The 55,954-nt window shown below is 43.1% G+C and overlaps 2 protein-coding genes across 2 annotated transcripts; one reads left to right on the top strand and one right to left on the bottom strand.

Annotated features, from left to right (window-relative positions):
* Nucleotides 1-2,299: 2,299 nt before the first annotated feature.
* Nucleotides 2,300-11,705, top strand: PPP1R11 (protein phosphatase 1 regulatory inhibitor subunit 11). Its single transcript, XM_063291344.1, has 3 exons — nt 2,300-2,545; nt 8,870-8,978; nt 11,122-11,705. The coding sequence occupies exons 1-3, from the start codon at nt 2,480-2,482 to the stop codon at nt 11,340-11,342; spliced, it is 396 nt and encodes a 131-aa protein (XP_063147414.1). The 5' UTR covers nt 2,300-2,479; the 3' UTR covers nt 11,343-11,705.
* Nucleotides 11,706-37,089: 25,384 nt separating this feature from the next.
* LOC134489926 (RING finger protein 39-like) lies at nt 37,090-37,469 on the bottom strand. Its single transcript, XM_063292803.1, has one exon. It carries the CDS (start codon nt 37,453-37,455, stop codon nt 37,090-37,092), a length of 366 nt encoding a protein of 121 aa, XP_063148873.1. The 5' UTR covers nt 37,456-37,469.
* Nucleotides 37,470-55,954: the final 18,485 nt, after the last annotated feature.

Below are 55,954 nucleotides of genomic sequence, written 5' to 3'. Positions count from 1 at the left end.
AAGAAACTATGCAAATGGTCTCATTTCTGTTAGTATGGGCCTCAAGACCACCTCCCCTTAAAGGAGATAGGGGGCTTGTGTTGCTTTTAGATGTTGTATTAGCTACAGATCAGTAGGAGGTGCTACACAATCACTTTGGCCCTTATTGGGACTCTTCAAGTATAGTGGTATCCTCTATGCTAAATGTTCTGTGTTCAGTCCTGTGACAGGATTTGAACCCACAGGCCATGTACTTGGTGACTATACAGTGCATTTAGCTTTAAAGTTATCTTCGCCTGGCTGCCAGTAGCCTAAAGGAAAGGTAGTCCTATAGAAGCTATGCAAGTATGCCTTCCTTTTCTCTACACACTGTCATACTAGAGAGTTTCCTGATTTTTGACCTGTAGGGTCAAATCCCATTAAACAGTTGAACATAGAACACCTAGCATGAGGATGCCTACACGTGAAGAATCCCAACAATAAAACCTGTTGCATAGTTCTTCTTACTGGTCAGTAGCTAACATAACATCCAGGCACCATGAAGATTTGAAAATGGTGTGAAGCGGGTTGCAAAACCTAATTCCAGTTGGGTAGCATGATGCTGTTTGATATGCAGCCTTCACCTCTTGAATCATTGTGCCATCTTAGTACTTCAGACTACAGTGCTCTCCTCCATCGCTCTGTCCCCTTGGGTTTTCCAAAATCTGATTTCTTGATCATGTTCGTGTTCAGCATGACACAGAATGTTGGGAATTGGCTTGTATATTAAAAAGTGATTGGGGTATTTTATTCCAGTTCCTCTCCAAGCTGTGGGCTTGTATCACACGACCACTCTAATCTGGAGGACAGAAACATACCCTTTAGTGGGGTTGCACAGTTTAGTTATTTGGGGAGGTGGGCATCATCTTTTCAGCTTGACTCATGCATTGGTGTGAATGCAGAGCAGTCCCTACTTCTGACTTCTTCCAAACCCCTGGATTACACTTGCTAGACTGATACAGCAGTTTCCTAGTGGAATCTTGAAAAATCCATTACAATTCTGTTTGTTTAAAGTTGGGACTAGTTAGCTACGATATAGTAGGTAATCATCTCAAATACAGATCTCAAGTATTGCAGGAAATGGGAGATCAGCTGCTAATAGGGAAACCTTCAGATTCACATGGACCTGGACTTGATTTGTAGGATAGCAGTTTGAATTCTAAGTCAACAGTTTGCTTACAGCTTACTGGCTTGCAGTGTTAAAATATTAAAGACAGTGATACCATCAAAAGGGGACTGTCACCTATTCCGAAACGGGTATAAACATTATAAAGACACCTGGTAATATTCCACACACCTGAGTTATTGAAAGAGAAAGATCTTCCATCAAGGGCTGCCTGCATTTTGAGATGCCGCAACTGCGTTGCATCATCCTAGACAAGACAGCGCATATTCCTGGTGCTGTGTGCGGAAATTGCCCCTAGAAAATGATGTTCAGATGCAGACTAGCAGTGGAAAACCTTAGTCTTACCTTCAAACCTATACAGGAGCAATGAAATAGCTATCATTGGTAGAAACAGGATACTGGACCACTTGGAAATTTACTCTGATGCAACGTGGATCTGATCAGAGGCCAGCATCTCAGTCCTATGCATCTTTACAGACAGCAACCCCATCAGAAGCCAGGCTTAAGGGGGCAGCTTTTGTTTTATGTTTGCATAAACTGACAGTAAATTGCATATTCTGTTCCAATTTATAACAACTATGTTAGGTAAAACATCAAGCTAAAATGTGATAATTCATCACTGTTTGATACTTCTACTTAAGCCAGACAGGCTGTTTCACTGCGAAAAGTCTTCTTTAACATTTTACAGCTTTAATAAACATCATGACGTAAAATTTAGTGGATCAGCATTTCTAAGCCTGCAGCAGGCCTTTAAAGGGCTACAAGATCCCTTGTCATCGACAGCAACCTCCAGACAATGCTCTCTAACGGAGCTCGGCTGTTTCCATGGTCTTTCTCCAAGTCAAAGCTTTAGGGCTGCAATAAAAGTCCGTCTCTTCATCGCCTCCAAAACTGGGTTTGTTCCATGCCGGTGATCATCACCGCTGAAGAACCGGGTCGGAGCAAGCCCCGCCGCCACAAGAGCACAGGAAACCCGGGGTTGCTGTGGTTGGCCCTGTAATAAAACCTCCCATGGTCCTTCCGCGGTCCCTTTCCTTTCGCGCACACCGGAAGTGAGTCTGGAATCTCCACGGGGACCAGTTAAGGCGGCGCACATGCACCGGAAGTAGGAAGTGGGGTGGGAAATCGGCGACGGCGGCGTCACCTTTCCGCTCCTCCTGCTGCTGTGAGGAAGGGGCGGCGGCTGCAGCGTGAGGGTTGGTGGCGCGGCTGAACAGGCGCCGGGATCTGACCCGAGGCTGGGGAGGGCTCGGGCGAGCCCTGGGGAGGGGCTCCGCGGATCCTCTTCCCTCCCGCCAGCAGCTCCACCGCGGGCGGCGCCCGCATCGCTCCAGGATGGCCGAGTCGACCTCTGGCGTAGGAGCGACCACGACCGTCACCGAGACGGAGGTGACCGAGCCGGTGAGGAGAGGCCCGGGCGGGGGAGGGCTGGGGGGGCAGCTGGCGGCATGGAAACGATAATGACGATGGAGAGGGAGGAGCCCCGCCCGCGGAGCCGCGGCGCCTGCAGTTGTCGTGGCAACCACGGAGCGGGGACTTCGGTGGTCGCGAGAAGGGCCGCGCGGCTGCGGCGAGCTGGCTTGTAATGGAAGGGAAGGGTTGTGATAACTTGGCAGCCAATGGCTTTAAGTAGCGGAGGACAGGTCTTTTGTCAGGTACTGGCTCGCTAGGCTGAGGGTCTCTTCTCTGAGACCGAAGAACATCTAGATGCCAGATGTCGCTGAGGGTGGGAGGAGGCCGAGGCTGCCGTAATTCTTGGAAACATCTTGCTGCAGTGGGAGGCAAGACCTGATCAATAGGTCTACGCGAATTGAGCCCGACCCAGTTTGAATCTTTCAGTTCGATTCGCGTTATCGAGTAGATTTGGAAATCGAGACTTCTGTCTTAGAATAAAGTCACCTGAATTAGGTAGACAAGTTTGAACCCTTCAAAAGCTAAGAATGCATATGGACCAAAGGTGTCCAAAATGAATCACTGATTTGAAGTTCTCTGATTCAGTATGACAGTGTGATCAGGTTGTCACTTGAATTTAGACACATAATTCAGAGACTCAGTTGAATCCCTTATGAACTGAATCTCCAAGAAGTGTATGTGTGGAGGCATACTGATCAGGAGCCAGACCTTTGGTGTGATCCACTAGTGTTGCTGATGGCGATCTAAATCAATTATTTTAGGGATGTGGTATGTTATTTTTTTACATTTATCCACTGTCTTCAGAGTCCCCGTTACTCATTTGATTTTTAGTGCCTCCCTGAATATTACAAGAGGCTGAGAGAAATTGGCTCATGATCACCTAGGGATCTTTTTGGATTAGTACAGATTTTAACCCAGTGTCACCATTCCTTGTCTGTACTCTACTGATGATTACCCTAGATGAATCACACCAGTTTTCTAATAATAGTAAAACTTATTTATAGGAGTCAAGTGAATATTCTGGTAACCACAGAGCGCTTGTAAAATACAGTATATGATATTTAATAGAATAAAGCTATTATTGCACTTCAAATTATTGTACATAAGCCCACTTTTCACTAGCCATTGTTGGAATAGAACAGCCTTCCCCAAAACAGTGCCCCTCAGATATGTTGGACAACAACAATTCCCAAACGCTTTGTCAATTATAGTAGCTGAGGAAGATATGAATCACAAGTCCAACATTTTGAGATCATTCGAAATGATTCCATGAACCATCAAAAGACTGCACCATTAAGGATGTTTTCATGGTAGATCATATGGAAAAGAATTCATTAGCCAGGCCACTTGTCAGCTACCATTGTTGTTGCTTGCAATCATTACTCCGTGGGGTTGGTTTTTGTTTTTGTTTTGCAGGGTTATCATACTTGCTGCTCTAATATATTACACACACATTATGTTTAAAAATAATAAATGCTCACAAGTATATTAATAAATATAGCTGCAAAGCCAGCTGCAAATATATAGGTGAATGTTCTTCATGGTTAGAATTTTAGTCACCAGGTTTGAATACAAAATAAATAATATTCCCACATGAGTATGAGAGCCACTTGGCTAAAATAATAACAAAAAAACATTCAGAGGGAAACTGTCCAGCTAAAACAGGGTGGGTGATCTTGAGGTACCCAAAGAAAACACTTAAAAAAATTTTAAGGGAGCAGGCTAAGGCCACAGCAGTGTGACAGTGATGCAGAGTGGATGCAGCTGCATTATTCACATGGATAATACTGAAATTTTCCTAATTTTAATGAGGTAGAAACTGCTACTACTACTGTGGACAAGAGGACCACAGAAGAAATGGAGTAGCCTTCATAATTAATAGTAAAGTGGCTAAAGCAGTGCTTGGATACAATCCAAAAAACGACAGAATGGTCTCAATTCGAATTCAGGGCAAGCCATCTAACGTCACAGTGATCCAAATATACGCCCCAACCACAGAAGCTGAAGAAGCTGAAGTAGAGCAGTTCTATGAGGATCTGCAGCACCTACTGGACAACACGCCTAAAAGAGATGTTATTTTCATCACGGGAGACTGGAATGCTAAGGTGGGCAGTCAAATGACACCTGGAATTACAGGTAAGCATGGCCTGGGAGAACAAAATGAAGCAGGACATAGGCTGATAGAATTTTGCCAAGACAACTCACTCTGCATAACAAACACTCTCTTCCAACAGCCTAAGAGATGGCTTTATACATGGACTTCACCAGATGGACAACAGGGAAATCAGATTGACTACATCCTTTGCAGCCAAAGGTGGCGGACATCTATACAGTGGGTAAAAACAAGACCTGGAGCTGACTGTAGTTCAGATCATGAACTTCTTCTTGCACAATTTAGGATCAGACTAAAGAGATTAGGGAAGACCCACAGATCAGCTAGATATGAGCTCACTAATATTCCTAAGGAATATGCAGTGGAGGTGAGGAATAGATTTAAGGGACTGGATTTAGTAGATAGGGTCCTGGAAGAACTCTGGACAGAAGTTCGCAACATTCTTCAGGAGGCGGCAACAAAATACATCCCAAAGAAAGAGAAAACCAGAAGGCAAAATGGCTGTCTGCTGAGACACTAGAAGTAGCCCAAGAAAGAAGGAAAGCAAAAGGCAACAGTGATAGGGGGAGATATGCCCAATTAAATGCAAAATTCCAGAGGCTAGCCAGAAGAGATAAGGAATTATTTTTAAACAAGCAATGCGCGGAAGTGGAAGAAGACAATAGAATAGGAAGGACAAGAGACCTCTTCCAGAAAATTAGAAATATCGGAGGTAAATTCCAGGCAAAAATGGGTATGATCAAAAACAAAGATGGCAAGGACCTAACAGAAGAAGAAGAGATCAAGAAAAGGTGGCAAGAATATACAGAAGACCTGTATAGGAAGGATAACAATATCGGGGATAGCTTTGACGGTGTGGTCAGTGAGCTAGAGCCAGACATCCTGAAGAGTGAGGTTGAATGGGCCTTAAGAAGCATTGCTAATAACAAGGCAGCAGGAGACGACGGCATCCCAGCTGAACTGTTCAAAATCTTGCAAGATGATGCTGTCATGGTAATGCATGCTATATGCCAGCAAATTTGGAAAACACAAGAATGGCCATCCAATTGGAAAAAATCAACTTATCTCCCCATACCAAAAAAGGGAAACACTAAAGAATGTTCAAACTATTGAACAGTGGCACTCATCTCACATGCCAGTAAGGTAATGCTCAAGATCCTGCAAGATAGACTTCAGCAATTCATGGAGCGAGAATTGCCAGATGTACAAGCTGGGTTTAGAAAAGGCAGAGGAACTAGGGACCAAATTGCCAATATCCGCTGGATAATGGAAAAAGCCAGGGAGTTTCAGAAAAACATCTATTTCTGTTTTATTGACTGTGTCAATAAAGCCTTTGACTGTGTGGACCATAACAAATTGTGGCAAGTTCTTAGTGGTATGGGGATACCAAGTCATCTTGTATGCCTCCTGAAGAATCTGTATAACAACCAAGTAGCAACAGTAAAAACAGACCACGGAACAACGGACTGGTTTAAGACTGGGAAAGGAGTACGGCAGGGCTGTATACTCTCACCCTACCTATTCAACTTGTACGCAGAACACATCGTGCGACAAGCTGGGCTTAAGGAATCCAAGGCTGGGGTTAAAATCGCTGGAAGAAACATTAACAATCTCAGATATGCAGATGATACCACTTTGATGGCTGAAAGCGAGGAGGAACTGAGGAGCCTGATGATGAAGGTGAAAGAAGAAAGTGCAAAAGCTGGCTTGAAGCTAAACCTCAAAAAAACCAAGATTATGGCAACCAGCTTGATTGATAACTGGCAAATAGAGGGAGAACATGTAGAAGCAGTGAAAGACTTTGTATTTCTAGGTGCAAAGATTACTGCAGATGCTGACTGTAGTCAGGAAATCAGAAGACGCTTAATGCTTGGGAGAAGAGCAATGACCAATCTCGATAAAATAGTTAAGAGCAGAGACATCACACTGACAAAGGTCCACATAGTTAAAGCAATGGTGTTCCCCGTAGTAACATATGGCTGCGAGAGCTGGACCATAAGGAAGGCTGAGCGAAGGAAGATCGATGCTTTTGAACTGTGGTGTTGGAGGAAAATTCTGAGAGTGCCTTGGGCTGCAAGAAGATCAAACCAGTCCATCCTCCAGGAAATTAAGCCAGACTGCTCACTTGAGGGAATGATATTCAAGGCAAAACTGAAATACTTTGGCCACATCATGAGAAGACAGGACACCCTGGAGAAGATGCTGATGCTAGGGAGAGTGGAAGGCAAAAGGAAGAGGGGCCGACCAAGGGCAAGGTGGATGGATGATATTCTAGAGGTGACAGACTCGTCCCTGGGGGAGCTGGGGGTGTTGACAACCAACAGGAAGCTCTGGCGTGGGCTGGTCCATGAAGTCATGAAGAGTCGGAAGCGACTAAACGAATAAACAACAAGAAACTGCTATGTCAATTTTAGAGTGTGTGCTACAGTTCGAATGGATTTTTAGCCGCAAAATCAGGAGAAGGTTGCTCTACGTAGACATTCTGGTCGTCCTCTTTGTTGTTTGTTTGTTTGTTTGTTTGTTTTTGCTGTTTTAAGCGCTATCTCTTTTATGAATATATTCTTAAGTATGAATGAAATACATTCTTAAGGCTGAATGAACATTATACATATGTGTATATAATAATCTATTCATACCCATATATTCCTTTTCCTAGTCCCATCATTGAATTATGGACTCCATTGTTGGAACAGTAGGTCCAACAATGATTTCTTGTTGAAGTCCACCCCCTCTTTTGTCAGGGTTATTTGAAAAGAATGTCCATTTTAGCCCAACAGCATCACTTCTGACTATCAAAAAGTGCCCATAGATGTATAGTCATAAACCAGTCTGCTCTACTGGCTTTTGGTTTCTGTTCTAGTGCTAATGTATGGTTCTGGCTCCAGCTGAAATTGAGCTAATTGCTATAATTTCTCCATTTGCCTATAAAATAAGTGGTAACATTTGGTGCCTCCTCTGGCAATTTAAAGGTTTTTCAAATGAAGTTTTTAAAACAACATGGGGGAGGGGGGCTTCTTTCCCTTCCTTTTTTAAAATAACAAGGTGAATTTAGCCTTACTGAAAGTGTCATCATTCAGCTGCGTTCATAAAGCAGAATGCCCAATGAGATTATGTTATGTCACAACATTAGCACTATTCCCTAGGATATTTGGAGTGGGAGAAATCCTGCAACCATTTTTTAAAGAATAATATTGGAAACACTTCTTGATTATGAAGTAGTGTTACCCCCATGGGGCTGAGTTGCAGAAAAAAAACTTTTCCTTTTTTTTTTAAAGAAGAGAACATCTTAGCTACCTTGTTTTCAAAGTTTTTTTTTTAATTGCTTCTTCAAAAGAATAAAGAGGGGTAATTTCGCCAAATCTCTCTCATACTTAAGAAAATCATCTGGTTGAGTTTCAATAGTACTTTTTCTTATTTTTTGTAAAATCCCTAAAAAGTGTCAGCAAAGACATAATATAAAAGCCCATAACTTAGCATATCAAAATTTACCCTATGAAGCTCAAATGATAGGGCAACATTTTCAAAATCATGGATGATTTGGTAGACTTTTGGTGAATAAAATAAATGTATCATATATCACGTATTGTCTATGTGATTTAAATTTTCCCTATATTAAGATATCTGTTGTGAGGAAGAAGCATTAAGCTAAATGCCTTGGTGTGATTGTTAATGGATATAATAGAAAATATATTAATGTACCGCATTGTGTTGCAGCAGTGCTGCCCATTTAGATGTTCTGCTATTAGTGCTCTTCACACTGTATAAAGAAAAAAAGTTGGACCCATAAAGCATAAGAGCTCTTATATAGAAATCAATTAAGTCTTGGGTTCTCTATCAACGTCTACGGACAGCTCATATTTCTGCCCAGAACCTATTAAAATATAGAACCTGGCAATTGTTTCAACGTATAACGAGAGGCTTCTTTCTCTTGTCTCGGTGGGCAAGATAATGGCATAAGAGATTGTGGTATGGGTGGGGCTTGATCAGAAAAGTGGTAGCAATCAAACTTTGAACTTGCCCTCAGAATTCTCTGGAGTTGTATTTATTGACAAAAATAAAGAGGTTTTTATTCAGGTACAGGTATATAGAAAGTACTCCCCAGGAATAGCAGAATTGAAAATCAAGCAGTTGTATATTGAATGAGATAATTTTTTGATAATTTATAAGTGAAACCCTCTTCCCTTCTGTCACCTTTCCAGGAAAATCGTAGTCTCACTATCAAATTAAGGAAACGAAAACCATCCAAGAAGGTGGAATGGTCAAGTGACACAGTGGACAATGAACACTTGGGACGAAGATCTTCCAAATGTGAGCGCTGCCCTTCTCTACCGTTGTTACTTAAGATTCTTCCCCCTTACTTGTGTTTCTCCCAATGTGAGAGCATCATCCAGGGTGAATTGATTGTGTGAGTGTTCAAACCTGCTAGCTGAGTCCCCAGCACACTATCAATAAACTGCATGCCACCAAAGTTTGCTTGATGCCTTAGGTACTACAGGTAGTCCTCATTGAACGATTGCCTTGTTTAGTGTCCATTTGCAGTTACAGCAGTGATTTAAAGGTAACTTTATGACCAATCCTCACATTTACAACTTTCACAGGTCTGTAAAGCAAAGGAAAGCTGAAATAAGATCATAAGCACAGTCGTGGTTTCACTTAGCAACTGCTTTGCTTAATGACTTAGTTGCCAGTCCCTGTTGTGGTTGCTAAACAAGGATTACCTGTATGTGCTTCTGTCAGCAAATGCACAATGTCCTATGGAAACTAGATAGCCAGAACTGGGTAACTCCAGCAGCAGAGAAACTGGGAACATTCCTAGCCACTTAACAAACCTGATGTAGTTTGTACACTAATTAACTGAGGCTAACTGTGTATCATTTTTACATTTTTTAATCCCTCCCTTTCTTCAGAGATGTATGCGTGTAGATTTTTGGCTTCAAGGTACTCTCGAGTGTTCTTACAGGCCATCTGAATCTGCTCACCCTCTAGTATATCAGAACATAAGCATAGGTAATGTCAGATTCCAGAGTGTCCTGACAAACTAGTGGATATAGGGGAATGATTCCTGGAAAAATATGCAGAGTCCTGTATGATTGTGTCTGCTGGCCCATACATACTCCATTGGTCTTCTGCTGGGAAGTAACTTCCTATAATGGACATGTCCCATAGTTGTTTCCTGATAATATTTAGAGTATTTTATTTGTTTGTTTGTTTGTTTATCAAATTTTATCACCATCCATCTCCCTCCCAAGAAGGGACTCGGGGCGGTTTACAATAAAATAGAATTAAAAAGCCAAAACAGTTATAAGTACAATAAATACAGTAATGTAACCTCAAACTTCAGTTGGAAATGATAAGTTTTGTGAGACACTAGGTTGCTTATGCCGTTTTAGCCTGGAGAAGATACCAGTTGCCCCAATTAATCCTAGATGCTCAGCGGTACTTGCTAGAAGTTTGATGAGAAGGCACCTTGAGGTGATCACAGGAAGCTAGAGATATTACTATAACAATAGCTGAATTGACTGGAGAGACGCTATTTGTCCCATTTCTAATTATTCCCTGTGGTTCCCTGGCCAAATACATGAGGAGGAAGAAGAATTGCTGTATAACTGTCCTAACAGTGAGACACACGCTGAGACGAGGAGTAGTTCTCTAGTGTTTATTACTGCTACATAAACAGAATCCTAACAAACTGAAGAAGCGTGGGAAAAACCCAGACAGATAAACCCCAAAAGTTAAGGCGGGCCCGATCTGTGTCTCTTTGAATGGCTGCTTAATTCCTCAGTACTACGCATGCGCTTTACAGCCTGGATGGGAGCCCCTTCCTGCTCGCCATCCTTACTCATGACAAGAACTCTCCCCATCATGTAGAGTCTCTGCTTCTGCTTGAGGGGTTGGGCATTAAGAGGCTAGGAACTTGCTGTATCTCTTCTGCCTTGGGACCCACATGTGTCAGAAAGGTGGATGACTTGCTCCTGGCTACGCTGATCTGATCCCTATAGATTCATATTGCATGGAGAGAAATGTTCTGAGTTCGAAGAAAATCTGTATAATTTCATTTTCCAAAAGCAAGAATTGCTGGTAGATAAAATGGACAAGTAAGTCCTCCATTGCTGTCATTGTATTGAATGATTCTGTTTCTGTGCTTCCCTCTCTCATATTTTCTTCCTTCCTTCTTTTCCTTCTTTCTGTTCTTCTTCCTTCACTGTCTGCCATTTCCCTTCTATTCCTGGTCTTCCTGCACCCAATATTTTCACTTTATATGTTTCACCCATTCTGCCTTTTATTAAACACTGTCCCACTTGCCATATCAACACTCACTCACTTCCTCATTCACAATCTCTTCACGTCTCTCTATTCTTCCTTTGTTTTTGTTTTCATGTCTTCAATGCATTGCCTCTGACCCCATTTTACCTTCCATTCCTGTCTTTCCTCTCCACTTCTCTTCACACAGGCTGCTGCATCTACGAGAAGCCACGCGCTTTTGGTGAGAGCTCAACAGAAAGCGAAGACGAGGACGATGAAGGCTGCGGCAATGCCCATTGCATCCGAGGTCACAAGAAAGGTCAGCGGGGGAAGCCACCGTCTAAAGCAGGAGATGCTGGTCCAGAGAAGAACAGCTCCCAGAAGTTGGAGCCACCTGACCAAAACCACGCAGGGGCCATGCAGCACTGAACCATACCTGGCCATGGGGCAGAGAAGGAGCTCCTCAACTCTCCTCCAAAGACTGGCGCTGCCCCAACTGAGGCGAGGGAGGCAGGGAAGGAAAGGCCCACCCGTCCAGCTCTCGGCTGTCTTGGGCTGGTGCTGATGCTGCCTTGACTGTGGGTAAGGGGGAGGGGGGCACACACACCCAGCCCCACGCCTGCCTTGTGTCAGCGCTGCTACTGTTGTCTCTATCCATCTGTGGCTGGTGAGTCTGTCTGGTGCCACCCATCCACACCCCGCCCAATGAGGAATGTATTGACAGGACCTTCCTGGGTACTGTGGCTGATTTTTTTCCTGCTTCTTAATTAAATATTTGTTATCAGTGATGAATACGATGGGGAATGGGTCTGCTTTGGGAAGAGCAGTGATAGAGCTTCAACCAAGAACCTTTCTCCTTCCCCTTGTCCTCCTTACTATCTGGTTTCTTCCTTTATTCCAGGCCCCTTCCCCTTGGTCTTTTCCAGTTCTGTGTAAGAAACGTTCGATCTACCTGGTTAACCCTAGTTTGCATTCTTCTCATGCGCTGAACCAGCCTCCCTTTTGCTGTCAGCTCCACTGCCTCCCACTTGTAGACTCACTCTTGCAAGATCACTACTTCTGACATAAAGCTGCCTTAAAAGTGCAGTCATCAGGTCTCTGCACTATCCTAGTTCCTGGCAGAGGGTGGGTATTGATTCCACCTCATCAGTGATACATGACAATCTTTACTTGTCTTCAGATATGTCTTCTTAAAACATTTCCCCTGTGGTTACTTTTTTTTTTTTCAAATTGTGCTGTAAAAGTCTGTAAGAATTCTTAGTGGGAATGAAAGGAATGGAGAAGGTGCAAAGGATGCAGGATGCTTGGGAACACTGTGAGTCTTACTGATTTGGGGTTGAGAGGAACTTGGAAGATGTAAAAGGGATGAGTGTTTTGTGTTAAGGTATAGTCTGATGCATGAACCCATAAAAAAGGGGAGTTGGGCCCAGTCTGAAAACCCATGATTGATAAAATCCCCGTGATCACCTTGCACAGTGATATAGATAACTCACCCCTGTATATTCCATTGTTTGGGCAGAAGTTCATACTGAATAAGACCTTTCCTGAAATCACATGGGACTCAGCAGAAGCCTGAGGAATGGGGCCCTTTCTTCCACTGCACGATCACTTGTTTGTTCTGGCTACCTGTGGCCTGATGTTGGAGAAGAGACAATTGACATTCTCAAAATCTTTCTTTAGCCTCCATATGCATATTTTAGCATCCTGCCGGTTGCTCCATATGCATATTTTAGCATCCTGCTGATTAAAAAAATGACATTCAACAAGAAATGTTCACAGCAGAGTAACATTGTGGGCAGGTAAGCAGACTTAAGCCCAGTTTAGCGAGCCTTACAAGAGCTAGGGTTCTCAACAGTCTTGATGACTGAGGAACAACTCTCTTCAAAGTTATTAAAGCTGGAGGCACATGATCATTCTCAATGGAAACCTTTAAAATGTGAAACCAAGGGACACAGTCTTGCCTTGGTGAGGCTTAGCCCTGTGAGTTGTTGCATCATTTACTTGCTGAATTGGGCTCTTGCTTAGGGAGAAGTCTGTGCAGAAAGTCTGTGGGTTTCAGAGAAGCCTGTTGTATTTATTTTGTGTATCTTGCTAAACTAAACTTGGATTGTAAAATAACAGAAGAAGGCCTGGACCTTCTGGCACTCTGTGATAAGCCTCATGCTTAGCCACTGTTTTTAGTTGCATGGCACAATTCGGTAAAAATTAAGAGAGGCTGATTTAGCTTATGGACTTCATTATGTGCTCCTTGCCTTTTGTTTCCCTACAATGCAAAGAGATTTTGAGTTGAAACCCTACAGCAGTGTTTCTCAACCTTAGCAACTTTAAGCCGTGTGGACTTCAGCTCCCAGAATTCCTGAGCCAGCATGGCTAGCTGGGGAATTCTGGGAGCTGAAGTCCACATGGCTTAAAGTTGCTAAGGTTGAGAAACACTGCCCTAGAGTAAGCTGTTGATGCACAAATCTGGGCAGGATATGTAAGCTTGTGGGTCACTGTAGTGCTAGTGGTATTAATGTCCTTTTTCACCAAAGAAGTAAGATATGTGTTCTGCTTGCTCATGTTAAGGTGGCAAAATGGATTGTGCCACTGCTACTGGCCTATTTCATAGCAAACACATTGCACAACAGGACATTGGGCAGGACAGTCCACTGGACTGGCCCAGCAAACACAAGGGTTGCTGTATAAAATACTATGAAATATTTTTACAGGAAAGCATGTATCTGGTGAAATGACTGGGAAGTCACTTAGACAGTTTCTCATTGGCTTTGTTGGGAAATAGAATGTTCATATTATTTTTTTAAAGCATTGAAGTTTATAGCATAGATTCATACATTGGCACTAAAGTCTTGGCTTCCTGGATCCCTGCGGTAGCCTAAGAAGTGTGCTGCTTAATTTAAATGACACCACCATCTCCATGTACTGCACGATAAAATGTCAAATGTTGCATATGGCCTATATTAAGTTGGATTTGTGTCATTCTTTGATACACCAATTTAGTTCTAGCTCATTGAATAAAAGTCATGCTTGGCAGATGAATAAACTGCCCACGTATTTTGGAGGATGATGGCCTTAACATAAAATAGCATTATAATAGAAATAGTATGCATATCAGAAAACTGATACGCATTGATGTTAGGAGACCAAAAACTCAATAAAGGAAGTTCTTCACCCTCCCTAGATGTAAGCCACCTTACACCTTTAATTTCAACAATTAAGATGTTTCCTGAAATGCCAAGAGTTTGGAATTTCCCTGTTTTAAAACCTTCCTGAACTCAGTCTAATTAATCTAACTAAAAACTACGTTATCATGAATGGCCAACCAAAGTCATGACTCGCTGGTTATTTGGGTGACCAGGTGTTTTGATGATTTTGCTACAGCTGGGAAAGGCTGGGAGTTCTAACCCTTGGAAGGCACCTTGTATAGGGGAGCTGTGCGAGAATGTCAAGGTCTTGCATCCTGAGGTGCTGAGCATGTGCCAAAATGGTGGTCTGAGTACCTAAGTTGTGTGGATTTTGCTGGTTTACACATCAGATTTGTGCTGGTTTGGAATGCCTGGAACTGTGGGAAGGCTGCCTTGAGCTTCATGGAGAAGCAGAATATAAATATACTGAAGAATAAAATGTCAGTTCAATGAATAAGATACAAAGTTCTTGAATGGATGTCCTTAAAATACAGGAAAGTGATGCATAAAGGATCTGCTTTATCTTGAGCTGATAACTAAGGTTTTAAACCTTTTTCTAAGTTAAGGGTGGGGAATCTAGTTCTCAGCAGCACCTGGTCCAATAATATATGAAGGATTACAAGTTCCCGATGTGTTTGGGAAGTCACCAGCAGTCCAGTGGAACACTTTTGTCTTACCCTGTTCTAGCAGCATTTAAGGTCCTCCTATTTTAAGTGTATGTGCATTTCAGCCAGGAAAATGTTAATTTACTTTCCACATCCCACAAGGCATTAAGAAAAATGTGTAGTTTGCTTGTAGGCCACAAATTTTATATGTACAAAACCCTAAAAGCAAACACCTCCAGCAGCAACTGGGAAAAAGACACACCTCCATTATTATTATGGACCAAAAGGGGGAGTTCTCTGCTGTTCTTCTGTCTCTCCATCTTCTGGTGAAGGCAGATGGTGGCAGAGATAACTATCTTTTCACACAGCTCAAGTGATTATTTAAAATCTGTGAAGGCCACCAAGCAAGAATAGCTCTAAATGAGAATTTTACAAGCACATGGAGAGTAAAGCTATCAGTTGCTGGGATCATAGGATGTTAAACAACAGTTTGTTGAGTAAGTCACAGTGTCTTGCTCCCTTCAGCATCCCAAGCCAAATCCAGAGAAGTCATGGTGTGGCTTAACACCTGTGTGAGCCTCTCCTGAGACTATGTTAAGATAGCTATATGCCACCTCCGTAGTCAGAAGAACCGCAATCCTGAACATTAATTGTTGGAGACCACATGTCCTGCTTGAGATCCTCTTAAAAATATGTGTTTGCTAAGAAAGGAAGTTGGACTGGATAATGTTTGTCTAACCCAATAGGGTTGTTGTGCTTTTATAATGTAGCAGGTATTTCAATCCTTATAGCTCACTCTGGGGGCAACCTTTCAGTTTATTTCCTTGCTCTCAGATCTGGTGCTGCTTATAAACAACTCTGTGTGCATCTTGCGCTTCAAGAATCTGAAAGATAATATAAATTCCACCTCAAGCATAAAGGTCTGTTTTGCATAACTTATTCCACAATGACTGATTTGCCCAACGGTGGGATTAGTCATGTGGAAAAGCAAAAGCTTTGTAGTCATACATGGCTCTGTTTTGTACAAAATATAGATTCAGCAGTGATCCAACATACGTTTGCCACAAAACAATTCAGCATTAATTGGGGCAGGCTTCTTCCCTTCTCAGGCAAGCATTACCATAACAGCAGATGGATATCAGCTGCTCTTTACATATGGCACTCCAGAATGGCAGGACAAGGGCATTTAACTCAAAATGCTCTAGGGAACCCATATCCCAATGCCACCCAAGCTAATAGGTTGCTATCCCATCAGGTGGAGCTAGCCAGACAGTGTCCCTGAAGGCAAGGGAGCCAACAAATGTGAGTAACTATACTCAAGAATTACAAAGCCTTGTGTGCCATTTTTCTCACATTAGCAGTTCACATAGGTGATACACAAGCCTAAACCTACATTCTAAGGGGTAACTCCCACTGAATAAAATGAAAATACAAACTTTGGGACGTTTGTGGATTTGGCAGCTAGCGAGGCCTGGACAGCCACTTAGAAGTGGGTAGAGGAAGGTCTCTGAGTTCAGTGAGAAAACTGCTTAGGTTTACAGACGATCCCTGTGTTCTGTTTACTGCTCAGTGCTTTTTAGGCATCTTTGAAACTTGATGCTGGGTTGCCCCTTTTTATTAAAACAGGACACGTTCCTATGACTTTAAGACATCTGAACCTATGGACATTTCCCAGTTGATCCCTCCCAGCCAATACAGTATCTCACAAATCCTTTGCTCAGGTGAAAGTGATGAAAGATGGGGTGCCTTCACTTGTTAAAACTGGGAGCAATATGAATGAGAATACCGTGCAACAGGGTTCCTCAACCTTGGCAACTCTAAGCTGTGCGGACTTCAATTCCCAGAATTCCCCACCAAGCTTTGCTGGGGAATTCTGGGAGTTGAAGTCCGCACAGCTTAGAGTTGCCAAGGTTGAGGAACGGTGCAGTACAAGAGAATTTGGGGGAGGGGGGTCATTTAAAATTCCCTACTTTGAATCTGCACCCTTTGAGCAGGTGCAGGCACAGAATATTAGTATGCCTGTTATTTATGGCTGTCAGACACAGGAACAAAGATATTAAAAAGAAATAATTAAAAACTGGGAGGAACACTTTTCTGGTTAGACTTCAAAAGGTTTAGCAGCCAGCTGTCTCCAACCTCCTTTTTCCCTTCCATGTCCTCCATAAGTTGCTCTGCTCTAGGTGGATTTCTTTTATTTTCCTGTCCTTTTGTCATAAAACTGTACTTTTAACAGCTACAAAAACTACTGCTGAGGCTTTAACTCTAGGTAATACAAGGATATCCCACTTTCATCAGTGGGATTTCTAGATTAGGTTACTCGTAGAGCCCCCTTGAAATGGGGGGAAAAGAGGTAGCTGTAGTTTTAAGAGAAATCTTCACTGTGCTGTCCAAGCGAGGCCTTTGTATTCTCCAAGCAGCCTCCATGCCGACATCAGATGCAAAATGGCTGCTGCTAATCGGATTGCCCTCCACCTTAAAATACATCATTCCCCAACACGTTGAGGCAGAGAGACCATGCTTATGTCGGAACAATTAGGTATTTGAACAGGCCCCAACTTCTGGGATGTATTTAAAGCTAGGCCTTGCAAGAACATTTGGAAGTGTGCAAGGCCCTGAGGGGCTTTTAACAATGCACCATGACTGGAGGGGGGAAAGCGAATTTGCTATAGGAGGTATTTTACTTGTTCTCCTGCACTGGAACGGGATTTAAGGTCAGGGTTCCCTGAAGCTAAGCTCATCTCCTGTTGGTTATAGGGGCACATACACGTAGTTTTCTTGGCATGGGAGGAGTTTTTTCATGGCTTGAAAAGCGTTTTTGTTGTTGCTTTCTTCCTGAATGTGGTCCCTCCTCCTGGTTTAGCCTGTGGCCCTGGGGTTTCTAGTGGTCTCTCATCCAAGTGTTAACCAGACCTGACCCTCCCTGCTGAGCTTCCTAAAGTAAGCCAAGGTTGACTAAGGGCTGCCACCGCCTGATGTGCTTTCCCGCATTTCGTAGACCGCAACTCCCATAAATAGCAGGCACTTGCTTCTACAGACCAGCTCCTCTGTTAATGCTCTTAGATACAGCTGGTTAAACACTTGGCCTGTAAACAGTTTCATTTATGTCAAGGTTAACCCCCAGATATGTTTGCATGTCAAGATGGCAATGGCAAACCATGATAAAGTATTGACCAGCTCCACACATTGTACTAAACCATATTCTCTTTTAATGAAGGTTTCTTAAGTACGCCACAAATGCCTGGGTTCGTGGCATTAAGCCAAAGCCTCACCAACCACATTCTGGCTTAGCTCAGTTGCAGATTTACAACAGCAGGCTTGCAATCGAAACAACTGCAGATTTACACGGCTACGTAGAACTACCACCTGCTTTGTTTCTTCATTTCTGTAGCTTTAGCAGTAGCCTGTTAAAAATCTTTTATCAGCTTTCTAGAAGAACCCGTGTGTGTTTGGCTGCAGCATCAAGCTGGTCACCTGTAGCTTTCATAGAGGAATTCTGGAAAGTTTTGGGAGCCAGTGCTGGAAATACCAGGGGTGGCAATGATGGAAAAAGCAGAGGCTGCAGGATCAAGAAAGTGCTGTTCTCCTTTGCAGCCCCATCTTTTGTAGTCTGATAAATTTTACTACAGGTAGTCCTTGCTTAATGAACACAACTGGGACCAGAAGTTTGGTTGCTAAGTGATGCGATTTTTAAGTGAATCCAACCCAACTCTACGACCTTTTTTGTGGCACTTGTTAAGTAAATCACCGTGGTTATTAAGTGAACCCCGTGGCTGTTAAGTGAATCACACACTTCCCCGTTGATTTTGCTTGCCAGAAGCCAGCTGGGAAGGTCGAAAATGGTAAATGCAAACCAGTTGCCAAGTGCCCAAATCATGATCACATGACTATGGAGGATGTTGCAGTGGTCGTAAGTGTGAGGACCAGCTGCAAGTCGGGTTTTAGACACCGTCATAAGTCCAAACCATCACTAAACGAATGGTCATTAAGCAAGGACTACCTGAATTGTGCTGCTATTTGAAAAGCAGGAGCTCTGCAGGGAAGGCAGCATTCCTAATCATTGTTTTGGATTTCTGACTTCCTGTATTATTCTAGAGATTGATTTATTGTCCACATTTCTACCCTGCTGCAGTCTAGAGCTCCTTGGCAGCTTACATCAAGTTCTGCATGTCCTGCGCAGTTGATATCTGGGGGGAAGAGGCAAATCACTTAAATGCTGTACAAGGACTGACCCCAGAGCTTAAACTTTCAGTAATTACTTATTGAAATTTCCAAACACCTTCTCCAAGAAGATGCCCCAGTTGCCTTAGTAGGGAGACTTTCAATTTGCTCTTGATTTTATATTCAGTCCATTCCCATGAAGGGCCCAAATGCATTTATAGACAAGCACAAATTAAAAATCACTGTATTATAGATAAAATAAAAATCCAGTGTTAACTATGTGACAGTGGTGCAGTCTCTTCCTTATTCATGCATGCCAGTACCATTCAGTAGGGGAAGAAGAAAACATGTTAATTCATTTTAAAATAAAAAAAGGAAAACAAGGGTAAGACAGTTTAGATTTTCCCCCTTAAGCAGGATCTGGCTCAACTTTATAGAAACCAGTTGACATTAATGACATTTCTTTCCCCTAAGTCTCAGGGTCCCTCCAAGCCATAAGAGGTGATCAGATGTTTCCACCTGCTGATGGTTTAAGGACTAATCGCAGCGTGATCTTCAGTGCTCTTCAGTAAATGCAAATTCATGGCACGGCTTGACCTGTTACCCACGCCACAGTGTCTGCAGCATACCAAAGCAAAGAATGCAGAAGGGGGAAACACGGTTTCCGTCAGGCAAGAGGGTGAAGGAAAGTGACCAGTGAAATGAATCCTGGGAGTGAAATGGTAGAGAACCAACTCAAGAAGCTCACTGCCTCCCTCAAGTCTGACCCAGGAGCCTGTATAGCGGAGCTTCCTCCTGCCCTGTGCTAGAAGGCGAAAGAAATATTGCCCACAGTGTTCTGTCAGTTTACAGGAAAATTACACACTTTGTAGTCTTCTGCTGGCAGGGATGGATCCTGGTGGCCATGGATGAGGTTGCAACACAAGCTTGGTGGGATTGCATTAAACACCTTTCTCTGGGGGGATGGCAGCTCCCTTGCCCTGGGTTGCCCATCCCGGCCTGACATCAGTTCCCCCTCCCCAGGTTAATTCTCAGTCTGGATTCAGCAGTAGCCTAAAAGAACACAAGCTTCTTTCTGTCATGTTGCCCGTATCGAGTGACACCTGGAGGAGGCAGAGGAGGACTTTTCCAGGGTGCCAAGTAGAGCTTCCAAGTCCTGGCCTTGAAGTAAAGCCATTTTCTCCAGCTGAACCCAACCCCAAATCTGGTCTGCTTGGCCATGGGTGGAATTTCTTCCAAACTAGAGGCAACTTCAGTCCTGAAATTTGGTTCCAGCATTAAGGTTCTGTTGAAGAACGTAGGAAGAAGTGGAGTCAAGGGGTTTCCAGGCACCTGCAAAGGACATTTGTTTCTGTGTCCAGAACTGAGGACTGGCAGCTTCTCCATCCCTTCCATGCATGCTTGGGAAAGCAGGGACAGCCCCTTGGAAGGGCTCTGGCTGACTGTTCAGGTGAAAGTGGGCGGTGAAGGAATCCAAACCATATTAGCTATGGAGAGAGAAAAAATGGGAATAAATGGGAAAGAATGGAGATGGCAACATTCACATTATTGTTCTGTGCCAATGTCTCAGTGAAGACTCATCAGGTTGCCCTTTGGCATGTAAGCTGGTCTACTCATGATATGACTCATTCATACCTCATGCTAACCTGAGTCAGGTCAAGGCCAAATGGCTGCATTTGTACCTTGGTGAAGCTTGGTTAGTGTTAACCTTGTTTTGATTTCTAGTAGCCTAGTGGATTGTAAACCTATCTGAGTCACTTTATGGTTCAATATATTGTGCTGTTGTGATGTCACTTGGCATTCACAAGATCGACAGCCGCTCCCCAGCCAGGAAACACACATCACCGTGTCTCAAGCAGAACCTTCCAAAGAGCTGGCTAGTTTAGCACATAGCCAAAAGAGTGATCCCCCATAATTTCCCCCTATCCATGTGGAAAAGTTTGTGTTCTTTCGGAAATTGTAAGCAATGTTCTAACAGGAAAAAGACAGACAAGCTGTGGGCGGAAATGGAGGTGGGAGAGAGAGAGAGACCTCAAATTCAACTTATGATTAAAGCCAGAATATGTAGGAAGAAGGATTTTCCAGGTACTGTAACAAATTGACCCAGAGGTAATACTTCTTCAAAATCACCCATTCTCTAGAGAAGTAGAAACAAAAAACCTAAGACCTTTTCTTAGTTTGTTTTTCTGTTTAATTTATTGTTTCTGGTATCTCTTGTCTCTATACAAGCTCAGTCACTATGTGCTCCAATCACCCACTGACTCTGAGAGGCGTACGTTCCAACCATGTGTGAACCAGGTTAAAGTAATAAACGATAACAATAAAAAAATATAGATAATAAAATAAGGAGTCACGCCCTATATATCTCTTCCCCCAAAGGCCTGTTGAAATAGCCAAGTTTTAATAGCTTTTCTGAATCAGAAAAGAATCTTGCAAGGTTCTTTTACTGTAACCATACAATAAGGGTAGTGTTATTACTCATGGTTGGTGCTTCTGGTGTGGACTACTTTGAAGGGCTGACATCAATCTTGCAAGTCTCAAAGTACCTCTCCCCTCCCTTACTTTTACTTTTATTTACTGGTTTTGGGGAGGGTCTCTTCTGAGATGCCTTCTCCACCCCCACCCCTGCTTCAGACTCAGATCTCGTTTATCGGACCGTTGCCTTGTCCACGGCACTTCCATTACACTTAGTACAATATATGAATGTGGCCATTATGATATGTAAGTTATGATGTATGCCTTGCTTGCTGTGTCAAATATTCATTAAACCATATTAAGCAAGCTGTGGCTTAATGTGATGCATGAATCAGGTCTAACCTGCAGGAAGAATCACCTATGATCTATAGAGAGGCTGACCCCTGTTTCTGCATGAATCAATTGTTGGGTTCACGCATCACACTAAGCTATGTTTTGCTTTAAGCAGGGTTTATAAAATAAGCCATACTTAGGTTTCACAATGCCTTAAACCCTTAATCATTGTTTACACAGCACAATTGCTGAGTTCACACATCATGCTTAGCCAGCACCAACAAACCATGTGATGTCTTAGCACAATGTGTGAATCCTGCCATTGTCAGTGATAGGCCATTGGCTTTGGATGCAGACAATTCCAGATCCAGTCTCTGGCAACTCGCTTTAGAAGAATCCCATGGGATGGGGGAAATTGTTTTTTTCAGGACCCTCTGGAATATTTGAGTCAGTCTCTAGTCCTGACCCTGAGCTAGATAAATAGGCTGACCTGGTATAAAGCAGCTTTATTTGTTCTTCACTATTCTGGTCTTGCTTCTTTCCAGCCATCAGTCTTGGGGCAGGAGGATTGTGCCATGTCACCATAACTAAATGAGAAATCATGGAATAATTCAGACACAGCAATTTTTTTTTAATCCATTCAATCATCTCTGATTTTTGGGGACTGCCTGGACGAGTCCCTGCAATTTCCTTGGCAAGGTTTTTCAGAAGTGGTTTGCCATTGCCTCCTTCCTAGGGCTGAACGAGAGGGACTGGCCCAAGGTCCTCCAGTTGGCTTCGTGCCTAAGGCAGGACTAGAACTCACAGTCTCCTGGTTTCTAGCCTGCTGCCTTAACCACTACACCAAGCTGGCTCTCATAGCAAAATTACTTACATTCAAAATGGAGGTGCCCACTGTATCCCTGGGTGAGTGGCTGTGCTGGATTTGGCATTCTCCACTGAAAGGTATCTTCAGAATAAAATCTCATACAAAATCTCAGGGAGGGTGCATATATCTTACGTTCTACTAGTAACTCTTTTTATGGAGTATGAGCATAAATGTAGATCGGCTTTTTGGAGCATATCCTAGAGATTCATGAAACACTGGCTTAAAATGTTCTCCATTTGGGAAGTATAAATAAGTCTGGCATGAGTTAGAGTAAGTTTAAATTTAAATTCAGAGAAACTGAAGGAAACAAGAGCCAGTTTTAATGCTTTGAGCACAGAAAATACATTGGTGGAAACTCCTTAAGTTATAGTGGCCATTTCTTCAGTCCCACAGAGTCATTCAGCCACCCAGCCATCCTTATGGCAAGCTGAAAAATCTTCATTCCTGTTATATTGGTACAGCATGTTAGGATAATTCTGTATAAATCACTAGTAAGGAAAAAGCCTATTACTACAGCATCCGGGTTCAAGACCATGAACAATCCTGCCATCCGTACTGTATTCTTGTCCATTTCTTCATTTAGGGTGCATGTCTACTCTGAAATAAGTTTCACTGAGTTCAGTGGGGTGTGTGTGTGTATGTGTGTATTTATTTATTTGTTTCTCAAATTTCTGTTACCGCCCATCTCCCCCACCCCCGAAAGAGCAGATGCTTATATGCTGAGGCTTTTAAAATTAGCCTTTTAAAAGCTTCAGCATATAAAATTACGAAGTCAACATCCAAAACACTAAAACATAAGATCATGAATAATAAATTCCCAAATAAGAAGATAAAGGATTCCTCAAGAGTATTTTAACCAGGTACGGAGCTTCTAAAATAGCTCTGTCCTGCCATTCCATTGTGGCTGTAGTTGCCTGCAACCCTGAATCATAGGCAACCCCATGGGCTGGCTGTGCACACAACATGGTTAGAGCCACAATTTAGGCTAGCGTGTTGTATGCATCCATCTGTCAAGATCCAAGTCTTCCCTTCACACATCATGGACCACCTATGTAAATCCTCGGGGTGAGGCCCTTGGGAGCAAGCCTGGCTGCTGCATTTGCAAAGTCTCTCCAGAAGAAGAAGGTAGGGTGACTCACCAGCTGCAGAATTCTTGGATGCCCTCCTGAAAGAGACAGAGAAAGAAGGTAACATCAGACAGGTAGACGAAGAGGATTATTTCTACACACCTGTTGATGGAGTGAGGCAAAACCAAATATAGAGCTGACAGGCAGATTTCTTGGCAGCAAGTTCAGCACAGACAACAGCTTTCCTTTCTCTGGTTGTATTGACCCAGAGCTTCCCTTCCACGGTTGCACTGTCTTTGCCAAGATGGGAAAAAGAGGAAGTAGAACGACTGCTGTGCACACATAATAATGAAATGTGAAAGTCAGCAGCACCAGTTAGAATGATGTGGAGATCCTGCATGGCGGAGTGGTTGAAAGTGGTGGACTAGGATTGGGGAGACTCAGGTGTTAGTGCCCCCTCAACCGCAGAAGCTCCCTGGGGGGCTTTGGGCAAGGCCCTCTCTCTCATCCCAGGAGCCAAGAGTGTGGGGTAATGGTGAAGGTGTTGGAAGGAGTGGGGAGATCAAGTCTCTCCCCAGCCGTGGAAGCTCCCCAGGTGAATGGGCCAGTCACTCACTCTCAGCCCAACCCATTTCACCAGGCTGCCGTTCTGGGACCTTATACTTCTGGAGGACAGGCAGGAATATAACACATAAATGTCTACTAAGTTGGAAGCCTTATTAATAGTAACCAGACAAACTCATAAATGAGAACAGAGCTAACTACAGGTGACAAGAACAGAATGGAATATATCAAGGGACAGCAGAAATAAGAGCGGGTTCTTGCTCTGACACTCAGCATATCTCACCAGTATGCAAGTTGGCTACTGAATGGATTAGGTTACCAGACAAGGTGCTCATTTGGTCTGACCTAGAGGATGATCCTTGCATTCTTACACAATGGCTTTTTGAGCAGAATGACCTTCCCAACCAGGCTAGGGACTGAATTCCCAAACCATCTGCAGAGCAGTAGTTGGAGAAGGCTGGAGTAGCATTGGAGAGCATATAACTGTAAGAGGCAATCTTTGGGTTAGGGTAAAGTCAAAAGTGTCCTAGTCTTGGCGGGGGAATTCTGGGAGTTGTAGTCCAGACATCTTAAAGTTGATGTTGAGAAACACTGCTGTAGACATGTCATTATGGCTTCCAAATTAACCCAACAAGGACAGGGAAATTAATACAAATAAGGAAAGCTGAGTGACCTACAGAGGATCAGCTGCAGTTTTCCCCAAGTCCAGGTCAATCTAAGCTTATCACTGTTTTGCAGATAAAATTAGAGGCATCTTTGATAGCTCAGCTCAGTATACAGTAAATCTGTTGAGTTCCCTTTCATTGGTCTTGAATTATTCCACATTTAGCTTTAAAAATGATCCCCCTTCCCAGTTTCCTGATAATTCACACGCACACACGCACACACCATCAGCACAAATGTTATTTTAGAGAAATATATCAAATGTTAATTATTCATCTTTTGTATTCTTCTCAGGTATATATGTACAGTAGTAACAATTTTGTACTCTCAAGGTAGAGGCTTAATTTCCTCTTCCTGTTTTCATTTATTTTTGTAAGGGGGGGGGGTTAGTTTATCAATGTTGCATTTGTTTAATTAAAAAAGAAAACTTTCAAAAACAATATTGTGTTTAGGAATCTACAGCTGTTTTTGAACAAGGAAGAAGTTAAAAATATATTATTTTATCCATTTAAAGACTGAATTATCAGTATTAAGTTTATTTAGGTGGTCATGTTTTTAGTGTCATTTTATTGTAAACCGCCCAGAGTCCCCCACTGGGGGAGATGGGCAGCGAGATAAATTTAATAAATAAATAATAAATAAACATACTGTATGCATTCAGGGCAGACTTTCAAGTCCAAGCCCTAGTATAATAATGCATCAATTTGTTAATTTACTTATATATTAGCCGTCTGACTCCATCATGACTCTGGGTGGCATACAGCATGAAACCATTGAAAATAATTTCATATGAAACAATACCAACCCCCCCAAAGTTGTCAGGAGAACGAGAAAGCTGTAAAGAACACTCTAATGGGATATAAATAGATTGCTTCTCAATAAATACCAAGAATAATTTCATAGATAAAAACAAAATGATGATCCCAAGTTCTCACACTGTGAAAAGGAGGAAAGTTTCTCTGTTCACATATTCATGCTGTGCATGATTGCATTTTAAATTTCTGCCTTTAAAGGAAACCTACGTGCCCTATAATATGTTATCCGTTGTTATCCATGGGACCCAAGTGAGGGAGACAGAGGGAAGGGAAGCGAGGTAGCCAAATCTGATTCTCTGTCTGTCTGAAAAAGTGCCATTTCTGACCAGATTGGTTCTTAAGCAGGCCAGACTATCATGCAACATTTGCTGTCCCATGAAAATAATTAAGATACATATTCCCCAATTCCTGAGGCCAGTGTTTCTCAACCTGGGCCACTTTAAGATGTGTGGACTTCAACTCCCAGAATTCTAGGAGTTGAAGTCCACACATCTTAAAGTGGCCCAGGTTGAGAAACACTGCCTTAGGCTGCAGTCCTAAATTCAACTTGTTGTGGCCAAAGCCTAGCTCACCTAAAGCAACCAAATCACTCTAAAGATACAACATAATTAGCCTGCAAACAATAAAACGGTCTGCACTGAGCATGCCACCACATCAAGGGCTTTCTGATATAGGGAACCCACTCATCTCCATGGGATCCATCATAAGAATAAAATAAGAACATAAGAACTTAAGAACTTAAGTTGTGCCCTGCTGGACAGGACACCCGGCCCATCTAGTCTAGCAGTCTGTTCTCCCAGTGGCCAACCAACTGCACCAGGAAGTCCACTAGTCTCCCAGCAAAGCATTGGCCCTCCCAGCAAAGGCCCGACCAGAGCTTAGATACCCTTTATCTAAGGCAAGACAAAGAAAAAGGCAGACACTGTGTAAATTGCAGCATGACATTGAGATGTTTCTGATAAACCCATCTGGATCGCCTTCTTATTATTCCTTCCTTCCTACTAGATCAGCATAGCAGCCATAAACAATTTGGTTACTGGGCCACAGGCTCCTGATAGATTCTTCCCCCTGTCACCACTCAGGGTCCATTCAATTTTCTCATAAGGGAACTTTAAGCGGTTCACATGTATGGGGAAGGAGGGGGCATCTCCTAGGTTCAGTAGTGAATGCAGCTCCCAAGTGTATAGGGGGAAGCATACCTTTTACCACCACAAACTCCAAAGCCCTTACTTTTGAGTAGACCTGCTGCAATGTGTGCACTAGAATTTAGCTTTCAATCAGAGGTAAACAAGAAAGCTGGACCTGCCTATTGTGGAAATGCATCATGTGGTTTGTTTGGTTTGAGCTTACTACAGGGTGCAAAGCCAGCCATTGAGGTTTGAAAACCATGAATGGTAACCTAGTCATGCGATTATTCGTAGCTAAACAGGTTTTGCGCTGTCGAAGTCCAGGCTAAATGTGTGTAGGCATTTAATGCATGCTGTTAATTTAAAACAAAAAGTTAATTTTAGTTTTTTAGTTTTACAATAGGAGCTGTGTGGGTGATAAGCACCGCAGCATGCGGGGAGGGTGGGGCAAACACTTTCCTCCCTCTTCATTGGTCCTGAGAAAAATCTCCTCCCCCAAGCTTGTATCTACCCTATGAGAACACCTTTCAGTGTACAAGGGATACTCCATCCTTCTCCAACAGAGAACCTGTCCCAACGTTTACACAACAGCCTGAAATTCAAGAGATGCAGCATTTTCCATCCTTGCCGGTTTGCGGAGGCAAAGTGTTCCACCTGTTGAATTTCTACCTGTCCCACATCATGCCTGGCACAACGCTTTGGCATGGACCTACATGACTCAACTTGCTCATCTGGCATCCTAGGCGGTGTGCGTTCCTGAAAACTGGGAGTGTCTGGCTGCAGTCCAGCTGAGACAGGAGAATTGTCAGCCATGGCCTTGAGCCACCTTACTTGTTGGTCTCGAGTGAACAGTCACAGAGAGGGTGACACCCTTAAAATCCTTCCAGTCGGCCATGCACGTGCCTGGCTTCAGCCTCCTCCATTGTGTCATACCATCCTCACCACTTTGCTCTTTCTGCAGTACCTTCCAGCCATCCCGGATACCATATGAAGTCAGCCTTCTCCAGCTCAGCGGCTAAGAATTCTGTATGTCAGGCATCTAAGTGTTTCTGGGTTCTTTATACCAAGAAAATGACGCACCAGTTTAGGAAGCTGAAAAGGAGCAATTGCATCTCAATGAGACTGGATACAGAACATGGAGGTGGTGATAATTCTCCAAACTTAATTAGTACAGAACAAAGCACCAGGGTGTGTGTACTTTGTGCCAAAGCCATAGCACTCCCTATACTTAGGAGAAAGGCTAGCATAATGACTGTTTTTCTCACTGCTTGTGGTATCCCTTATTATTCATTATTATTTTCTCTTAATGCACATATCTAACGCGTTCTCGCTTGTTGTATAACTTCATGGATTTGGGGTGCTATGCCGAAAACAGAGTGGCCAAATTAAAGAGCACCATCTGGGCTGGTGCAGCTGGACCGGTGGAAGGACACACAACACTTCTATCACTTCTAGGTCTGCCTTCCCAGCTGAAAATGCTTGAGATACGTCAACTCCCATCTTGCCAAGCATACTTCATGTAATGCCACCATGTCTGAGTAACAAACTCCAGGTAGCCTAAGAAGGCAGCAGGAGCAAATTCTGTACCTCATCATTGCCTTCTAGCAGCTGGGATTTCTGCAGCCCATATATAGTAGCCCTACTTTTGAGGAACCCCAAACACCTAGGGGATACCTCTTAAGCTGACCTAGAAGGAATAGGTCTCCAGGACAATTGTATCCCATTGGAGAAACCCAACTCCGGTTCCTTCATGACTTCGCCCACAACGGCAGTAAACTCTAGAGCTGGTCCCAGCAACTGAGCCTCTACCTAAAGGTTGGGCCAACAGCAATTTGGCAGGTGTAAATAATGGTCTGTCATTGTGCAGTAAAAATTTTCACCAGCTGGTTTCTGAAGACCATGCAGCTATTAAAATGTACGGTTGGCCAGATATTGGTTGTGGCTATACAGCACACCAAATCATAAATCATCCACATTTCAGCCTATCACATTTACAGGTTGTATGAACCTGGCCCATGTGGTTAGTTTCTGCTTCAATATGTCAGGTGAACCCAGGAAATGTGGTTAATCGAGTAAACCATAATAAAGGTAACTTGTATAAGTGATCTGGTTGACCACTGTTAAAAACAAAATGCTAGATGAAGATGGCCTTTAGCTCGATCCAGCAAGGTATTCAGAATAATGTTATGGTCTTGTGACATCCCTTGACAATTTCAAGACTCTGGATTCAATGCCTAGCAGCATTAATATTTGTTTTGTCAATCTTGGCAAGACAGTTGCTTCTTGGAATGGATAAAGAACTCATCTGTGATGGGAGAAAGGTAGAGTTTTTTAATCCACTCTCTGTTCTTCATCCTCTGGACACAGCAAGGTCCACAGAAAGGGAGAGAGGGGCAGATTACAGCACCAGAAGATGAGAGGAACATACAAGGATTGTTGTTGTTCTGTTCTGCTGTTCAACAGCTAGGGGGGTTGAAAATTTAAGCACCAAACAGCTTTACCTCCAGGGGATGTTGGTTCTCATGGAACAGATGAGTCCAACATGATGTATTGAACTTCCACTAGGATCCTCAATGTGGTGGCCAGGAGCATCAGGGTGCCTGGTAACAACTCCATTATCACCCATCAGGCTCTCTGTTCACAGCTTACATGTAAGTAAGTAAGTAAGTAAGTAAGTAAATAAACGGGGGCAGCTGGTATAACAGAAAGCACTAGCCTCCAGCAGAGCCATATTTCCCTGCTTCCTTAGCAATGGTGGCTGGGGAATTCTGGGAGTTGAAGTCCCCCCTCTTAAAATTGCCAAGGTTGAGAAACACTGCTCTATACCTTGCAAGCTGACGATCCTGCACTTTCCCCTCTCCTTCCCACACAGCTGAGGACTGCTCAGAATGGCTGGTTTTACACATTGCCATGAGAGATGGGAGGCTTAACACACTCCCACAGCCTCCCAAGATGATACCATCAAAACTGTGTGGCAAAATGGGTGTATTTCACTGGTGCTGTTTTTTCATTTTGGGTCTATTTCATAATTAAGGGTGGAAATGGTGCAAACCCAGCCAGTGAGACTTGTTTCTGATCACCCTATTTCAGTGTAATTTTAAATAAATAACTTTCTGAACTAAAAGGAAGTTAGTGTCCTCGTTCCTGCTGTAAGTTCAAATAAATCATGTCTTGCTTCTGTTTAACTTGGACATATTAAGTGTGTTATGAAGGGGCCATGTTTTGATACAGCAACTCATCTCTTGCGAAAGTTGCCTTGTTTATCTTTCTGGCTGTTATCCCTGCTTAGGAAATTATAGTGAAATACATATGACAAGGTTATCCCTTAGACTGTTCAGAGGAAATAGATAAGATGTGGTGATAGATACTTTCTCAAGGGAGGAAAGACAAACTAAAAAGTGGTTAATATTCAAAGGTGGGATCAATTGGGATCCAAAGAATTGTTTGGGATCCAAACAATTGGGATCCAAAGAAAAACTCATATCCATGAGTTCCATCAACGTTTGTCTCTTTGGCGATAGAGATGTCATCCATGTAAACATCCAACAGTGCCTTGACTACACTCAAGGATCTCTTCCTGATATGCTCAGACAGCCTTTTTGGGAACGGCATTTTCATAATTACGGGGTAGAACACCTTTTGCCTATTTTGAGACTCTATTGAGACACATTCTCATGCTGTGTTAAAGGCTTATCATGTTAGCTTATTCAAAGTCCTGGCAGGAAAATAACTTCGCATTTGCTCATTTTGACTTCTTGAAAATAAACACCATCTTGAGAAGGAATGTGCTGGGGCTGTTGAAAATTCAAGCACCAAACAGCTTTACCTCCAGGGGATGTTGGTTCTCATGGAACAGATGAGTCCAACCTGGTGCACTCCTACATATTGAACTTCCACTAGGATCCTCAATGTGGTGGCCAGGAGCATCAGGGTGCCTAGTAACAACTCCACTGTCACCCATCAGGCTCTCTGTTCACTTCACAGCTTATGTTATGTATAAACAAACAAACAAATACATAAATGGGGGCAGCTGTTATGTAAAGAACCAGCCTCCAGCAAAGCCATATTTCCCAAAATGTCTCAGTTCCCCAAATGGGCCCTATAAGCTTCCTTAGCAAATAATAACGCTGGATAGCTATGCCTCATTGCTTTATTTGGGAACATGCTTCCTGTCCAGGAAAGGATAAAAATAAAGGAGGTTGATGGGGATTCTCCTGTGGTTGGCAAGTGCAATGCTGATCAATCAGTGTTTTGCAACTGATTTCATTCCCAACAACAGGCATTTCATAGGTAAGGACTTCTACAACATAGTCTCAGAATTCCAAATGTGCCCACTGAACCCAGTAATGTTGGGGACTCCTAGCCTGCCATTTTCCTAATTTACTACATTTACTATTTCCATATGTCTTCTCTGCATCCAAGTTCCCCTTTCCCAATTTCTGTGCTTCTGCCACTTGAGTTTGATCTGAGTGTGCCATCTGTCCTCATTCACTCCTGAAATCTTCCACCCCATTCCTCTGCTGAACCTGAGTCCAGCCCATCTGCATAAATTAGATTCCATTCCTTTTAAAAAGCAGCTTATACATTTGCCCTCCTTTGTCAAGAGATGACCCAAAACCACTGAATCTGTCCCCATTGGCAGATGAATATTAGATATGCAGAAAAACTCTGGGACAGACTGAGTCTGATCAAGAAATTGATCATTATCAGAGGGAATTTTTCTTATTAGCTGAATTTTCAGCCTTCTGCAAAAGTTGTTTTGTCAGACCTATTTTTACCACCTGTCTGTCCACTTTCTTTCTTTCTGTTGTCTGCCTTCTGTCTTTCACACCACTGGGAGCCACAGAGAAACCCATCATGTTATTAACCTCAGGAACACCCTGATAGGTTCACATACTGTGCTGCACCATGGTTTGCTTAATAGCAGTTTGTTAAAAAGCACAATTTCCCCATGCTAAAATCATGGCTTACAAACCACAGTGATAGTATTCACACAACATGCTAAGTCCAAAACCAAAGAGAACATGCAAGCATATAAATAAGTCTCTCTTACCCAGCTTAAAAGACCATTACAGGGAAAGGGACTACTGACTGTTGTGTAACTAACAGCACACTTTTTGGTTAATTTTGATCTAATCATGTGGTCCTTCTACCGGATCCCATTCAATGAGAGATTCCAGGGATTTCACGTAAAATCTTCTACATGCAAATAGCCCTTTACGTGTGAGTATTGAGCTTGGGGTTAGTAGTAAAAAAAAAATTGCAAGAAGAAGTTCTGGAACCTCTGTCTAAATCAGGGTCCAAGGACAGAGATTGGGCAATGGGTTGCTTTCCATTGCTGCTAGAACTGAGAGGACTTAGAGTTCAACATCTGGAAGGCAACTTGTTGTCCACCCATGACCAAGGCAGGGGTTAAAAGGAAGTTTCCTTTGAGTCAAGCTCAGGTCATGGACAGTGTTTACAGACAAGGGAATACCCTTTAAAAAATATCAGCCATGGACAGCTGCAAAACACATGGAAAAACCTAACTGCAAAACTGGTATTTTAAGGCCCTTATCTTGACTTAATTAAGGAAGCAGTGTAGAAGGCCATGCAACTCCAAAAGACTGGGTGTTGTACAATATTAAAAATAGTAAGAAACAAGAGAAACAAGAAAAAAAAAACCCAATGTATAACCAGACAAACATTGCTACCTACAGATAAAATCCTATAAGGGGCTCAACGCCCATCCTAGCCCAAGGCCTGGAAACAGCCAGGCTTTCAAGGACTTCTTAAACAACATCGTTTCTCAGGGAGAACATTTGTCATTTGAGGATATCATTTTAAATAAGGTGGCTATTATCTTTTTTAAAAAAATAACACCAGTCTCATTCATTCTAGGAATCTTCATCTATTTTACTACCTTTTTAAAAAAGATAAAATGAAAACATTATCAAAGGAACCTTGGGGTAGGGAGGGGGGACCCAGAAGCTACAAAAAAGGCAATGGATGTCCTAACAGTCAGGAACCACGCTGAGACAAGGAGTAGGTCTCTAGTGTTTATTACTGCTACATTAGACAGGAAATCCTAACAAACTGAAGAAGCGTGGGAAAAACCCAGACATATAAACCCCAACAGCTAAGGCGGGTCTGATCTGTGTCTCTTTGAATGGCTGCTCAACTCCTCAGTACTACGCATGTGTTTTCCCCCCTGGATAGGGGCCCCCTCCTGCTCACCATCAGTGCCCATGACAATGGAGGCTGCATGCAGCTTGTGGATTGTGGGTTGCCTATCCCAAGGATCCAACAGAAATCCAGATTCCCAATATTTATTCCGTATACCCCTGGAAAGACTTGTCATCCCTAAATAACTCCAAGTTATGTGCCTGGCTTGGCCTGTTCATTATCCCCATTTGGCGATAGGAAGTACAAAGGATTTAATCAAGAAATGGAGAATAAAATGTGATGTAGAGGATAGCCCTTGAAGGCTAGGTTCCACATCTCCTTCCAGGCATGAGGCTCTGGATAAGCAATCCTCTTATCCAACATAATAGCTAGCTAGGCAACCTGAGAATAAAATAGAGAGGATTTATAGGACACCCTAAGTTTTTGAAACATGTGGTAGCTGTTATCAAGGTGTGTGTATTGCGCTCTCAAGTTCTAGAGATGAATGACCAAACGCAGAGCAAATTTAATACATTGACCTCAGCAAATGAACAGTGGGTGATGTTTGTCCTCTTGGAAATAGAAGCTCTTACTGGTTCTTCACAACTGACTCTAGTGTTCAAGAAGCAGACTGGCTTTGGGGCTGCTTGTCCCACAGGACTGAAACTCTTACAAAGCAGATCACAAAAATATAAAATCAGTAATCAAGCTCTAAAACCAATAAATAATCATGAAATACATCAGTAAAATAACAACCGAACTACTGGCTAAACTGGGGGAGGAGGAGACGACAACATCTGGTCGCACTCGTTGAAAAACAGCTCAGTTTCAGCTGTATCACCATCTCTAGCTTGCATCTCCTGCCTTCACTTGTCTCATCAGTTTCCCTGATACCTTGTCTGTCTAGAACTGCAAGGCAGCTTTTTCCTGGTCTCCACCTTAGCAATGTAGGAGAAGGTGAAGCAAGAGTCGAGGAAGGATGTGTGGATACAGCAGATAAGATATGGCTGGTGTAACTGGGAGAAGATGAACCAGATGAAGGCAATTCTCACAGCACAGGGTTCTTCCTTTATAGCTCAAGGAGATGGCCAGTGGGCCGTCCATTTCCATTAGTCTTCTCTACCATCTTCTGGTTTTATTAAGCACATGATCAAGAAGGTCATATCTCATTTGGTCGCCTCTTCTTTTTTACCAGTCGATGCAAGTTGAAGACTGTCAGGGCTTCCCTTTCAGGAAAAAATAAATCCAAAGTAGAAAAAACGGCAAGAGGATGTTGTAAATGAAACCTGGGTTTGCAAGCAAACTAAGTCCATTACCAATGCAAATGGACTGGTTACATTAGGCAACATAAATTAATAGCAGGCTTTGCACACACATAAATCCTTGCTGGGGCACACACAGTACATATCCGTGTGCAAGAAAGCAAATCATTATTTTAATTCTGTGTGGCTACAGTATTGATTTCACATCGTGCATTATTTTCTCAACAGAAGAAACAACACTTGAATGTGGCCCTGGAAAAACTTATACACAAAGATCCATTTTGCGTTGTTTTCATATATTTTCCCCGCGTTATTCTGGCAATCATTCCTCTTCTATTTGCCTTCTTTTGTGTATTAATCAGTTTCCTCTTCCATCTTCACTAGCCACAGTGATTCTCGCTGGGCACGGTTAATTCTTATTTTCACAATTTCAAAAGGTTTGCGCACTGATGTAGGCATCTCAGATTGCAGTGGCATGAATAAATATAAGCCACGCCCCATTTCTGGAGTTAACACCTGCAGCTCTAGTTCAAGATCTGTTTTGACAAGTATTGAGTACTTCTGCTCCATATATGCCCATTCTTCTCATTTCTTTGCACCTTGTTTGGGTATTTTCTTTCTAGGTGACCTATCAGAGGTAGTCCTAGCATTGCTAACCTTTGGCCTTGACCACGCTCCTGTGCGGTTAGCACCAGCATGATTAGGAAGCAATGCTGATTTGTGGAAACTGTTGCAGTGTTGCTAGAGTAATTACTGGCCAGCCGGCAATCTCACATCACTTCATCTGTGATGTGAATTTACCAAAGACATTGCAGAATGAATGTGAACCGTGCTGAAAATGGAACATGCAGGAGGCATGTTGTGACAGAGAAACCTGTTTACTGAAACAAGGACAGGAAACCTGAGGCACTCCAGCTATTTTGAAGTAGTTGATAACCTTGGAGGGCATCAGGTTGCCTGTCCCTACACTAAAGCATTGTACAAAGAGAAAGACACTTGCTTAGTTCCTTTATATTCTACAGGTAGTCCTCGCTTAAGGACCACAACTGGGACTAGAATTTCAGTTGCTAAGCGAAGCAGTCATTAGGCAAATCCAATCTGATTTTACAACCGTTTTTGCAGTGATGGTTAAGTGAATCACCATGGTCATTAAGTGAACCACGTGGTCGTTAATTGAATCATGCGGTTTCCCCATTGATTTTGCTTGCCAGAAGCTGGCTGGGAAGATCGAAAATGGTGATCATGTGACTGCAGGATGCTGCGATGGTTGTAAATGCGAACTGGTTGCCAAGTGCCTGAATTGCAATCATGTGAGTGCGGGGATGCTGAGACAGTCATATGTGCAAGGACCAGTCGCAAGTCGGTTTTTTCAGCACCATCGTAAGTCTAAACCTTCACTAAATGAATGGTCGTTAAGCGAGGACTACCTGTACTTTTCTTCCAAGAAGCCCAAGATAGCACCTGTAGTCTTTTCCATTAGTTCATTCTAACCCCAAGAAACCAAATAGTCTCCCTCCATTCATTCTAAATCTGGGTTCATTCTAAATCTGGGTTTTGCTTTCCACAGTCCAAGGCATCCTGGGATCTTCTGCATGCAAAGGGACTGATCCTGGGACTGATCCTAGGATCTTCTGCATGTAAAGCAGGAGCTGTACCACTAAGCTACAGTTTTTCCCCACTTCATCGGGTCTGTGCAATCTTACGAGCAGCTTGGAGAGTATTTTCAGCAGGAATACAATGTAGAAGAGAAAGACCAACCCCTGTTTCCAACAGCATGCGATCAATCCTTCCCGTGTCTCCTATTCACCGAAATGGGAAGAAATCCAAACCCAGATTTCCATCCGTCCATCGTATCAAGTCCAGTCTCACTAATCCAATTACTTTTTGAACTGATTTTCCCTTAACTTAAGTCTTTTCAACATTCTATTTTCTATCCTGTGATTGATTGTTAGCCACTTTGAAACTTTGTGGGAAAGTAGGACAAATCAAATGAATAAATCCACTCATGTTTTGCCTTGTAATATTCAAGCAAAGCATCATCATCATCATCATCATCCCACCTCAGCTTTCCCTTGATGCCTCCCAGAGGCGTGGATTACAAAGGCCAACACTGGCTAGCAGATGATGGAACTGTGCTCTAACACATCTGGGGAACCTCAGGTTATGGATAATTGTCCTGATATATGTTTTCTTTAGTAGGCCCATCAGTACAAATTCAGTTTTTGCTTTAGCATCCACATGAGAGGAAATAAAAGCAAGCTTCATGACACTAGCAAGAATCTCATTTTATGACCTCATTCACACATGGTCCAACAAGCAGAAGACATTCATGTCCTTTCGGGGATTTCCTACCCCCCTACCCCCCACCCTGTTGTTTCAGCAGCTTTTTACCAATCCGGTGCTTTCAGATGTGATAGATACAGTTATGATCACCTCTAGCCTTCATAGGATTTGCAGTTTCCCTCATCTCCAGACTGAAGTCCCATCCACCTGGAGAACACCTGGCTGGGAAAATTTCTTCAAGTACTGAGACAACAGGCAGAATTTTTTTTTCTGCCCCTGTTTTCCTTCCTGCTTTGAATCCTAGTGCTGGGGAAAACCTTCGTAAACTGAATTACTGTCTGACCTCCGATCATTTACAGGTCCTATAAACCTCTAGATTTCTATGGTTGGTTTTGCACCGTGTGAAAGAGAAGGCTTGAAAGAGAAATTCCATATGGATATAACAAGAGGGCTCCGTAGCAACCCAGAGACAGAAAGAGAATTCTAACAAATGTGTCTCAAAGGCACAGAACAATCCTCAGATAAATGGACAGCGGTGTATATTCTTAACCGGACATCACCCACTCTCTATTGAACTTGCTTATTCCAAACACCAAACCCAGATCTTACGGGGAGGGAAGCATCAATTCAGTACACACTGCATATGATCAGAGACCGTCTTGCTGGCCTTCTGCTAGGCAGCTGAGCCCCTCACCCAGGACCTACCTTTTCTTTCTGGATGCTGGCTGTGGGCCTCCACCCTCCACGGCGGCGCCTGGACTTTGGGGCCAGGGGCCCCTGGGCTGTCTTGGCATTGAGGTGTTGAGTGATCTTGACTTCCACAGCCAGCTTGACGTTGGTGCGGAGATTCTTCCTCTCAAACACTTTCTTGCACTGGGGGCAAGACAGCACCCGAGGGCCCCTTCCCGGTGGGGATTTCTCCTCCCAGTAGTGAGTGATACACATCCGGCAATAGCTGTGATCGCAGTCGAGGATCACTGGGTCCTTAAAGTGACCCCTGCAGATGGGGCAGATGGCTGCTCTCTGCAGCTCAGCCACCAGCCCTTTGCCTTCCATGGTGCACAACTGGGCCATCCTTTGGCTTCTGTGTGCTGATGCCAGCTACACACCTCGCCCTATATAGGCAGGGAGGAGACCAGAGGCAGGTCGGGGAGGTGCATCTGTCCAGCTACAGGTAAACAGCCTTGCATAACCAGCCAGTTCTTCTACTCTTCCAAGGAACTTGGTTTCCTGTGCCAAAACGTGGCAGGCAGGAACTGCCGCTGGGGTAGAAGACAAGTCTGTTTTGCTGTTAGAAAAATCATGCCATCTGATAAGTTCTGGCTGTGGGAGGGGTGCGGGGTGCAGAGCCTCAGGTGATTTTGTTTTGCTTTCTGACCCCTGCTAGGGCCATCGGATCCTCCCCCTCCATCCGTGAGCTTGGCAGATCTGCTCCAATGGGAAAGGTGTCTCAGTTGCTCTGCAAAGAAGTGCTTAACTGAACTCTACCGCAAATTCTGTGCCTTCAGATGCTGCAGCTGCTGAGGTACATTCTGAAGCACCAAGAATGGGTCGAAAGGCTCCGTCCCCTACTTGGTGCCCTTCAGATGTGTTGGGGTGACAATTCCCAACACTGCTGGACTTGCCACCATCGTCATTGGTTGCAAGACTATTTTTGAAAGAATTCTTCCGTCTAACGTTAACTAAATAGCCCTCTTGGCTATTTGGGTTGAGGGAAGACAAAGTTGATCACAGGAAAAGGAAAGTTGTTACCTTCTTCAACAACTTATCATAATGGATGGTGTGATCCTTGATATGTTGAATGAAAGCTTCCTTTTTTTTAACTTGGGAAGTCTTGAATGATGTGCTACAGTGCAGTCTTTTCCAATTTCTGTGCTCTTGGGGTGATGGGAGTTGTAGTCTGGAGGACATCAGGCAGGGAAAGGCCCCAAAGCTCAAGGTTGAGATTGTGTGCATGTGACACTACACATCTGAAAAGATGTTCCAGCTACAGACTTCACCATCAGGTAAAACTGCCCCTGATCAGTCAAGAAACAAAAATGATGAGAATTGTGATGAGAATTGTGACTACACCCTGCAGTGCAATCTGAAACCATTCTAGGAATATTTGATGGCACCAACAACAAGCCCCACCTAAGGTAGGTCTTCTCCCCTCCCTTGTCCGATTCTTGTGTTTTCCCCCAGCCATTTGGCAATTGCTGTATAGTTTGTTCTGCAGAGCTCCTTAAAAGTCTGTAGTGTTGCACTCCTCAACTCTATTTTCTGGCCAACATTTCCTGTTATAACCAACGAAGTCTTGCTTTTCCAAATCGGCCCCCTTCTTTGGCATCTTCTGCTCTTGTAATGTGTGCCTATTATTTCTATTTCTATTTCTTTTCTATCCCGCCTTTATTATTTTTTTATCTTTTATTTCCTCTTATGCCTTGAACCCCTTTCCAAAATCCCACTCTCTCTTCCTACAATCCTCTTCTCCATATTTATTTTTCCTTATGTTGCCTTTGGCTTAGACCCAGACTTCCCAGACTACCCAAGCACAGCTAACTGGGTTTATTTTGCTCACATCCAGCCCTTGATCAGGGCTTGATCAAACTGGTCTCCCTCCAGATGAGTGAACTTCAAAACTCCCAGAATTCCCCAGCCAGAGAGAATTCTGGACATTGAAGTCTATACATGGGGAGGGCAATCAGGTTGGGGAGGGCTGCTCGTGACTCATCTTCACCAGCAGTATTTTAGGTCTTTGGGCTGGGGCCTCCCATTTTTGCTGACATTTCTCTTCTGATATACAGGGACAAGTTGGAATGTAAGTACAGATGTCCTTGGGCCAGTTCAACTATTTGGCAGCATGACACTTTGCCTCCAGTGGAAACTGGGGTATCCCCTCTGCTATTTCTTCTGAGTATTCACTCATGAGTGTTCATCTCTTTGGAGGACAGAGAGATTTATCCGCCACAGCCTGTCCACTCTGCATTAAGCCAGCCTGCTGCCCTGAGGTGATGTGAATTACCCTTTCTCATCAGCCTTGCCAATCCACTAAGTTTCTCTACATCAATGTTTCTCAACCTTGGCAACTTCAAGATGTGTGGACTTCAACTCCCAGAATTCCCCAGCAAGCCTTGCTGGCTGGGGAATTCTGGGAGTTGGAGTCCACACATCTTAAAGTTGCCAAGGTTGAGAAACCCTGCTCTAAACAGACTGGAAGAAGATGCCATCTTACTCTTCACCTCAAGCACTCAAGCACATGTGGCTCCAGGTTTCTTTTTCCTTCCCCCATCAAACAAGAAGAGAAGAGGAGGAGGAATGAAAGTGGGTAGGTGTTAGGGCTGGATGGTCTCTAAATACCCCTGTTAGCAACCGGTGTGGACATACAGTATTCACAGCCAAACCACACCAATACTGGGCTCATCCACAGGGCCACAGGGCCTTCCAGACAGCCAGAAGGATTGTGCCCACCCTGAGATCTGGACCCTTTTGACTTTCCAGAAGGTGGTGGAGATTTGCTTTTTCCGCCAGGTGTCGGGCCAGGTAATTAGACGAGCCCAGTATAGGTGTGGTTTGTGTTATGAGTTTGTTATATGGTGCCTCAGTTACATTGTAATTATTTCAATTGTGCTCTTTGTTTTGTTTATAGAGGTTTTATTACATTGCTTTCTTGCGAACTGTGAATTGTTGTTAGACGCCCAGAGTTATGCACGTAAAATGGGCAGCCATATAAATTTTCCAGATAAACTATGCAAGTTTTTCCAGTCCAAGAAATAGTACAGACTTATATTGGTCTCACTTCACCTACATTTAAATTTAATTAATTAAAGTTGTATACATTTATTTCCTGTTACCTTACAAATACAACTTTAGAAATCTCTGGGGGACCCATGCAAGCTCTTCAAGGCCACGTGGGGGTCCTCAGATCGTGTTCCTCCTGGGTGTGTGTGGCATATTGTTTTGAGGGTGCATGTGCAGGCACCAGACATGGCTCTACAAATGAACATGCTGTGCGGAGCGTCATGGGACAAAGCACTCTGGAGAGCTGTTCCATCCCTCTGCTAATTTGAAAGCCTTTGTGTTCATGGAAACAAAGCTGAAAAGGCACATGCTGGAAATCTCAGATTTGGTTAAGGAACTATAATGGTATGTGGGAATAACCTTGGGAGACAGGGCAACGAAACACAGCCAAGGGAAGAGTCAGAGAAAAGGCAGCTTAGCCCACAGCAGGAATGTGGACAGGGCAAGTGGCTCAGAAGGGACCCTCCCTAGTTTTTTGGGCTGTAAAGGGGCCGTGGGGTGGGGAGAGAAGTACTTTCAGACTTGCAAGATTCTGTTAATGTCTGGCGTGGGCTGATCCGTGAAGTCATGAAGAGTCGGAAGTGACTAAATGAATAAAAAAAACCCTTACAATAAAATAGAATTTGCTCATCTGGTCATGTTTCCTTTTTTATTATTATTATTATTAAACTTTATTAAGATTTCAAGATAAAAAGATAAAAGCTAACAAGAAATGAGAAAAGTAAAGTAAAAGAACAAAATAGAAAAAAAGAGCAAAGTCAAAAGTGCAGAAAGGAAGGGGAGGGGAGGGAGGGAGGGAGGGAGGGAGGAAGGAAGGAAGGAAGGAAGGAAGGAAGGAAGGAAGGAAGGAAGGAAAATACAGAAAAAGAATGACTCCCAACTTTCTTTGCTACATATATAAGTATCATCTGGTCATGTTTCCTGTCTGGGCTGCCTAGTAAGACTGACAGGAACTTATTATTTATTCCTTTGGATGAGGGGCAATTTGCATTCACTCTTGTTGCCCACTCAATCCCTAAGGGCATTGTTTGTTTCAGTACTAGCTTGCCTGCTTGGCAAGGCAGACACGCTTCTGCCCCATGAGCAAATGGAGTTTTATCATGTATTTATTTACAGTCAAGGCCAGTCAGTCATAAAAATATATCAAACGCTGCAGATTAAAAGCCTGAAATAGGTAGGCAGCAAAAACAGCTTCTATCAGTTTAGAGCTATGGATAAGAACTTTGCAGCCTTCTTGGTCGCAGTATGGTTGAAGTATCTGGAAATTGGTCACCTAAAAGGGGAGTGGTCACCTCTTGATCATAAGAACAGTTAAATTTTCTGACAGCTGGTATTTGACATCTGTTCGCCATGGAAGATATAATGGGTGCTTCAACAGAGCATGTCATACAGATTCAGTTTCAGGAATCTGGACATATATAGATGTGTTTTGATAAAGGAGGCTGATAGATCTGCCTATCATCACCCTAACGGTAAAGCATCGATTTGGGCCAGAGAGAAAAGTCTCTTATTTGGGACATGTAAAATATTGGGAAAATATCTCAGGGAAATTGTGCTTTAACAGGGATGGGAATCTTTGGCTTTATCAGTTTGAATGTCTTGGTTCCAGATCCTCTGCTTAAATCCTCTGCTTAAATTTTATCAAGGCCGATATTGCCAGAAGGCAGATACCGGTCTCGGATTTCAGTGTCTGCTCTTGATTACTTAAAAAACAGGAGCATCAAGTAATCAACACACCCTTGAACTTCAGTTCTTGAACAGATCATGAAATTGCCCTGTATGGCTGAAGAAAGGATTGTGCTAGGAGCTTGGCTAAACTTTGACCGACCAGGAAGAGGCTGTGACTCAGGAATCATAAAAGATTCCTGATTGCTGAGTGGTGTGTGCTCTTCTTGCACTCTTATAACATAGGAAGAGGATGCTTCTTTGCCCCAGTAAGGCTGCTGCCAAGTCAGAATACCTTGCTCAGTGGTTCACTGAAACCATGTCCTCAGTTACATCACCTTCCCAGGAAGCCACAATCTCTCTGCTAGGCTCATCACTGGCAGGTTTTTTGACCCTTTCCCTCTGCAATGTGCTGGCCCAAACATGGGTTGTGTGTTACACAATAAAAAGAAAAAAAAAAGAACTATTTTATTCTGTGTTACACAATAAAAAGAAAAGAAAGGACCTTTTCACACTGGCCTTCCCAGCCATTAAGTCACCCTAACATAGGGTTACCAGATATCTGAACAGGCAAAGGAGGACACGGACAATTGGAAAGGAGGACACACTAACTGTTTAATTTTCTTGGCATCCACAACAAAAATCACAGCGAAAATCTGCAAAAAAATGTACTTAGACTTACACACATATGAAATTACTGTTTCCAGCATCAGAAAGACCGGTTTGATTAAAGGAGTGGATCTTGTCGAGGAATAGAAGATGGTTAAATTTGGAGGCACACAACTTCAGATATGCTCTACATGGGTGTGGGGAAAGTCCCCCACGGAATAAATTTGACAAAGTCTTGAGAAGCAGCAAAAAGGTTTTATTAACATTCTTGCAAGGACGGGTGCCCAGCCAAGATAGGCACACCCCTTCATACAAAGCATGCAGTTTTATTCCCTATCCCTGGCCAGTGGAATCCTTCCTCCTGTTCCCCATTGGATAGGTACTTGGGAGTTCACAGCCTATCCAAGACACCTTAGATTTTGCAGGAAGTCCTGCCTTTGTTTATATCTCCCATTCCTCACTTTTTACCTCCCCCAGTCCCCTATTTATTCTTTTCTTTATAAGGCAGCTAGCCCCCTTGGAGTAAGTAGGTCAGGGTCTTGTCTGACCACAAAGTTCGCTAGAACTGGTTTTGAGCATTGGTTAGGCAGCTTATTTCCTTTATACCTGCCCTTATGGAGATACAGTCTCCTGTTTCCCCTAACCACATACCCCACATCCTCAATATACTGACAAGGAAGCCTAGCTACTAGAAAGCAAGCTTCAGTTGGCAAGGTACTGAAAAAGCAAGTTCTGTTCTATTGTAGGCCTTGCAAAAACAACATTGCTATCCCCTTTCTCACATGGGTATCACATCTGGTATGATAAAGTTAAAGTAAATGTTGATTTTAAAAAATAACTATGTCAGAGATGTACTGTTAAAACCTGGAACAAGTAAAAGAAAAGGTTGTCTCTGAAACTGTCATTATGTCCCTCAACTCAAGAAGCTTTTCACCGGAGAGAAACAGCAGGCCATGAAAAGTGGTTAAATTAGGAGGATTTGCTGATGTTTATAGGTGGCAAACCTATACTTAAGACCAGAGCGCAGTTAAGTCCAGAAGGTAGAAAGCTGACTTGGTTTACCTCTGCACAAATAAAGGCACAATTTGAAAATGATGTGAAACCAGGTGGTATAAGAAGGAAACCAGGTGCATTCAAAAGAGAATTATGCAAAGATGACGAACGTGTAATTGCAAGAATTTATACGCTGCTGTTAAAATATGATACAGAAGCTGAACAAATTAATGTAATTTTAAATGGATGCTACATTTTGGGCACAGTATTGACATGGATAGACTGGGACACGGTGGCGCTGCGGGTTAAACCGCTGAGCTGCTGAGCTTGCCGATCGGAAGGTCGGAGGTTCGAATCTGCGTGATGGGGTGAGCTCCCGTTGCTAGTTCCAGCTCCTGCCAACCTAGCAGTTCAAAAACATGCATATGTGAGTCGATTCATAGGTAACGGCGTTCCATTTAGTCATGCCGGCCACATGACCACAGAGGAAGTGTCTACAGACAAACGCCGGCTCTTCGGCTTTGAAATGGAGATGAGCGCCGCCCCCTAGAGTCAGACCCAACTGGACTTAATGTCAAGGGAAACCTTTACCTTTACCTTATTGACATGGATACTTGGGGAAAATGTAGACCAAAAATACTAAATTTACTCTGTGCAATAATTTAAGAGAAAATTTTTATTAAATGATGTATAGATGGGTATAGATCAAAAATGTATAAGAATATTTCAAGTAAATGTTAGAAATCTGGAAAGGAGAATGGAACTTATTATCATATGTGGTGGACTTGTGAAGTGGCCAAAAAGTTTTGGTCAGTGATCCACAGGTAAAAATAATAGGAATCCCTTTTCAGATGAAACAGGAATTGTACTTATTAGGGTTTATAGAAGAAGAGCTGAGTAAAAAATACAGTGTCTTATTGCTATATATTATCACTGCGGCAGGATTATTATATGCACAGAAATAGAAGAATAAAGAAACTCCAAATGTTGAAGATTGAATATTTAAAGATACAGATTTGGCAGAGATTGCAAAACTGACATGTCTAGTGAGAGAGTAATCTACAGAGGCTTTTATTAAAAACTGGAGTCCTTTATGGATTATATTACAGAAGTAGAGAAAAATAGTTCGATGATAATGGGTTTTATAGATTAAATAAGGAGAGATAATGGAAAATTAAAATAGTGCCTGCAACGGTATAAAAGAATAAGAAATGGTTAATGGATCCATGAAGAAAGTGAAGGTTGGAAGTGGACTATATATTTTTTTAGGTTAGATGTTTAGTTTTGTATTTGCAGGTTTATGGTTCTTTATAAGTTTATGTATTGTGTTTTTTTATGTTTATTTTATACGTAGAATTTTAATAAAGTTTAGTAAAGGTAAAGGTTTCCCTTGACATTAAGTCCAGTTGTGTCCGACTCTAGGGGGCGGTGCTCATCTCCGTTTCAAAGCCGAAGAGCCGGCGTTTGTCCGTAGACACTTCCGTGGTCGTGTGGCCGGCATGACTGAAAGGAACGCCGTTACCTGCCCGCCGAAGCGGTACCTATTAATCTACTCACATTTGCATGTTTTCAAACTGCTAGGTTGCCAGGAGCTGGGACTAGCAACGGGAGCTCACCCCGTCATGCGGATTCGAACTGCCGACCTTCCGATCGGCAAGCTCAGCAGCTCAGTGGTTTAACCTGCAGCGCCACTGCATCCCTTTTAATAAAGTTTATATACAGTATATATACAAGACCTGGCTCTGCCAACTAGCTTGGGGATCCAAGAGTGGTAGGCAGGCCTGGGGTGGCTGGTGGTTTGAAGACGCGCTCTCTGACTTTTAGTTTTCCTCTTTTAACTTTATATTTCTTCTATTTTTTGTACTTTTTATAATGGTTTTTATGACCCTTTATTTGTGGGCCACCCAGAGTCACTTCCATAGCAAGGTGGGTGGTGTATAAATTTAATAAATATATAAATAAAAGAAAGACTGGTTTGTCAATCGCAATATTTTTTTCAACTGGTCTTTATTTTCAAGAATATACGCTCATGATCACCTAGAATCAGCGACGATGCGCTTTTCAAATTTCACCATAGAAACACATGCCGAGTCATGTGATCTACAAAGATCATAGATTTGAAGGGGCTGGACTGAAGCCGATTGCTGGAATCAGGAAATAAATTAAATAATGTAAATCTAGGCTGTTGAGCCTGCCAACAGACAACAGAAAGAAAGACGCAGACAATTTATTGCAAGATTCTGTTATTGTACCCTTACCATAAAGGTAGTGTTAGTACTCATGGTTTTGGTTTCTTGCCTGGACTACCTCAAATGGCTGACAATACTGTGGTGAAAATACTCCAAAGCAGAAAATTTTAAAAAGCTGGACAATATTTGATTTTGAGGCTATGCCTGCCAGATAGAGGGCATGAGGACAAAAAGGAGGACATGTCCTCTTTTTGCTGGACATCTGGTAACCCTACCCTAACATGGTCATCCAGGGTGGTGTCTTTGGGAGTTTTTCTGGGCTTTATTCCATTTTTATTCCAAAGTGTTTTTTAAGTGAACGATTTTGTGAATCTCTTTGGGATTCTTTGTCATGAGATACAGCAACAAAAAAAAAACCTTTAATAATTAGAAGGAAAGCCAAGGAGAAAGGAATTTGATTATCTGGGTGATGTCATTGAAAAACACTCCTAGTGACAGGAGAAGCAAATACCTGACTGTGGGGGAGAGAATTACATAGCTCGGCTAAATGAATAACCCTATTGTTATGTCAGCCGCCTACAACACTGCTGAAACCCAATGTCTTTCAAGTGTATCGGGTGCAACTTTCCTCGTTCTCAACCAGGTATGAGGAGGTAATGAGGGTATATTCCTCATACCAGGTACATGTATGTACCTTCAAGTCAGTCTTGACTGGCAATCACATGGACAAATCTTGGCAAGGTTTTTAGAAGTGGTTTGCCCTTGCCTTCTTCCTAAGGGAGATAGAGAGAGAGAGAGAGATCAATTGGCCCAAAGTCCCCCCTGGCTTTGCGCCTTAAGGTGGGATGAGAACTCACCGTTTCTCAATTTCTAGCCCAACACCTTTAATCAGTACACCAAACTGGCTCTCATCAAGCCTAGAGGGCCTCAAGGCTGTCCTTTTTTGTAAACATTCTGCTCGTAAAAGTGGGGTTAGCTAGTCTGTGGCTTGGGTTCAAGTGAAAGATGAGACAGCTACGAAAAAGGAGGAGGTGAGAAAGGAAGGCCTACCCTTTGCGTTGTGTTCGGAGGGACAGTGACCATAATTCAGGGATAAAGCAACTGTTCCCTGTGAAACAGATCTGAAGTTCTGATCTCATAATTGCCCAGTTAAAATCAACAAGAATTTGGGATTAGACCCTCCTTCACCACCGTTTTCTGTTTTCTTCTCAACACAGGAACGCCATGAGTTGGTTAAAATGGAAAGGGGGGAACCAAATATTGCACCCTGTGGATTTCATTTCTCCCAAAGCAATATTACAAGAAACCTTAGCTTAGTTACTGCTGGGACAAAATTAAGGCAAGAATTCATAATGCAGCTATTCCAAGCTCTTGCGTCTATGTGAACAAAGGAACACTTAAGGACAGTGTAGAAAAATTAGAATCCTTTCACAGGAAAGATCATTTAGCAACTTTAAGCCGGGTGGACTTCAACTCCCTGAATTCCCCAGCCAGCCATGCTGGCTGGAGAATTCTGGGAGTTGAAGTCCACCCGGCTTAAAGTTGCCAGGGATGAGAAACACTGCTTTACTCCATGTACCAGAAGCAAGCAAGAAGGAAAAAGAGAGGGAGGAGCTCATTATGGAGATCATATGTCAATTATTGAAAGTTTCCTTATTTGCCCAAAGAATTAAACAATCCAGCAGACAAAGCACTGACTGTTTTCGGCACAAGGACTTCCCGAATTACACTTTCCAAAGGGCTTATCATGGGAAACCACTGCCCAAATATGTCTATTCTTAGAAAACAGCCTTTTTCAGTACAGTATTAGAAAGCACTGCTAAGTAACTAAGCACTTAGTAATTGTAATTGGTAAGCAAATTGTCATCTTTCATTGCTTTGTATAGCTCTCCCAACCCGAAAGGTGCAGTCAAGATCTCTCTCATCACCTCCGTTATTTGTCGGTGCTGAAAAACAGGAATTTGGCAGGATTGTTAGCCTCATGTTCTCCAAATTAAGCATTGAACACAATCTTAAGGGATTCCTAAGAATCTGACTGGTATGAATTTTCTATTGTCAAATGTTGGCAGCATTTTTTAAAAAATATTTGTAGCTCCAAACTGACCACTTCTGAAAACAGGACAGCAAATATTGAACAATGAGGCCAGGAAGACAGCTCTAAAGGACTTGGAAATCAAATCCATTCAGCCCTGCAAATATCTGGAGAGCACGTGAAATCTTTATTGGAAGCAATTTGGTACTCTGAAATCTTATCACAGGTAGACCTTGCTTAATGACTGTTTATAGTTACGATGGTGACGAAAAAGTAACTTTGAGACCAATCCTCACACTTATGGCCTTTGCAGGTCTGTAAAGCAAAGGAAAGCTGACGGAAAATCATAAACAGTCATGGTTTCACTTAGCGACCACTTCGCTTAATGATCATGTTGCTGGTCCCAAATGTGGTTGCTAAACAAGGACTACCTATAATCAATTTGGAATCTTTCCCCCCTTGGGCTTTGCCAGTAAATCAGTTCATAGAATTTGCAATTTTTCTAGGGAGTTTCAATATATTGAGTCAGACACAGTAGTATATTAGGCCCTTGGACAGGCTGCTGGCTTGGCAATGGATTCATAACCTACAGCTGCAGAAGAATCCAAATTCGCTAGATCAAAAATAGCACTTCCAACTTCATAGCTGAATAATATGTTTGTTGGGACCCACCAACATGGCACCAACAAGGGGCACGTTTTGAGTTCTTCAGAATTTTTCATCAGGCAAGATGGGACAAAACAAAAAACAAAAACCAGGGAATATGGAAAAAGCCATAAAAATTACACCAGATGTTTTGACTTTGAGGCAGCCTGCAGCTCAAAGACTGCTCATGTAGAGGAAAGAAGGAATGGCCTTGAAAGACAGGAGGAAGAGCTACTACCAAGGCAACAGAGAAAATAAGCCCTCCCTGGCTCACACAAAGATGAAGTGAGGGAAGGAGACGCACATTCACCCTTACAAGATTCTGTTACTACAGCTGTTACAATAAAAATAGTCCTGACCTATATGGCATTGGTTTCACTCTGGTGTACCTTGTAGGGCTTCCATGATGGAAGTTGCAGACTGAATGTGTTGTTGTTGTAGTCGTTGTTATTATTTAATTAGCTTTAATTAGATGGGGCCTCCCATATAGCCAATAAGTATAGACTATCAAGCAGATTGATCTGTTCCAAATGTCCAAACATGAAACTATAATTAATGACCAATTAATCCTCTCTGCCGGTCAGAAGAGGACAATCCTTACTCAGACGAGCAACTCTCCTCTCTAATTAGCCATTACTGTTAAGTACTTAAGACCTCTATGTTAGCCTGTACTTATATTTCTAGAGTCTCAAATATTCTTTAATATTTAAATATTTAATATTTAATATTGATTAAATATTTAAATATTGATTGGTTGTTAATTATAGTTTCAATGACAACAACAACACATTCAGTCCAGAATTTCCATCACGGAAGTTGGAATTTAATAGGTGTTCCCCTGGGACTAGCTGTTGCAAGAGAAAATGAGTGACACTGCACATCTTCTATTTCCAAGGACATCTATTTCTCAGGAACCTCTGAGTTTTCGAGGAGGCTGTTTGAAAATTACAATCACAGAAATCTTCAAAACTTTATCTACCTCCCTCTCCCTCTCTCTCAGCCATCCCATAAAGGTAAAGGTAAAGGTTTCCCTTGATGTAAAGTCCAGTCGTGTCCGACTCTAGGGGGCGGTGCTCATCTCCGTTTCTAAGCCGAAGAGCTGGCGTTTGTCCGTAGACACTTCCGTGGTCATGTGGCCGGCATGACGACTCGGAACGCCGTTACCTTCCCGCCGAAGCGGTACCTATTGATCTACTCACATTTGCATGTTTTCGAACTGCTAGGAGAGCAGGAGCTGGGACAAGCAACGGGAGCTCACCCCGCCACGCGGTTTTGAACCGCCGACCTTCCGATCAGCAGCTCAGCGGTTTAACCCGCAGCGCCACCGCGTCCCATCAGCCATCCCATAGCTTTGGTTTATTCCTAACACCTCACTAAACTCTAGGTATAAAAATTATGCACAATGTATTATATGCAATTCCTCCTGCTCATGAAATTAAAGAACAGCACTGATCTCAGAATGGAAAAAATTAGGTCACAGTACAGAAATAAGGAACTACCACTGCTGTCAGTATTAGACAAAATCACAACTTCAAAGTAGAAGGGAAAGCTACTTTCTCAGACCCTTTGCTCATTCAGCTGGTAGAGCGGAGGATTGTAGAATGAAGATTAGTCATTCTTAGGTTGCTGGTTCAATTCTGGCTAGAAGAAGTGATATTGTCCTTCTCAGGACACAAATACGTCTTTGAAAGGGCAGGGAGGAACAACAGAATCATGAAAACAGAGCCACAAAAGCCATATCCATGAAGTCATTGTTTGTGGCAAGGTGTGCCCTCACCACTTTCATAATTCACTGGCCAAAGAGGAGTTGTAAACAAGGAGGTGGCATCAAGGTATGGCTTCTAGTTAAGACTGGAGGTTGGACTCCAAAACTCAGTAAACAAGAAAATGACATTTTAAAAAAAGATTCCATTGATCAAGGTCCAGATCTCCTTTTTTTAGCCTAGAGATGTAATTCTTTTTGCTTTGAGGAAGTAAAAGAGGTTTCAGACAGAGAACATGGAATGAAGGACGACTGCAGCTAGTTTCAGACCTAACAAGGCAACAGGGAGTCCTTTCCAGGCTAAATAACATGGTCTTTATAGTGTGTCTGCAACTGTAATTCATCCGAACAATGGGCATGCTGCTGCTTAAAGCACATCCTAGCCATTTCCTGAATCTCTCTGGCACATTTCACCAGTTTTGGCCAATGCAGCCTGGGTGGAGCAAAGGGAAATTGGGATCAACATCTGGATGATTTGCTTCCTTCCTCAAATTCCTCCACTGGCTTTTCCTGAGTCTTGTTACTCTTTTATGTTATTAGTAGAGCACCCACAGTAAATGAGGTCCTTTTCATGATAAAATGAAACTATGGAAGCTTTTAATCAAAGGGTCAAAGCTGATATTCCATAGGATTTTCCCTTTTCTTTTCTTTCCTTTTCCATTTAGAAACTTGTGGTCAACGGCAATATAGGAAGATGCAGCTCTACCCATCCCCATGACCTCATTCAAGATTCATACAGATGCTGAACATTTGTTGAAATTGCTGAAAATGATTTCAGCAAATCAGATTTCTGACTCTGAAAGGGAGGTCATTTCACCCATCCCCTGCTTGGTGCAAGAATCTGCCACTACAGGTAGTCCTTGCTTAACTTAGCAACTGAAATTGGGACCGAAATTTTGGTTGCTAAGCAAAGCGGTCATTAAGAGAATCCAACTTGATTTTATGACCTTTTTTGCAGCAGATGTTAAGTGAATCACCACAGGCATTAAGTGAATCATGCAGTTACCCATTGGTTTTGCTTGCCAGAAGCTGGCTGGGAAGGTCGAAAATGGTCATGCAACCATGGGATGGTGCGACAGTCATAAATGCAAACTGGTTGCCAAGTGCCCAAATCACGATCACATGGCCATGGGGATGCTGTGACAGTAAGTATGACGACCGGTATTAAGTCTGTTTTTTCAGCACAGTTTTAAGTCCAAACCATCACTAAATGAATGGTTGTTAAGCGAGGACTACCTGTAACTATCCCCAGTTGATCCTTTGGTAACCTTCAATGGGGGATGTTCCCCCATCATTCAAGTGACAGCTTCTACACTCAGGAAGTTCCTCCTGATATCTTCCCTACAATTTGAACCCATTGTTTCTGATCCTGTCCCAGGGAGCAATAGAAAATAATCCCTGTCCTCCTTCTATGGGACAGTTCTTCAAACCACGGTCCTTGTCCTCTCCGTTCGAACATCTGTCCGTTCTTGCAGTTGACCATTTTTTAGATAATTGTAAACCACCATCATATAACCCCTCACCTTTGCAAGCTAAATATGCTCAGGTCCTTTTAGTATTCTTCATAGGATTTGGCTTCTGGTAGCAATCCTCTGACCTTGCTCCATATTCTCCTGCATCCCTTTTAAAGTAAATTGCTTAGAATTGTGGTGATGGAAATGTGGCCTAATCTATAGAATGCAATGATGCAGTATTATGGTTCCTACAAAGATGAAAGTATCCAGGGTAGCAAGTGAAACTGTTGGTGGAAAGAAAAGGAAAAAACAGAGATACTATGAACAGTGGAAGAAACAGATTTACATTCTACAAGGAAAGAATGGGTTTGGACAGAGTCTATTATTGTAATGATATGAGGGAATGACCTTGGGAGACAGGGGAAGAGATGCTGCCCAGGGAACAATAAGATAAGAGAGGGTACAGGCCACAGCTGCAAAACAGACAGAGAAAGAAACTCAAAAAGGAAACTCCCTGACTTACCAGGCCGTAAAAGAGACGGCGGAGATTTGTACTTTCTGACTTGCAAGATTCTGTTAATGTAGCCTTACAATAAAGTAGAATTAGCTCATCTGGTCGTGTTTCCTGTCTGGTCTACTTGGGAAGACTGACAATTATTTCCAAGATCCAACAGGAAATAGGAAACATTAGAGACTTATTTAAGAAATGAGTCAAGCCACGAAAACACTTCAGCTTCTCAGGTTCGCTTCCCTCCTTTTCCAATATTAACTCCCTAGCCATAATTTAGTAATTAACTCCACATTTTCCTCCTGTCTTGTAGTTAGCCTTACTTGTCATCTTTTCTCCTGCCACTCTTTAGCATTTGTAATTGTACCTGTTCCTCTCCCTTGATGCTATTAACGTTCTCGCTCTCGTGAACAGCTGGCCACAAAACTCCTCCTGTTTGAAAGACTCTGTTTATTTCCCCTGCTCTTTATACATAGAAATCTGTGGGCCAAGCCCTCCTCTCCCCCTTGAGTTAGGTTCCTTTGCAAATCCATTTTCCAGCATGTAATCTGGCTTCAGAGTTGATAATCCTCAGCAGAGAGTTGCTCTAAACCAGGGTTTTTCAACCTTGGCAGCTTTCAGATGGGTGGACTTCAACTCCCAGAATCCCCCAGCCAGCATGCTCTGCCCCATTTCCACATGTGTGGGATGTCACAGAGCATGTCCAAAAGGGGCAGAGATTGCAACACGTTGGTATAATGCTACCTCTGTCATTTTCCTCCTTGAGCCACCCGCCTCCCCCCAGACACAGCCACGCAGGATTGATTTGATTTTAGCCATAGGACAGAGAAGTTCTGATATGGCCTTCTTCTGAGATGTTTTTCTACTCCCCAGTCTGGTTTACCACCCTGGGATCCCCTGGTGGTCTCCCATCCAGTTCCTAATGAGGCCTGAACGTGCTCAGCCTCTGAGCCCAGGCAAGGCCAGTAGTTGGATAAATATTATGACTCCCATTCCATGAGTAGATAAGGGATTAGGCACACAGTAGACTAAAGCATCAACTACTGTAGCTGCGTGTTTTGCATTTGGGTAGCAGACAGGAACTCTCCTGCGGCAAGAAAATATGTGCTGGAGAGCCAATGTTTGTGCCAAGCCTGACACATACCTCTTCTCGTTCTCCCAAATCCAAACATCACTGTAATAATGGACGTTGTGTTATTTTTGCAGTGAGGCCCTCAGTAATCTCCTTTTAAATGGAACCTGAGCTGTGGCTTTGGGACGTCTCAGGATTGTTAGTTCTTCCAGAGACGGAAATGCTGCTCTCCTGTTTCACAGCCCAGGAATGCCACCACCGGGGTGGGTCGCTTGGCTCCCCGCCCACCACCCACCCCACCTCCCCAGCTCATTTGCCAGGCAGCCGGCGTCATCGCCCAGGGATCATTCGGTCCCCACGTGCGGGCAGATAATGGGTGTCCTCAGCACACTCAGGCATTTGATCCCCGTGCTTGGAGAGAAGGCAGCTTCTAAGCAACCAGCCCAGAATTTCATGCCCTGACTCAAGATGGGAGGCAGGGCAGCAACTGAAGAGGAAGGAAATGGGGCTCAGAGGGCCGCCTTGCCCGGAGGCCTTCCGAGAAGCTGAGAAGCTTCGTTCATTATTAAGAAAAACACAGACTGTCACTAGAGCTTTGAAACAACAATGGGAATGCACCTGTGTTATGAAAGAGGAGTCAGATCCTTTCTGACCTGGCATCTGGGCTGGGTCACGTGAGATTCTCATTTTCCCTGAGGGAGCTTTGGAGGGATTGTGGGTGGCATTTTTTCCCTCATTCTCATGCACCATCTCTCTCTCTCATCTACCCACCTACCTGCCTGCCAACCTTCCTTACATCTCAGTCGGAGTAACTCTAACCACCTTGCATGCGAGGCTTAAAAATAGTGAGAGACAAATAAGAACAGCTTGAAAATTAGAAAAGCAGCAGCAAGAAAATAAAAAGACATAGAGCACATCGGGGAAAAGGCAAACCAAATTCAGTCACGGCCATTAAAGCAAGATATGCTAACAGGGAATGTGGGCAAAAAAGTCAAGATGGTGGCCACAACAGTGTGATCAAAGCTGACAAATAATGCACATAAAATATAGGCAGAGCTTCAGTCATATACCTTCAGATACCCCTGTAACAGGGAAACAGTCACCTTTCCCTAGCTCAGGAGTTTCATGGTTTACACCAGTGTTTCTCAACCCTGGAAGCTTTGAGATGTGTGGACTCCCAGAATTCCCTAGGCAGTTCAACTCCCAGAATTCCCCAGCCAACTTTTGAGTAGCCCTGCCTCAAAATGATGGGAAGTTTTGTCAGCTATGTGAGGAAGTAATGGGTAGAGGGCATCTCTGGCCCTTCCACACAGCAGTTTGAGGCTGCTGTAAAGACTACTGTATCAGGGTCCGGGGACAGATGTGTCCCAAGTCAAGATGGCAGCCATGATCATCCTGTCACTTGTAAAAAGGGTGGGGCTTTGCCAGGAAATCAACTCCACAGGAAGGCTAAAACTCTTTTTATTAAGATTGGCTGTAACAAAACCTTACTAGTCTGATTGTGCTTTACCCCTCCTCCTCCCCATGTTCAGTGAATTAAGGAGGTGTCTGCCTGAGCCGATTCCAAATGTTCTCATTGCTCAGGACTTAAAATGTTTCAGCCTCCTTTACCTAAGTAACAGTTTTTGCATATTTCCCCCAAGGTCATCTTCCTGACTCCCTATAGCAGTGTTTCTCAACCTTGGCAACTTTAAGACGGGTGGACTTCAACTCCCAGAATTCCCCAGCCAGCATGGCTGGCTGGGGAATTCTGGGAGTTGAAGTCCACCCGTCTTAAAGTTGCCAGGGTTGAGAAACACTGCTCTACAGGCTTTGACCACATGGCAGATCCATATGGCCCATCCAGCCATCTTGGCTTTCTGGCTCTTTGGCTTGCAGCGAGGCGACAGACAGGAACTTGGCTTCCTGGCTGCTACCACAAATGCAGCCCTTCTCTTATCAGCCCTATAAGGTAGGCCAGACTAACAAACCAATGCCATACAGGTCAGGACTATTTTTATTGTAACAGCTACAGAAACTGAATCTTGCAAGTCTGAATGTGCTTCCCCCTGCCTCCCTTTATCTTCACGTGAACTAGGCTTGTCTGAGATGTTTTCTCGAGTTATTTTCCTGGCCAGGCTCAGGCCCCTTTTAGCTGACCAGTGCCTTGGAAGCGGCTCTTCCTCCTGTCCTTCAAGGCCTTTTCCTCTGCCTTCTGCATCTCTGCAGGTTTTGCTCAGAATCTAGTCAGTCCTGCTAGACGAAGCAGGATTCATTCTGTGCAATAATCTTTACACAGTAGCAGTCCTGCAGAGGGTGGCCACATTCACACAACATGCTAGGCTGAACTAAGGTTAATGTTGTACAAACCCAAGCAAGTGGGTTAATCCAACCAGACCTACATTACCCAGGAGGAACGTAACACCTCCCCAGGACTAAATGCCTTTTTTTTTTACTTCAACACCAACCATTTCTCTCCCTGCACACCCCATCCATTGCACGATTGCTTTGCCCAACGAAGAATTCTGCAAAATCCAACTTTGCCAATTTTGCTGCAAATCTGGCATTGACTTAACAAAGTTTATCACCAAACATTGACTCTGGAATGTTTATGACAAGGTGGTAGGACCAGAAAAGCTAAGTTTCTGGAAGGTGGTTACATAATAGTAACACGCTGTGAAGTACAAATATTGCCTCTCCCATCACAGCTTGCAATTTCTAATCTGGGGCTGTGGATGTGCTGGTTATGTAACAGGGATGATGCCTTGAGAACCGTACATCTGAATTGCAGGGGAGCAATTAGCATTCCCTGAGCAACTCCCCCAGGTTTGTTGAAGCTTATTAGAAAATCCGTTGAGGCCCAGACA

This window comes from Candoia aspera, chromosome 2, assembly GCF_035149785.1.
Source record: "Candoia aspera isolate rCanAsp1 chromosome 2, rCanAsp1.hap2, whole genome shotgun sequence".
In the NCBI taxonomy this organism is placed as follows: domain Eukaryota; kingdom Metazoa; phylum Chordata; class Lepidosauria; order Squamata; family Boidae; genus Candoia; species Candoia aspera.
Note: the sequence above shows the minus strand (reverse complement) of the source record. Positions and strands in the feature narration are given on the sequence as shown.

Excerpts from the sequence above, each read along its gene's own strand:
- LOC134489926 (XM_063292803.1), bottom strand. The coding sequence starts at position 37,455 with ATGGAAGGCAAAGGGCTGGTGGCTGAGCTGCAGAGAGCAGCCATCTGC.
- PPP1R11 (XM_063291344.1), top strand. The coding sequence starts at position 2,480 with ATGGCCGAGTCGACCTCTGGCGTAGGAGCGACCACGACCGTCACCGAG. Across the intron at positions 2,546-8,869 it reads AGACGGAGGTGACCGAGCCG|GAAAATCGTAGTCTCACTAT; the intron begins GTGAGGAGAGGC and ends TCACCTTTCCAG. Across the intron at positions 8,979-11,121 it reads GGGACGAAGATCTTCCAAAT|GCTGCTGCATCTACGAGAAG; the intron begins GTGAGCGCTGCC and ends CTCTTCACACAG.